General features: G+C 48.8%; 1 long non-coding RNA gene and 4 other non-coding genes across 5 annotated transcripts; all 5 read right to left on the bottom strand.

Moving 5' to 3' along the window:
- Positions 1-15,946: 15,946 nt before the first annotated feature.
- On the bottom strand, positions 15,947-16,018 carry Trnai-uau (transfer RNA isoleucine (anticodon UAU)). The gene has a single exon. It is a non-coding gene; the product is annotated as a tRNA-Ile (tRNA).
- A 7,635-nt stretch (positions 16,019-23,653) lies between these two features.
- Positions 23,654-23,725, bottom strand: Trnak-uuu (transfer RNA lysine (anticodon UUU)). The gene has a single exon. It is a non-coding gene; the product is annotated as a tRNA-Lys (tRNA).
- An 18,394-nt stretch (positions 23,726-42,119) lies between these two features.
- Trnai-uau (transfer RNA isoleucine (anticodon UAU)) lies at positions 42,120-42,191 on the bottom strand. The gene has a single exon. It is a non-coding gene; the product is annotated as a tRNA-Ile (tRNA).
- Positions 42,192-50,298: 8,107 nt separating this feature from the next.
- Trnak-uuu (transfer RNA lysine (anticodon UUU)) lies at positions 50,299-50,370 on the bottom strand. Its single transcript has one exon. It is a non-coding gene; the product is annotated as a tRNA-Lys (tRNA).
- A 9,600-nt stretch (positions 50,371-59,970) lies between these two features.
- LOC144167291 (uncharacterized) lies at positions 59,971-62,370 on the bottom strand. Its single transcript, XR_013321924.1, has 3 exons — positions 61,985-62,370; positions 61,510-61,650; positions 59,971-60,098 (listed from the first exon to the last, which is right to left on the bottom strand). It is a non-coding gene; the product is annotated as an uncharacterized LOC144167291 (long non-coding RNA).
- Between the last annotated feature and the right edge of the window lie 9,309 nt (positions 62,371-71,679).

Below are 71,679 nucleotides of genomic sequence, written 5' to 3'. Positions count from 1 at the left end.
TGACTCAAACGTCGACAGCCTGTCATGAGCGGGTAACTGGCGGGAAGCCCTCTTATGCTACCTAGGCATCAAGGCTGCCAGAACCGAGACCCTCGCTAGGCTTTCGCAGAATAATATAGTAAGGAAATGAGGGGCTCGTTGAGGAAATACAGAAACATAGGTAGGCAGTGTACAATGCCAAAGGAGGCATAGGGGTGTGCTTAGGCTCTATTTTTTACTTCGGGTAATGAAGTTAACATTTTTTTTGAAATATCACGAAGAAAGAAAGAAAAACACGCGCCCAGAGTGGGGACCGAACACACGCCTTTCGATTAGATCTCGAATGCCTTACCAATTCAGCTATCTGGGCGACTGTGTTCTCCTTCAGTTTCTGGGCTATTTATATTTACTAGAAGTGTATCTGACGCTTGAGGGTGGTAGCCAGCGCCACTCTGACTGCACGGGGAGAAGGGGACCTTTTTTTCAACCCCCGGGGCGTGACTCAAACGTCGACAGCCTGTCATGAGCGGGTAACTGGCGGGAAGCCCTCTTATGCTACCTAGGCATCAAGGCTGCCAGAACCGAGACCCTCGCTAGGCTTTCGCAGATTAATATAGTAAGGAAATGAGGGGCTTGTTGAGGAAATACACAAACTTGGGTCGGCAGTCTACAACGCCAAAGGAGGCATAGGAGTGTGCTTAGGCTCTATTTTTACTATGGTTAATGAAGTTAAGATTTTTTTAAATATCAGGAAGAAAGAAAGAAATAAAAACACGCGCCCAGAGTGCGGACCGAACACACGCCTTTCGATTAGATCTCGAATGCCTTACCAATTCAGCTATCTGGGCGACTGTGTTCTCCTTCAGTTTCTGGGCTATTTATATTTACTAGAAGTGTATCTGACGCTTGAGGGTGGTAGCCAGCGCAACTCTGACTGCACGGGGAGAAGGGGACCTTCTTTTCAACCCCCGGGGCGTGACTTAAACGTCGACAGCCTGTCATGAGCGGGTAACTAACGGGAAGCCCTCTTATGCTACCTAGGCATCAAGGCTGCCAGAACCGAGACCCTCGTAAGGCTTTCGCAGAATAATATAGTAAGGAAATGAGGGGCCCGTTGAGGAAATACAGAAACATAGGTCGGCAGTCTACAACGCCAAAGGAGGCATAGGGGTGTGATTATTCTCTATTTTTTACTACGGTTAATGAAGTTAAGATTTTTTTAAGGTATCGGGAAGAAAGAAAGAAAGAAAGAAAAACACGCGCCCAGAGTGGGGATCGAACACACGCCTTTCGATTAGATCTCGAATGCCTTACCAATTCGGCTATCTGGGCGACTGTGTTCTCCTTCAGTTTCTGGGCTATTTATATTTACTAGAAGTGTATCTGACGCTTGAGGGTGGTAGCCAGCGCCACTCTGACTGCACGGATTGAAGGGGACCTTCTTTTCAACCCCCGGGGCGTGACTCAAACGTCGACAGCCTGTCATGAGTGGGTAACTGGAGGGAAGCCCTCTTATGCTACCTAGGCATCAAGGCTGCCAGAACCGAGTCCCTCGCTAGGCTTTCCCAGAATAATATTGTAAGGAAATGAGGGGCTCGTTGAGGAAATTCAGAAACATAGGTCGGCAGTGTACAACGCCAAAGGAGGCATAGGGGTGTGCTTAGGCTCTATTTTTAAGTGCGAATGCACTTTATAAGCGACCCCAAACCATCCACCGCCGGCGGCAGCGGCGTCCGCAGTGCTCCTCTATATTTAAAAAGAAACAGCATCCGCCGCCAGGTTTCGATCCGAGGACTTTGCGGCCGCAGCGCGACGCTCTACCGACCAAGACACGGACACAACGCTGATATCACTGTTAGTGACGCGCCTTATATCTTTAACGCATTCAAACTACGTCGTCAGCGGCGTGCGTTGGTGACTCAGCGGCGTTATAGCGGCTTGATAACAGCGTGGTGTACACGTGATACTACAAACCCGATGGAAGAGATGGAAGAGAAGGCGGCGAGGCGGTGGGCTGCGGGGGCCGAGCGCAAGCGCCGCCATTGGGCCGACAACCGTGCATTCGCACTTTCACATTCTCCCCCTCGGGGAAATGCGGGAGAATTTTTTACTATGATTAATGAAGTTAAGATTTTTTTTAAATATCAGGAAGAAAGAAGGAAAGAAAACCACGCGCCCAGAGTGGGGACGGAACCCACGCCTTTCGTTTAGATCTCGAATTCCTTACCAATTCGGCTATCTGGGCGACTGTGTTCTCCTTCAGTTTCTGGGCTATTTATATTTACTAGAAGTGTATCTGACGCTTGAGGGTGGTAGCCAGCGCCACTCTGACTGCACGGGGAGAAGGGGACCTTTTTTTCAACCCCCGGGGCGTGACTCAAACGTCGACAGCCTGTCATGAGCGGGTAACTGGCGGGAAGCCCTCTTATGCTACCTAGGCATCAAGGCTGCCAGAACCGAGACCCTCGCTAGGCTTTCGCAGAATAATATAGTAAGGAAATGAGGGGCTCGTTGAGGAAATACAGAAACATAGGTCGGCAGTGTACAACGCCAAAGGAGGCATAGGGGTGTGCTTAGGCTCTATTTTTTACTTCGGGTAATGAAGTTAACATTTTTTTAAAATATCAGGAAGAAAGAAAGAAAGAAAAACACGCGGCCAGAGTGGGGACCGAACCCACGCCTTTCGATTAGATCTCGAATGCCTTACCAATTCGGCTATCTGGGCGACTGTGTTCTCCTTCAGTTTTTGGGATATTTATATTTACTAGAAGTGTATCTGATGCTTAAGGTTGGTAGCCAGCGCCACTGTGACTGCACGGAGAGATGGGGACCTTCTTTTCAACCCCTGGGGCGTGACTCAAATGTCGACAGCATGTCATGAGCGGGTAACTGGCGGGAAGCCCTCTTATGCTACCTAGGCATCAAGGCTGCCAGAACTGAGATCCTCGCTAGGCTTTCGCAGAATAATATAGTAAGGAAATCAGGGGCTCGTTGAGGAAATACAGAAACATAGGTCGGCAGTCTACAACGCCAAAGGAGGCATAGGGGTGTGCTTAGGCTCTATTTTTTACTACGGTTAATGAAGTTAACATTTTTTTTTAAATATCAGGAAGAAAGAAAGAAAGAAAAACACGCGGCCAGAGTGGGGACTGAACCCACGCCTTTCGATTAGATCTCGAATTCCTTACCAATTCGGCTATCTGGGCGAGTGTGTTCTCCTTCAGTTTCTGGGCTATTTATATTTACTAGAAGTGTATCTGACGCTTGAGGGTGGTAGCCAGCGCCACTCTGACTGCACGGATTGAAGGGGACCTCCTTTTCAACCCCCGGGGCGTGACTCAAATGTCGACAGCCTGTCATGAGCGGGTAACTGGTGGGAAGCCCTCTTATGCTACCTAGGCATCAAGGCTGCCAGAACTGAGACCCTCGCTAGGCTTTCGCAGAATAATATAGTAAGGAAATGAGGGGCTCGTTGAGGAAATACAGAAACATAGGTCGGCAGTGTAAAACGCCAAAGGAGGCATAGGGGTGTGATTATTCTCTATTTTTTACTACGGTTAATGAAGTTAAGATTTTTTTAAGGTATCGGGAAGAAAGAAAGAAAGAAAGAAAAACACGCGCCCAGAGTGGGGATCGAACACACGCCTTTCGATTAGATCTCGAATGCCTTACCAATTCGGCTATCTGGGCGACTGTGTTCTCCTTCAGTTTCTGGGCTATTTATATTTACTAGAAGTGTATCTGACGCTTGAGGGTGGTAGCCAGCGCCACTCTGACTGCACGGATTGAAGGGGACCTTCTTTTCAACCCCCGGGGCGTGACTCAAATGTCGACAGCCTGTCATGAGCAGGTAACTGGCGGGAAGCCCTCTTATGCTACCTAGGCATCAAGGCTGCCAGAACCGAGTCCCTCGCTAGGCTTTCCCAGAATAATATTGTAAGGAAATGAGGGGCTCGTTGAGGAAATACAGAAACATAGGTCGGCAGTGTACAACGCCAAAGGAGGCATAGGGGTGTGCTTAGGCTCTATTTTTAAGTGCGAATGCACTTTATAAGCGACCCCAAACCATCCACCGCCGGCGGCAGCGGCGTCCGCAGTGCTCCTCTATATTTAAAAAGAAACAGCATCCGCCGCCAGGTTTCGATCCGAGGACTTTGCGGCCGCAGCGCGACGCTCTACCGACCAAGACACGGACACAACGCTGATATCACTGTTAGTGACGCGCCTTATATCTTTAACGCATTCAAACTACGTCGTCAGCGGCGTGCGTTGGCGACTCAGCGGCGTTATAGCGGCTTGATAACAGCGTGGTGTACACGTGATACTACAAACCCGATGGAAGAGATGGAAGAGAAGGCGGCGAGGCGGTGGGCTGCGGGGGCCGAGCGCAAGCGCCGCCATTGGGCCGACAACCGTGCATTCGCACTTTCACATTCTCCCCCTCGGGGAAATGCGGGAGAATTTTTTACTATGATTAATGAAGTTAAGATTTTTTTTTAAATATCAGGAAGAAAGAAAGAAAGAAAAACACGCGACCAGAGTGGGGACCGAACCCACGCCTTTCGATTAGATCTCGAATGCCTTACCAATTCGGCTATCTGGGCGACTGTGTTCTCCTTCAGTTTCTGGGCTATTTATATTTACTAGAAGTGTATCTGACGCTTGAGGGTGGTAGCCAGCGCCACTCTGACTACACGGCGAGAAGGGGACCTTCTTTTCAACACCCGGGGCGTGACTCAAATGTCGACAGCCTGTCATGAGCGGGTAACTGGCGGGAAGCCCTCTTATGCTACCTAGGCAACAAGGCTGCCAGAACTGAGACCCTCGCTAGGCTTTCGCAGAATAATATAGTAAGGAAATGAGGGGCTCGTTGAGGAAATACAGAAACATAGGTCGGCAGTGTACAACGCCAAAGGAGGAATAGGGGTGTGCTTAGGCTCTATTTTTTACTACAGTTAATGAAGTTAACATTTTTTTTAAATATCAGGAAGAAAGAAGGAAAGAAAACCACGCGCCCAGAGTGGGGACGGAACCCACGCCTTTCGTTTAGATCTCGAATTCCTTACCAATTCGGCTATCTGGGCGACTGTGTTCTCCTTCAGTTTCTGGGCTATTTATATTTACTAGAAGTGTATCTGACGCTTGAGGGTGGTAGCCAGCGCCACTCTGACTGCACGGGGAGAAGGGGACCTTTTTTTCAACCCCCGGGGCGTGACTCAAACGTCGACAGCCTGTCATGAGCGGGTAACTGGCGGGAAGCCCTCTTATGCTACCTAGGCATCAAGGCTGCCAGAACCGAGACCCTCGCTAGGCTTTCGCAGAATAATATAGTAAGGAAATGAGGGGCTCGTTGAGGAAATACAGAAACATAGGTCGGCAGTGTACAACGCCAAAGGAGGCATAGGGGTGTGCTTAGGCTCTATTTTTTACTTCGGGTAATGAAGTTAACATTTTTTTAAAATATCAGGAAGAAAGAAAGAAAGAAAAACACGCGGCCAGAGTGGGGACCGAACCCACGCCTTTCGATTAGATCTCGAATGCCTTACCAATTCGGCTATCTGGGCGACTGTGTTCTCCTTCAGTTTTTGGGATATTTATATTTACTAGAAGTGTATCTGATGCTTAAGGTTGGTAGCCAGCGCCACTGTGACTGCACGGAGAGATGGGGACCTTCTTTTCAACCCCTGGGGCGTGACTCAAATGTCGACAGCATGTCATGAGCGGGTAACTGGCGGGAAGCCCTCTTATGCTACCTAGGCATCAAGGCTGCCAGAACTGAGATCCTCGCTAGGCTTTCGCAGAATAATATAGTAAGGAAATCAGGGGCTCGTTGAGGAAATACAGAAACATAGGTCGGCAGTCTACAACGCCAAAGGAGGCATAGGGGTGTGCTTAGGCTCTATTTTTTACTACGGTTAATGAAGTTAACATTTTTTTTTAAATATCAGGAAGAAAGAAAGAAAGAAAAACACGCGGCCAGAGTGGGGACTGAACCCACGCCTTTCGATTAGATCTCGAATTCCTTACCAATTCGGCTATCTGGGCGAGTGTGTTCTCCTTCAGTTTCTGGGCTATTTATATTTACTAGAAGTGTATCTGACGCTTGAGGGTGGTAGCCAGCGCCACTCTGACTGCACGGATTGAAGGGGACCTCCTTTTCAACCCCCGGGGCGTGACTCAAATGTCGACAGCCTGTCATGAGCGGGTAACTGGTGGGAAGCCCTCTTATGCTACCTAGGCATCAAGGCTGCCAGAACTGAGACCCTCGCTAGGCTTTCGCAGAATAATATAGTAAGGAAATGAGGGGCTCGTTGAGGAAATACAGAAACATAGGTCGGCAGTGTAAAACGCCAAAGGAGGCATAGGGGTGTGATTATTCTCTATTTTTTACTACGGTTAATGAAGTTAAGATTTTTTTAAGGTATCGGGAAGAAAGAAAGAAAGAAAGAAAAACACGCGCCCAGAGTGGGGATCGAACACACGCCTTTCGATTAGATCTCGAATGCCTTACCAATTCGGCTATCTGGGCGACTGTGTTCTCCTTCAGTTTCTGGGCTATTTATATTTACTAGAAGTGTATCTGACGCTTGAGGGTGGTAGCCAGCGCCACTCTGACTGCACGGATTGAAGGGGACCTTCTTTTCAACCCCCGGGGCGTGACTCAAATGTCGACAGCCTGTCATGAGCAGGTAACTGGCGGGAAGCCCTCTTATGCTACCTAGGCATCAAGGCTGCCAGAACCGAGTACCTCGCTAGGCTTTCCCAGAATAATATTGTAAGGAAATGAGGGGCTCGTTGAGGAAATACAGAAACATAGGTCGGCAGTGTACAACGCCAAAGGAGGCATAGGGGTGTGCTTAGGCTCTATTTTTAAGTGCGAATGCACTTTATAAGCGACCCCAAACCATCCACCGCCGGCGGCAGCGGCGTCCGCAGTGCTCCTCTATATTTAAAAAGAAACAGCATCCGCCGCCAGGTTTCGATCCGAGGACTTTGCGGCCGCAGCGCGACGCTCTACCGACCAAGACACGGACACAACGCTGATATCACTGTTAGTGACGCGCCTTATATCTTTAACGCATTCAAACTACGTCGTCAGCGGCGTGCGTTGGCGACTCAGCGGCGTTATAGCGGCTTGATAACAGCGTGGTGTACACGTGATACTACAAACCCGATGGAAGAGATGGAAGAGAAGGCGGCGAGGCGGTGGGCTGCGGGGGCCGAGCGCAAGCGCCGCCATTGGGCCGACAACCGTGCATTCGCACTTTCACATTCTCCCCCTCGGGGAAATGCAGGAGAATTTTTTACTATGATTAATGAAGTTAAGATTTTTTTTTAAATATCAGGAAGAAAGAAAGAAAGAAAAACACGCGACCAGAGTGGGGACCGAACCCACGCCTTTCGATTAGATCTCGAATGCCTTACCAATTCGGCTATCTGGGCGACTGTGTTCTCCTTCAGTTTCTGGGCTATTTATATTTACTAGAAGTGTATCTGACGCTTGAGGGTGGTAGCCAGCGCCACTCTGACTACACGGGGAGAAGGGGACCTTCTTTTCAACACCCGGGGCGTGACTCAAATGTCGACAGCCTGTCATGAGCGGGTAACTGGCGGGAAGCCCTCTTATGCTACCTAGGCAACAAGGCTGCCAGAACTGAGACCCTCGCTAGGCTTTCGCAGAATAATATAGTAAGGAAATGAGGGGCTCGTTGAGGAAATACAGAAACATAGGTCGGCAGTGTACAACGCCAAAGGAGGAATAGGGGTGTGCTTAGGCTCTATTTTTTACTACAGTTAATGAAGTTAACATTTTTTTTAAATATCAAGAAGAAAGAAGGAAAGAAAACCACGCGCCCAGAGTGGGGACGGAACCCACGCCTTTCGTTTAGATCTCGAATTCCTTACCAATTCGGCTATCTGGGCGACTGTGTTCTCCTTCAGTTTCTGGGCTATTTATATTTACTAGAAGTGTATCTGACGCTTGAGGGTGGTAGCCAGCGCCACTCTGACTGCACGGGGAGAAGGGGACCTTTTTTTCAACCCCCGGGGCGTGACTCAAACGTCGACAGCCTGTCATGAGCGGGTAACTGGCGGGAAGCCCTCTTATGCTACCTAGGCATCAAGGCTGCCAGAACCGAGACCCTCGCTAGGCTTTCGCAGAATAATATAGTAAGGAAATGAGGGGCTCGTTGAGGAAATACAGAAACATAGGTAGGCAGTGTACAACGCCAAAGGAGGCATAGGGGTGTGCTTAGGCTCTATTTTTTACTTCGGGTAATGAAGTTAACATTTTTTTTTAAATATCAGGAAGAAAGAAAGAAAAACACGCGCCCAGAGTGGGGACCGAACACACGCCTTTCGATTAGATCTCGAATGCCTTACCAATTCAGCTATCTGGGCGACTGTGTTCTCCTTCAGTTTCTGGGCTATTTATATTTACTAGAAGTGTATCTGACGCTTGAGGGTGGTAGCCAGCGCCACTCTGACTGCACGGGGAGAAGGGGACCTTTTTTTCAACCCCCGGGGCGTGACTCAAACGTCGACAGCCTGTCATGAGCGGGTAACTGGCGGGAAGCCCTCTTATGCTACCTAGGCATCAAGGCTGCCAGAACCGAGACCCTCGCTAGGCTTTCGCAGATTAATATAGTAAGGAAATGAGGGGCTTGTTGAGGAAATACACAAACTTGGGTCGGCAGTCTACAACGCCAAAGGAGGCATAGGAGTGTGCTTAGGCTCTATTTTTACTATGGTTAATGAAGTTAAGATTTTTTTAAATATCAGGAAGAAAGAAAGAAAGAAAAACACGCGCCCAGAGTGCGGACCGAACACACGCCTTTCGATTAGATCTCGAATGCCTTACCAATTCAGCTATCTGGGCGACTGTGTTCTCCTTCAGTTTCTGGGCTATTTATATTTACTAGAAGTGTATCTGACGCTTGAGGGTGGTAGCCAGCGCAACTCTGACTGCACGGGGAGAAGGGGACCTTCTTTTCAACCCCCGGGGCGTGACTTAAACGTCGACAGCCTGTCATGAGCGGGTAACTAACGGGAAGCCCTCTTATGCTACCTAGGCATCAAGGCTGCCAGAACCGAGACCCTCGTAAGGCTTTCGCAGAATAATATAGTAAGGAAATGAGGGGCCCGTTGAGGAAATACAGAAACATAGGTCGGCAGTCTACAACGCCAAAGGAGGCATAGGGGTGTGATTATTCTCTATTTTTTACTACGGTTAATGAAGTTAAGATTTTTTTAAGGTATCGGGAAGAAAGAAAGAAAGAAAGAAAAACACGCGCCCAGAGTGGGGATCGAACACACGCCTTTCGATTAGATCTCGAATGCCTTACCAATTCGGCTATCTGGGCGACTGTGTTCTCCTTCAGTTTCTGGGCTATTTATATTTACTAGAAGTGTATCTGACGCTTGAGGGTGGTAGCCAGCGCCACTCTGACTGCACGGATTGAAGGGGACCTTCTTTTCAACCCCCGGGGCGTGACTCAAATGTCGACAGCCTGTCATGAGCAGGTAACTGGCGGGAAGCCCTCTTATGCTACCTAGGCATCAAGGCTGCCAGAACCGAGTACCTCGCTAGGCTTTCCCAGAATAATATTGTAAGGAAATGAGGGGCTCGTTGAGGAAATACAGAAACATAGGTCGGCAGTGTACAACGCCAAAGGAGGCATAGGGGTGTGCTTAGGCTCTATTTTTAAGTGCGAATGCACTTTATAAGCGACCCCAAACCATCCACCGCCGGCGGCAGCGGCGTCCGCAGTGCTCCTCTATATTTAAAAAGAAACAGCATCCGCCGCCAGGTTTCGATCCGAGGACTTTGCGGCCGCAGCGCGACGCTCTACCGACCAAGACACGGACACAACGCTGATATCACTGTTAGTGACGCGCCTTATATCTTTAACGCATTCAAACTACGTCGTCAGCGGCGTGCGTTGGCGACTCAGCGGCGTTATAGCGGCTTGATAACAGCGTGGTGTACACGTGATACTACAAACCCGATGGAAGAGATGGAAGAGAAGGCGGCGAGGCGGTGGGCTGCGGGGGCCGAGCGCAAGCGCCGCCATTGGGCCGACAACCGTGCATTCGCACTTTCACATTCTCCCCCTCGGGGAAATGCGGGAGAATTTTTTACTATGATTAATGAAGTTAAGATTTTTTTTTAAATATCAGGAAGAAAGAAAGAAAGAAAAACACGCGACCAGAGTGGGGACCGAACCCACGCCTTTCGATTAGATCTCGAATGCCTTACCAATTCGGCTATCTGGGCGACTGTGTTCTCCTTCAGTTTCTGGGCTATTTATATTTACTAGAAGTGTATCTGACGCTTGAGGGTGGTAGCCAGCGCCACTCTGACTACACGGGGAGAAGGGGACCTTCTTTTCAACACCCGGGGCGTGACTCAAATGTCGACAGCCTGTCATGAGCGGGTAACTGGCGGGAAGCCCTCTTATGCTACCTAGGCAACAAGGCTGCCAGAACTGAGACCCTCGCTAGGCTTTCGCAGAATAATATAGTAAGGAAATGAGGGGCTCGTTGAGGAAATACAGAAACATAGGTCGGCAGTGTACAACGCCAAAGGAGGAATAGGGGTGTGCTTAGGCTCTATTTTTTACTACAGTTAATGAAGTTAACATTTTTTTTAAATATCAGGAAGAAAGAAGGAAAGAAAACCACGCGCCCAGAGTGGGGACGGAACCCACGCCTTTCGTTTAGATCTCGAATTCCTTACCAATTCGGCTATCTGGGCGACTGTGTTCTCCTTCAGTTTCTGTGCTATTTATATTTACTAGAAGTGGATCTGACGCTTGAGGGTGGTAGCCAGCGCCACTCTGACTGCACGGGGAGAAGGGGACCTTTTTTTCAACCCCCGGGGCGTGACTCAAACGTCGACAGCCTGTCATGAGCGGGTAACTGGCGGGAAGCCCTCTTATGCTACCTAGGCATCAAGGCTGCCAGAACCGAGACCCTCGCTAGGCTTTCGCAGAATAATATAGTAAGGAAATGAGGGGCTCGTTGAGGAAATACAGAAACATAGGTCGGCAGTGTACAACGCCAAAGGAGGCATAGGGGTGTGCTTAGGCTCTATTTTTTACTTCGGGTAATGAAGTTAACATTTTTTTAAAATATCAGGAAGAAAGAAAGAAAGAAAAACACGCGGCCAGAGTGGGGACCGAACCCACGCCTTTCGATTAGATCTCGAATGCCTTACCAATTCGGCTATCTGGGCGACTGTGTTCTCCTTCAGTTTTTGGGATATTTATATTTACTAGAAGTGTATCTGATGCTTAAGGTTGGTAGCCAGCGCCACTGTGACTGCACGGAGAGATGGGGACCTTCTTTTCAACCCCTGGGGCGTGACTCAAATGTCGACAGCATGTCATGAGCGGGTAACTGGCGGGAAGCCCTCTTATGCTACCTAGGCATCAAGGCTGCCAGAACTGAGATCCTCGCTAGGCTTTCGCAGAATAATATAGTAAGGAAATCAGGGGCTCGTTGAGGAAATACAGAAACATAGGTCGGCAGTCTACAACGCCAAAGGAGGCATAGGGGTGTGCTTAGGCTCTATTTTTTACTACGGTTAATGAAGTTAACATTTTTTTTAAAATATCAGGAAGAAAGAAAGAAAGAAAAACACGCGGCCAGAGTGGGGACTGAACCCACGCCTTTCGATTAGATCTCGAATTCCTTACCAATTCGGCTATCTGGGCGAGTGTGTTCTCCTTCAGTTTCTGGGCTATTTATATTTACTAGAAGTGTATCTGACGCTTGAGGGTGGTAGCCAGCGCCACTCTGACTGCACGGATTGAAGGGGACCTCCTTTTCAACCCCCGGGGCGTGACTCAAATGTCGACAGCCTGTCATGAGCGGGTAACTGGCGGGAAGCCCTCTTATGCTACCTAGGCATCAAGGCTGCCAGAACCGAGACCCTCGCTAGGCTTTCGCAGAATAATATAGTAAGGAAATGAGGGGCTCGTTGAGGAAATACAGAAACATAGGTCGGCAGTGTACAACGCCAAAGGAGGCATAGGGGTGTGCTTAGGCTCTATTTTTTACTTCGGGTAATGAAGTTAACATTTTTTTAAAATATCAGGAAGAAAGAAAGAAAGAAAAACACGCGGCCAGAGTGGGGACCGAACCCACGCCTTTCGATTAGATCTCGAATGCCTTACCAATTCGGCTATCTGGGCGACTGTGTTCTCCTTCAGTTTTTGGGATATTTATATTTACTAGAAGTGTATCTGATGCTTAAGGTTGGTAGCCAGCGCCACTGTGACTGCACGGAGAGATGGGGACCTTCTTTTCAACCCCTGGGGCGTGACTCAAATGTCGACAGCATGTCATGAGCGGGTAACTGGCGGGAAGCCCTCTTATGCTACCTAGGCATCAAGGCTGCCAGAACTGAGATCCTCGCTAGGCTTTCGCAGAATAATATAGTAAGGAAATCAGGGGCTCGTTGAGGAAATACAGAAACATAGGTCGGCAGTCTACAACGCCAAAGGAGGCATAGGGGTGTGCTTAGGCTCTATTTTTTACTACGGTTAATGAAGTTAACATTTTTTTTAAAATATCAGGAAGAAAGAAAGAAAGAAAAACACGCGGCCAGAGTGGGGACTGAACCCACGCCTTTCGATTAGATCTCGAATTCCTTACCAATTCGGCTATCTGGGCGAGTGTGTTCTCCTTCAGTTTCTGGGCTATTTATATTTACTAGAAGTGTATCTGACGCTTGAGGGTGGTAGCCAGCGCCACTCTGACTGCACGGATTGAAGGGGACCTCCTTTTCAACCCCCGGGGCGTGACTCAAATGTCGACAGCCTGTCATGAGCGGGTAACTGGTGGGAAGCCCTCTTATGCTACCTAGGCATCAAGGCTGCCAGAACTGAGACCCTCGCTAGGCTTTCGCAGAATAATATAGTAAGGAAATCAGGGGCTCGTTGAGGAAATACAGAAACATAGGTCGGCAGTGTACAACGCCAAAGGAGGCATATGGGTGTGCTTAAGCTCTATTTTTTACTTCGGGTAATGAAGTTAACATTTTTTTAAAATATCAGGAAGAAAGAAAGAAAGAAAAACACGCGGCCAGAGTGGGGACCGAACCCACGCCTTTCGATTTGATCTCGAATTCCTTACCAATTCGGCTATCTGGGCGACTGTGTTCTCCTTCAGTTTTTGGGCTATTTATATTTACTAGAAGTGTATCTGATGCTTAAGGGTGGTAGCCAGCGCCACTCTGACTGCACGGGGAGAAGGGGACCTTCTTTCAACCCCCGGGGCGTGACTCAAACGTCGACATCCTGTCATGAGCGGGTAACTGGCGGGAAGCCCTCTTATGCTACCTAGGCATCAAGGCTGCCAGAACCGAGACCCTCGCTAGGATTTCGCAGAATAATATAGTAAGGAAATGAGGGGCTCGTTGAGGAAATACAGAAACATGGGTCGGCAGTCTACAACGCCAAAGGAGGCATAGGGGTGTGTTAGGCTCTATTTTTACTACGGTAATGAAGTTGAGATTTTTTTTAAGATATCAGGAAGAAAGAAAGAAAGAAAGAAAAACACGCGCCCAGAGTGGGGACCGAACCCACGCCTTTCGATTAGATCTCAAATGCCTTACCAATTAAGCTATCTGGGCGACTGTGTTCTCCTTCATTTTCTGGGCTATTTATGTTTACTAGAAGTGTATCTGACGCTTGAAGGTGGTAGCCAGCGCCGGTCTGACTGCACGGGGAGAAGGAGACCTTCTTTTGAACCACCGGGGCGTGACTCAAACGTCGACAGCCTGTCATGAGCGGGTAACTGGCGGGAAGCCCTCTTATGCTACCTAGGCATCAAGGCTGCCAGAACCGAGACCCTCGCTAGGCTTTCGCAGAATATTATAGTAAGGAAATGAGGGGCTCGTTGAGGAAATACAGAAACATGGGTCGGCAGTCTACAACGCCAAAGGAGGCATAGGGTTGTGCTTAGGCTCTATTTTTACTACGGTTAATGATGGTAAAATTTTTTAAAATATCAGTAAGAAAGAAAGAAAGAAAAACACGTGCCCAGAGTGGGGATCGAACACACGCCTTTCGATTAGATCTCGAATGCCTTACCAATTCGGCTATCTGGGCGACTGTGTTCTCCTTCAGTTTCTGGGCTATTTATATTTACTAGAAGTGTATCTGACGCTTGAGGGTGGTAGCCAGCGCCACTCTGACTGCACGGGGAGAAGGGGACCTTCTTTTCAACCCCCGGGGCGTGTCTAAAACGTCGACAGCCTGTCATGAGCAGGTAACTGGCGGGAAGCCCTCTTATGCTACCTAGGCATCAAGGCTGCCAGAACCGAGTCCCTCACTAGGCTTTCGCAGAATAATATTGTAAGGAAATGAGGGGCTCGTTGAGGAAATACAGAAACATAGGTCGGTAGTCTACAATGCCAAAGGAGGCATAGGGGTGTAATTAGGCTCTATTTTTTACTACGGTTAATGAAGTTAAGATTTTTTTAAGATATCAGGAAGAAAGAAAGAAAGAAAGAAAAACACGTGCCCAAAGCGGGGACCGAACCCACGCCTTTCAATTAGATCTCGAATGCCTTACCAATTCGGCTATCTGGGCGACTGTGTTCTGCTTCAGTTTCTGGGCTATTTATATTTACTAGAAGTGTATCTGACGCTTAAAGGTGGTAGCCAGCGCCACTCTGACTGTACGGATTGAAGGGGACCTTCTTTTCAACCCCCGGGGCGTGACTCAAATGTCGACAGCCTGTCATGAGCGGGTAACTGGCGGGAAGCCCTCTTAAGCTACCTAGGCATCAAGGCTGCCAGAACTGAGACCCTCGCTAGGCTTTCGCATGATAATATAGTAAGGAAATGAGGGGTTCGTTGAGGAAATACACAAACATAGGTCGGCAGTGTACAATGCCAAAGGAGGCATAGGGGTGTGCTTAGGCTCTATTTTTACTACGGTTAATGAAGTTAACATTTTTTTTTAAATATCAGGAAGAAAGAAAGAAAGAAAAACACGCGGCCAGAGTGGGGACCGAACCCACTCCTTTCGATTAGATCTCGAATTCCTTACCAATTCAGCTATCTGGGCGACTGTGTTCTTCTTCAGTTTCTGGGCTATATATGTTTACTAGAAGTGTATCTGACGCTTGAGGGTGGTAGCTAGCGCCACTCTGACTGCACGGGGAGAAGGGGACCTTCTTTTCAACCCCCGGGGCGTGACTCAAACGTCGACAGCCTGTCATGAGTGGGTAACTGGAGGGAAGCCCTCTTATGCTACCTAGGCATCAAGGCTGCCAGAACCGAGACCCTCGCTAGGCTTTCGCAGACTAATATAGTAAGGAAATGAGGGGCTCGTTGAGGAAATACAGAAACATAGGTCGGCAGTCTACAACGCCAAAGGAGGCATAGGGGTGTGCTTAGGCTCTATTTTTTACTACGGTTAATGAAGTTCACATTTTTTTTAAATATCAGGAAGAAAGAAAGAAAGAAAAACACGCGCCCAGAGTGGGGACCGAACACACGCCTTTCGATTAAATCTCGAATGCCTTACCAATTCAGCTATCTGGGCGACTGTGTTCTTCTTCAGTTTCTGGGCTATATATGTTTACTAGTAGTGTATCTGACGCTTGAGGGTGGTAGCCAGCGCCACGCTGACTCCACGGGGAGAAGGGTACCTTCTTTTCAACCCCCGGGGAGTGACTCAAACGTCGAAACCCTGTCATCATGAGCGGGTAACTGGCGGGAAGCCCTCTTATGCTACCTAGGCATCAAGGCTGCCAGAACCGAGACCCTCGCTAGGCTTTCGCAGAATAATATAGTAAGGAAATGAGGGGCTCGTTGAGGAAATACAGAAACATAGGTCGGCAGTCTACAACGCCAAAGGAGGCATAGGGGTGTGCTTAGGCTCTATTTTTTACTACGGTTAATGAAGTTAACATTTTTTTAAGTATCAGGAAGAAAGAAAGAAAAACACGCGCCCAGAGTGGGGACCGAACCCACGCCTTTCGAATATATCTCGAATGCCTTACCAGTTCAGCTATCTGGGCGACTGTGTTCTCCTTCAGTTTCTGGGCTATTTATATTTACTAGAAGTGTATCTGACGCTTGAGGGTGGTAGCCAGCGCCACTCTGACTGCACGGGGAGAAGGGGACCTTCTTTCAACCCCCGGGGCGTGACTCAAACGTCGACATCCTGTCAAGAGTGGGTAACTGGCGGGAAGCCCTCTTATGCTACCTAGGCATCAAGGCTGCCAGAACCGAGACCCTCGCTAGGATTTCGCAGAATAATATAGTAAGGAAATGAGGGGCTCGTTGAGGAAATACAGAAACATGGGTCGGCAGTCTACAACGCCAAAGGAGGCATAGGGGTGTGTTAGGCTCTATTTTTACTACGGTAATGAAGTTGAGATTTTTTTTAAGATATCAGGAAGAAAGAAAGAAAGAAAGAAAAACACGCGCCCAAAGTGGGGACCGAACCCACGCCTTTCGATTAGATCTCGAATGCCTTACCAATTCAGCTATCTGGGCGACTATGTTCTCCTTCAGTTTCTGGGCTATTTATGTTTACTAGGAGTGTATCTGACGCTTGAGAGTGGTAGCCAGCGCTATTCTGACTGCACGGGGAGAAGGGTACCTTCTTTTCAACCCCCCGGGGCGTGACTCAAACGTCGACATCCTGTCATGAGCGGGTAACTGGCGGGAAGCCCTCTTATGCTAACTAGGCATCAAGGCTGCCAGGACCGAGACCCTCGCTAGGCTTTCGCAGAATAATATAGTAAGGAAATGAGGGGCTCGTTGAGGAAATACAGAAACATAGGTCGGCAGTCTACAACGCCAAAGGAGGCATAGGGGTGTGCTTAGGCTCTATTTTTTACTACGGTTAATGAAGTTAACCTTTTTTAAATATCAGGAAGAAAGAAAGAAAGAAAAACACGCGCCCAGAGTGGGGACCGAACCCACGCCTTTCGATTAGATCTCGAATGCCTTACCAATTAAGCTATCTGGGCGACTGTGTTCTCCTTCATTTTCTGGGCTATTTATGTTTACTAGAAGTGTATCTGTAGCTTGAAGGTGGTAGCCAGCGCCGCACTGACTGCACGGGGAGAAGGAGACCTTCTTTTGAACCACCGGGGCGTGACTCAAACGTCGACAGCCTGTCATGAGCGGGTAACTGGTGGGAAGCCCTCTTATGCTACCTAGGCATCAAGGCTGCCAGAACCGAGACCCTCGCTAGGCTTTCGCAGAATATTATAGTAAGGAAATGAGGGGCTCGTTGAGGAAATACAGAAACATGGGTCGGCAGTCTACAACGCCAAAGGAGGCATAGGGTTGTGCTTAGGCTCTATTTTTACTACGGTTAATGAAGGTAAGATTTTTTAAAATATCAGTAAGAAAGAAAGAAAGAAAAACACGCGCCCAAGGTGGGGATCGAACACACGACTTTCGATTAGATCTCGAATGCCTTACCAATTCGGCTATCTGGGCGACTGTGTTCTCCTTCAGTTTCTGGGCTATTTATATTTACTAGAAGTGTATCTGACGCTTGAGGGTGGTAGCCAGCGCCACTCTGACTGCACGGGGAGAAGGGGACCTTCTTTTCAACCCCCGGGGCGTGTCTAAAACGTCGACAGCCTGTCATGAGCAGGTAACTGGCGGGAAGCCCTCTTATGCTACCTAGGCATCAAGGCTGCCAGAACCGAGTCCCTCGCTAGGCTTTCGCAGAATAATATTGTAAGGAAATGAGGGGCTCGTTGAGGAAATACAGAAACATAGGTCGGTAGTCTACAACGCCAAAGGAGGCATAGGGGTGTAATTGGGCTCTATTTTTTACTACGGGTAATGAAGTTAAGATTTTTTTAAGATATCAGGAAGAAATAAAGAAAGAAAGAAAAACACGTGCCCAAAGCGGGGACCGAACCCACGCCTTTCAATTAGATCTCGAATGCCTTACCAATTCGGCTATCTGGGCGACTGTGTTCTCCTTCAGTTTTTGGGCTATTTATATTTACTAGAAGTGTATCTGATGCTTAAGGGTGGTAGCCAGCGCCACTCTGACTGCACGGAGAGAAGGGGACCTTCTTTTCAACCCCTGGGGCGTGACTCAAATGTCGACAGCCTGTCATGAGCGGGTAACTGGCGGGAAGCCCTCTTATGCTACCTAGGCATCAAGGCTGCCAGAACTGAGATCCTCGCTAGGCTGTCGCAGAATAATATAGTAAGGAAATGAGGGGCTTGTTGAGGAAATACAGAAACATAGGTGGGCAGTGTACAACGCCAAAGGAGGCATAGGGTTGTGCTTAGGCTCTATTTTTCACTACGGTTAATAAAGTTAGGATTTTTTTATTTTTTTAAATATCAGGAAGAAAGAAAGAAGGAAAAACACGCGCTCAGAGTGGGGACCGAACCCACGCCTTTCGATTATATCTGGAATGCCTTACCAGTTCAGCTATCTGGGCGACTGTGTTCTCCTTCAGTTTCTGGGCTATTTATATTTACTAGAAGTGTATCTGACGCTTGAGGGTGGTAGCCAGCGCCACTCTGACTGCACGGGGAGAAGGGGACCTTCTTTCAACCCCCGGGGCGTGACTCAAACGTCGACATTTTGTCATGAGTGGGTAACTGGCGTGAAGCCCTCTTATGCTACCTAGGCATCAAGGCTGCCAGAACCGAGACCCTCGCTAGGATTTCGCAGAATAATATAGTAAGGAAATGAGGGGCTCGTTGAGGAAATACAGAAACATGGGTCGGCAGTCTACAATGCCAAAGGAGGCATAGGGGTGTGTTAGGCTCTATTTTTACTACGGTAATGAAGTTGAGATTTTTTTTAAGATATCAGGAAGAAAGAAAGAAAGAAAGAAAAACACGCGCCCAAAGTGGGGACCGAACCCACGCCTTTCGATTAGATCTCGAATGCCTTACCAATTCAGCTATCTGGGCGACTGTGTTCTCCTTCAGTTTCTGGGCTCTTTATGTTTACTAGGAGTGTATCTGACGCTTGAGAGTGGTAGCCAGCGCCATTCTGACTGCACGGGGAGAAGGGTACCTCCTTTTCAACCCCCGGGGCGTGACTCAAACGTCGACATCCTGTCATGAGCGGGTAACTGGCGGGAAGCCCTCTTATGCTAACTAGGCATCAAGGCTGCCAGGACCGAGACCCTCGCTAGGCTTTCGCAGAATAATATAGTAAGGAAATGAGGGGCTCGTTGAGGAAATACAGAAACATAGGTCGGCAGTCTACAACGCCAAAGGAGGCATAGGGGTGTGCTTAGGCTCTATTTTTTACTACGGTTAATGAAGTTAACATTTTTTTAAATATCAGGAAGAAAGAAAGAAAAACACGCGCCCAGAGTGGGGACCGAACCCCCGCCTTTCGATTAGATCTCAAATGCCTTACCAATTAAGCTATCTGGGCGACTGTGTTCTCCTTCATTTTCTGGGCTATTTATGTTTACTAGAAGTGTATCTGACGCTTGAAGGTGGTAGCCAGCGCCGCTCTGACTGCACGGGGAGAAGGAGACCTTCTTTTGAACCACCGGGGCGTGACTCAAACGTCGACAGCCTGTCATGAGCGGGTAACTGGCGGGAAGCCCTCTTATGCTACCTAGGCATCAAGGCTGCCAGAACCGAGACCCTCGCTAGGCTTTCGCAGAATATTATAGTAAGGAAATGAGGGGCTCGTTGAGGAAATACAGAAACATGGGTCGGCAGTCTACAACGCCAAAGGAGGCATAGGGTTGTGCTTAGGCTCTATTTTTACTACGGTTAATGAAGGTAAGATTTTTTAAAATATCAGTAAGAAAGAAAGAAAGAAAAACACGCGCCCAGAGTGGGGATCGAACACACGCCTTTCGATTAGATCTCGAATGCCTTACCAATTCGGCTATCTGGGCGACTGTGTTCTCCTTCAGTTTCTGGGCTATTTATATTTACTAGAAGTGTATCTGACGCTTGAGGGTGGTAGCCAGCGCCACTCTGACTGCACGGGGAGAAGGGGACCTTCTTTTCAACCCCCGGGGCGTGTCTAAAACGTCGACAGCCTGTCATGAGCAGGTAACTGGCGGGAAGCCCTCTTATGCTACCTAGGCATCAAGGCTGCCAGAACCGAGTCCCTCGCTAGGCTTTCGCAGAATAATATTGTAAGGAAATGAGGGGCTCGTTGAGGAAATACAGAAACATAGGTCGGTAGTCTACAACGCCAAAGGAGGCATAGGGGTGTAATTAGGCTCTATTTTTTACTACGGGTAATGAAGTTAAGATTTTTTTAAGATATCAGGAAGAAAGAAAGAAAGAAAGAAAAACACGTGCCCAAAGCGGGGACCGAACCCACGCCTTTCAATTAGATCTCGAATGCCTTACCAATTCGGCTATCTGGGCGACTGTGTTCTGCTTCAGTTTCTGGGCTATTTATATTTACTAGAAGTGTATCTGACGCTTAAAGGTGGTAGCCAGCGCCACTCTGACTGTACGGATTGAAGGGGACCTTCTTTTCAACCCCCGGGGCGTGACTCAAATGTCGACAGCCTGTCATGAGCGGGTTACTGGCGGTAAGCCCTCTTATGCTACCTAGGCATCAAGGCTGCCAGAACCGAGACCCTCGCTAGGATTTCGCAGAATAATATAGTAAGGAAATGAGGGGCTCGTTGAGGAAATACAGAAACATGGGTCGGCAGTCTACAACGCCAAAGGAGGCATAGGGGTGTGTTAGGCTCTATTTTTACTACGGTAATGAAGTTGAGATTTTTTTTAAGATATCAGGAAGAAAGAAAGAAAGAAAGAAAGAAAAACACGCGCCCAAAGTGGGGACCGAACCCACGCCTTTCGATTAGATCTCGAATGCCTTACCAATTAAGCTATCTGGGCGACTGTGTTCTCCTTCATTTTCTGGGCTATTTATGTTTACTAGAAGTGTATCTGACGCTTGAAGGTGGTAGCCAGCGCCGCACTGACTGCACGGGGAGAAGGAGACCTTCTTTTGAACCACCGGGACGTGACTCAAACGTCGACAGCCTGTCATGAGCGGGTAACTGGCGGGAAGCCCTCTTATGCTACCTAGGAATCAAGGCTGCCAGAACCGAGACCCTCGCTAGGCTTTCGCAGAATATTATAGTAAGGAAATGAGGGGCTCGTTGAGGAAATACAGAAACATGGGTCGGCAGTCTACAACGCCAAAGGAGGCATAGGGTAGTGCTTAGGCTCTATTTTTACTACGGTTAATGAAGGTAAGATTTTTTAAAATATCAGTAAGAAAGAAAGAAAGAAAAACACGCGCCCAGAGTGGGGATCGAACACACGCCTTTCGATTAGATCTCGAATGCCTTACCAATTCGGCTCTCTGGGCGACTGTGTTCTCCTTCAGTTTCTGGGCTATTTATATTTACTACAAGTGTATCTGACGCTTGAGGGTGGTAGCCAGCGCCACTCTGACTGCACGGGGAGAAGGGGACCTTCTTTTCAACCCCCGGGGCGTGTCTAAAACGTCGACAGCCTGTCATGAGCAGGTAACTGGCGGGAAGCCCTCTTATGCTACCTAGGCATCAAGGCTGCCAGAACCGAGTCCCTCGCTAGGCTTTCGCAGAATAATATTGTAAGGAAATGAGGGGCTCGTTGAGGAAATACAGAAACATAGGTCGGTAGTCTACAACGCCAAAGGAGGCATAGGGGTGTAATTAGGCTCTATTTTTTACTACGGTTAATGAAGTTAAGATTTTTTTAAGATATCAGGAATAAAGAAAGAAAGAAAGAAAAACACGTGCCCAAAGCGGGGACCGAAGCCACGCCTTTCAATTAGATCTCGAATGCCTTACCAATTCGGCTATCTGGGCGACTGTGTTCTGCTTCAGTTTCTGGGCTATTTATATTTACTAGAAGTGTATCTGACGCTTAAAGGTGGTAGCCAGCGCCAATCTGACTGTACGGATTGAAGGGGACCTTTTTTTCAACCCCCGGGGCGTGACTCAAATGTCGACAGCCTGTCATGAGCGGGTAACTGGCGGGAAGCCCTCTAATGCTACCTAGGCATCAAGGCTGCCAGAACTGAGACCCTCGCTAGGCTTTCGCATGATAATATAGTAAGGAAATGAGGGGCTCGTTGAGGAAATACACAAACATAGGTCGCCAGTGTACAATGCCAAAGGAGGCATAGGGGTGTGCTTAGGCTCTATTTTTTACTACGGTTAATGAAGTTAACATTTTTTTAAAATATCAGGAAGAAAGAAAGAAAGAAAAACACGCGGCCAGAGTGGGGACCGAACCCACGCCTTTCGATTAGATCTCGAATTCTTTACCAATTCGGCTATCTGGGCGACTGTGTTCTCCTTCAGTTTTTGGGCTATGTATATTTACTAGAAGTGTATCTGACGCTTAAGGGTGGTAGCCAGCGCCACTCTGACTGCACGGAGAGAAGGGGACCTTCTTTTCAACCCCTGGGGCGTGACTCAAATGTCGACAGCCTGTCATGAGCGGGTAACTGGCGGGAAGCCCTCTTATGCTACCTAGGCATCAAGGCTGCCAGAACTGAGACCCTCGCTAGGCTTTCGCAGAATAATATAGTAAGGAAATGAGGGGCTCGTTGAGGAAATACAGAAACATAGGTGGGCAGTGTACAACGCCAAAGGAGGCATAGGGTTGTGCTTAGGCTCTATTTTTTACTAGAGTTATTAGGTTAAGATTTTTTTTTATTTTTTTTTAAATATCAGGAAGAAAGAAAGAAGGAAAAACACGCGCCCAGAGTGGGGACCGAACCCACGCCTTTCGATTAGATCTCGAATGCCTTACCAATTCAGCTATCTGGGCGACTGTGTTCTTCTTCAGTTTCTGGGCTATATATGTTTACTAGAAGTGTATCGGACGCTTGAGGGTGGTAGCCAGCGCCACTCTGACTGCACGGGGAGAAGGGGACCTTCTTTTCAACCCCCGGGGCGTGACTCAAACGTCGACAGCCTGTCATGAGTGGGTAACTGGAGGGAAGCCCTCTTATGCTACCTAGGCATCAAGGCTGCCAGAACCGAGACCCTCGCTAGGCTTTCGCAGACTAATATAGTAAGGAAATGAGGGGCTCGTTGAGGAAATACAGAAACATAGGTCGGCAGTCTACAGCGCCAAAGGAGGCATAGGGGTGTGCTTAGGCTCTATTTTTTACTACGGTTAATGAAGTTAACATTTTTTTTAAATATCAGGAAGAAAGAAAGAAAGAAAAACACGCGCCCAGAGTGGGGACCGAACACACGCCTTTCGATTAGATCTCGAATGCCTTACCAATTCAGCTATCTGGGCGACTGTGCTATCATTCAGTTTCTGGGCTATTTATATTTACTAGTAGTGTATCTGACGCTTGAGGGTGGTAGCCAGCGCCACTCTGACTCCACGGGGAGAAGGGTACCTTCTTTTCAACCCCCGGGGCGTGACTCAAACGTCGAAACCCTGTCATCATGAGCGGGTAACTGGCGGGAAGCCCTCTTATGCTACCTAGGCATCAAGGCTGCCAGAACCGAGACCCTCGCTAGGCTTTCGCAGAATAATATAGTAAGGAAATGAGGGGCTCGTTGAGGAAATACAGAAACATAGGTCGGCAGTCTACAACGCCAAAGGAGGCATAGGGGTGTGCTTTGGCTCTATTTTTTACTACGGTTAATGAAGTTAACATTTTTTTAAGTATCAGGAAGAAAGAAAGAAAGAAAAACACGCGCCCAGAGTGGGGACCGAACCCACGCCTTTCGATTAAATCTCGAATGCCTTACCAATTAAGCTATCTGGGCGACTGTGTTCTCCTTCATTTTCTGGGCTATTTATGTTTACTAGAAGTGTATCTGACGCTTGAGGGTGGTAGCCAGCGCCATTCTGACTGCACGGGGAGAAGGGGACCTTCTTTTCAACCCCCGGGGCGTGACTAAAATGTTGACAGCCTGTCATGAGCAGGTAACTGGCGGGAAGCCCTCTTATGCTACCTAGGCATCAAGGCTGCCAGAACCGAGTCTCTCGATAGGCTTTCGCAGAATAATATTGTAAGGAAATGAGGGGCTCGTTGAGGAAATACAGAAACATAGGTCGGCAGTGTACAACGCCAAATGAGGCATAGGGGTGTGCTAAGGCTCTATTTTTTACTACGGTTAATAAAGTTAAGACTCTTTTTTTTATTTTTTTTAAGTATCAGGAAGAAAGAAAGAAAGAAAAACACGCGCCCAGAGTGGGGAACGAACCCACGCCTTTCGATTAGATCTCGAATGCCTTACCAATTCAGCTATCTGGGCGACTGTGTTCTCCTTCAGTTTCTGGGCTATATATATTTACTAGAAGTGTATCTGACGCTTGAGGGTGGTAGCCAGCGCCACTTTGACTGCACGAGGAGAAGGGGACCTTCTTTTCAACAACCGGGGCGACTCAAACGTCAACAGCCTGTCATAAGCGGGTAACTGGCGGGAAGCCCTCTTATGCTACCTAGGCATCAAGGCTGCCAGAACCGAGACCCTCGCTAGGCTTTCGCAGAATTATATAGTAAGGAAATGAGGGGCTCGTTGAGGAAATACAGAAACATAGGTCGGCAGTGTACAACGCCAAAGGAGGCATAGGGGTGTGCTTAGGCTCTATTTTTTACTTCGGGTAATGAAGTTAACATTTTTTTGAATATCAGGAAGAAAGAAAGAAAGAAAAACACGCGGCCGAGTGGGGACCGAACCCACGCCTTTCGATTAGATCTCGAATTCCTTACCAATTCGGCTATCTGGGCGACTGTGTTCTCCTTCAGTTTCTGGGCTATTTATATTTACTAGAAGTGTATCTGACGCTTGAGGGTGGTAGCCAGCGCCACTCTGACTGCACGGAGAGAAGGGGACCTTCTTTTCAAACCCCGGGGCGTGACTCAAATGTCGACAGCCTGTCATGAGCGGGTAACTGGCGGGAAGCCCTCTTATGCTACCTAGGCAACAAGGCTGCCAGAACTGAGACCCTCGCTAGGCTTTCGCAGAATAATATAGTAAGGAAATGAGGGGCTCGTTAAGGAAATACAGAAACATAGTTCGGCAGTGTACCACGCCAAAGGAGGAATAGGGGTGTGCTTAGGCTCTATTTTTTACTACGGTTAATGAAGTTAACATTTTTTTAAATATCAGGAAGAAAGAAGGAAAGAAAAACACGCGCCCAGAGTGGGGACGGAACCCACGCCTTTCGATTAGATCTCGAATGCCTTACCAATTCAGCTATCAGGGCGACTGTGTTCTCCTTCAGTTTCTTTGCTATTTATGTTTACTAGAAGTGTATCTGACGCTTGAGGGTGGTAGCCAGCGCCACTCTGACTGCACGGGGAGAAGGAGACCTTCTTTTCAACCCCTGGGGCGTGACTCAAACGTCGACAGCCTGTCCTGAGCGGGTAACTGGCGGGAAGCCCTCTTATGCTACCTAGGCATCAAGGCTGCCAGAACCGAGACCCTCGCCAGGCTTTCGCAGAATAATATAGTAAGGAAATGAGGGGCTCGTTGAGGAAATACAGAAACGTAGGTCGGCAGTCTAAAACGCCAAAGGAGGCATAGGGGTGTGCTTAGGCTCTATTTTTTACTACGGGTAATAAAGTTAACATTTTTTTTAAATATCAGGAAGAAAGAAAGAAAGAAAAACACGCGCCCAGAGTGGGGACCGAACACACGCCTTTCGATTAGATCTCGAATGCCTTACCAATTCAGCTATCTGGCGACTGTGTTCTCCTTGAGTTTCTGGGCTATTTATATTTACTAGAAGTTTATCTGATGCTTGAGGGTGGTAGCCAGCGCCACTCTGACTGCACGGGGAGAAGGGGACCTTTTTTTCAACCCCCGGGGCGTGACTCAAACGTCGACAGCCTGTCATTAGCGGGTAACTGGCGGGAAGCCCTCTTATGCTACCTAGGCATCAAGGCTGCCAGAACCGAGACCCTCGCTAGGCTTTCGCAGAATAATATAGTAAGGAAATGAGGGGCTCGTTGAGGAAATACAGAAACATGGGTCGGCAGTCTACAATGCCAAAGGAGGCATAGGGGTGTGCTTAGGCTCTATTTTTACTACGGTTAATGAAGGTAAGATTTTTTTAAATATCAGGAAGAAAGAAAGAAAGAAAAACACGCGCCCAGAGTGGGGATCGAACAAACGCCTTTCAATTAGATCTCGAATGCCTTACCAATTCGGCTATCTGGGCGACTGTGTTATCCTTCAGTTTCTGGGCTATTTATATTTACTAGAAGTGTATCTGACGCTTGAGGGTGGTAGCCAGCGCCACTCTGACTGCACGGGGAGAAGGGGACCTTCTTTTCAACCCCCGGGGCGTGACTAAAATGTCGACAGCCTGTCATGAGCAGGTAACTGGCGGGAAGCCCTCTTATGCTACCTAGGCATCAAGGCTGCCAGAACCGAGTCCCTCGCTAGGCTTTCCCAGAATAATATTGTAAGGAAATGAGGGGCTCGTTGAGGAAATACAGAAACATAGGTCGGCCGTGTACAACGCCAAAGGAGGCATAGGGGTGTGCTTAGGCTCTATTTTTAAGTGCGAATGCACTTTATAAGCGACCCCAAACCATCCACCGCCGGCGGCGGCGGCGTCCGCAGTGCTCCTCTATATTTAAAAAGAAACAGCATCCGCCGCCAGGTTTCGATCCGAGGACTTTGCGGCCGCAGCGCGACGCTCTACCGACCAAGACACGGACACAACGATGATATCACTGATAGTGACGCGCCTTATATCTTTAACGCATTCAAACTACGTCGTCAGCGGCGTAGGTTGGCGACTCAGCGGCGTTATATCGGCTTGATAACAGCGTGGTGTGCACGTGATACTACAAACCCGATGGAAGAGATGGAAGAGAAGGCGGCTAGGCGGTGGGCTGCGGGGGCCGAGCGCGAGCGCCGCCAGCGGGCCGACAACCGTGCATTCGCACTTTCACATTCTCCCCCTCGGGGAAATGCGGGAGAATTTTTTACTATGAATAATGAAGTTAAGATTTTTTTTAAATATCAGGAAGAAAGAAACAAAGAAAAACACGCGACCAGAGTGGGGACCGAACCCACGCCTTTCGATTAGATCTCGAATGCCTTACCAATTCGGCTATCTGGGCGACTGTGTTCTCCTTCAGTTTCTGGGCTATTTATATTTACTAGAAGTGTATCTGACGCTTGAGGGTGGTAGCCAGCGCCACTCTCACTGCACGGGGAGAAGGGGACCTTCTTTTCAACACCCGGGGCGTGACTAAAATGTCGACAGCCTGTCATGACCAGGTAACTGGCGGGAAGCCCTCTTATGCTACCTAGGCATCAAGGCTGCCAGAACCGAGACCCTCGCTAGGCTTTCGCAGAATTATATAGTAAGGAAATGAGGGGCTCTTGAGGAAATACAGAATCATAGGTCGGCAGTGTACAACGCCAAAGGAGGCATAGGGGTGTGCTTAGGCTCTACTTTTTACTTCGGGTAATGAAGTTAACATTTTTTTTAAATATCAGGAAGAAAGAAAGAAAAACACGCGGCCAGAGTTGGGACCGAACCCACGCCTTTCGATTAGATCTAGAATTCCTTACCAATTAGGCTATCTGGGCGACTGTGTTCTCCTTCAGTTTCTGGGCTATTTATATTTACTAGAAGTGTATCTGACGCTTGAGGGTGGTAGCCAGCGCCACTCTGACTGCACGGAGAGAAGGGGGCCTTCATTTCAAACCCCGGGGCGTGACTCATATGTCGACAGCCTGTCATGAGCGGGTAACTGGCGGGAAGCCCTCTTATGCTACCTAGGCAACAAGGCTGCCAGAACTGAGACCCTCGCTAGGCTTTCGCAGAATAATATAGTAAGGAAATGAGGGGCTCGTTGAGGAAATACAGAAACATAGGTCGGCAGTGTACAACGCCAAAGGAGGAATAGGGGTGTGCTTAGGCTCTATTTTTACTACAGTTAATAAGTTAACATTTTTTTTAAATATCAGGAAGAAAGAAAGAAAGAAAAACACGCGCCCAGAGTGGGGATCGAACACACGCCTTTCGATTAGATCTCGAATGCCTTACCAATTCGGCTATCTGGGCGACTGTGTTCTCCTTCAGTTTCTGGGCTATTTATATTTACTAGAAGTGTATCTGACGCTTGAGGGTGGTAGCCAGCGCCACTCTGACTGCACGGGGAGAAGGGGACCTTTTTTTCAACCCCCGGGGCGTGACTCAAACGTCGACAGCCTGTCATGAGCGGGTAACTGGTGGGAAGCCCTCTTATGCAACCTAGGCATCAACGCTGCCAGAACCGAGACCCTCGCTAGGCTTTCGCAGAATAATATAGTAAGGAAATGAGGGGCTCGTTGAGGAAATACAGAAACATAGGTCGGCAGTCTACAACGCCAAAGGAGGCATAGGGGTGTGCTTAGGCTCTATTTTTTACTACGGTTAATGAAGTTAAGATTTTTTTTTAAATATCAGGAAGAAAGAAAGAAAGAAAAACACGCGACCAGAGTGGGGACCGAAGCCACGCCTTTCGATTAGATCTCAAATGCCTTACCCATTCGGCTATCTGGGCGACTGTGTTCTCCTGCAGTTTCTGGGCTATTTATATTTACTAGAAGTGTATCTGACGCTTGAGGGTGGTAGCCAGCGCTACTCTGACTGCACGGGTAGAAGGGGACCTTCTTTTCAACCCCCGGGGCGTGACTAAAATGTCGACAGCCTGTCATGAGCAGGTAACTGGCGGGAAGCCCTCTTATGCTACCTAGGCATCAAGGCTGCCAGAACCGAGTCCCTCGCTAGGCTTTCCCAGAATAATATTGTAAGGAAATGAGGGGCTCGTTGAGGAAATACAGAAACATAGGTCGGCAGTGTACAACGCCAAAGGAGGCATAGGGGTGTGCTTAGGCTCTATTTTTAAGTGCGAATGCACTTTATAAGCGACCCCAAACGGCGGCGGCGGCGTCCGCAGTGCTCCTCTATATTTGAAAAGAAACAGCATCCGCCGCCAGGTTTCGATCCGAGGACTTTGCGGCCGCAGCGCGACGCTCTACCGACCAAGACACGGACACAACGCTGATATCACTGTTAGTGACGCGCCTTATATCTTTAACGCATTCAAACTACGTCGTCAGCGGCGTGCGTTGGCGACTCAGCGGCGTTATAGCGGCTTGATAACAGCGTGGTGTACACGTGATACTACAAACCCGATGGAAGAGATGGAAGAGAAAGCGGCGAGGCGGTGGGCTGCGGGGGCCGAGCGCAAGCGCCGCCAGCGGGCCAACAACCGTGCATTCGCACTTTCACATTCTCCCCCTCGGGGAAATGCGGGAGAATTTTTTACTATGAATAATGAAGTTAAGATTTTTTTTGAATATCAGGAAGAAAGAAAGAAAGAAAAACACGCGACCAGAGTGGGGACCGAACCCACGCCTTTCGATTAGATCTCGAATGCCTTACCAATTCGGCTATCTGGGCGACTGTGTTCTCCTTCAGTTTCTGGGCTATTTATATTTACTAGAAGTGTATCTGACGCTTGAGGGTGGTAGCCAGCGCCACTCTCACTGCACGGGGAGAAGGGGACCTTCTTTTCAACACCCGGGGCGTGACTAAAACGTCGACAGCCTGTCATGACCAGGTAACTCGCGGGAAGCCCTCTTATGCTACCTAGGCATCAAGGCTGCCAGAACCGAGACCCTCGCTAGGCTTTCGCAGAATTATATAGTAAGGAAATGAGGGGCTCTTGAGAAAATACAGAAACATAGGTCGGCAGTGTACAACGCCAAAGGAGGAATAGGGGTGTGCTTAGGCTCTATTTTTTACTACAGTTAATAAGTTAACATTTTTTTTAAATGTCAGAAAGAAAGAAGGAAAGAAAAACACGCGCCCAGAGTGGGGACGGAACCCACGCCTTTCGATTAGACCTCGAATGCCTTACCAATTCAGTTATCTGGGCGACTGTGTTCTCCTTCAGTTTCTGGGCTATTTATGTTTACTAGAAGTGTATCTGACGCTTGAGGGTGGTAGCCAGCGCCACTCTGACTGCACGTGAAGAAAGAGACCTTCTTTTCAACCCCTGTGGCGTGACTCAAACGTCGACAGCCTGTCCTGAGCGGGTAACTGGCGGGAAGACCTCATATGCTACCGAGGCATCAAGGCTGCCAGAACCGAGACCCTCACCAGGCTTTCGCAGAATAATATAGTAAGAAAATGAGGGGCTCGTTGAGGAAATACAGAAACATAGGTCGGCAGTCTAAAACGCCAAAGGAGGCATAGGGGTGTGCTCAGGCTTTTTTTTTACTACGGTTAATGAAGTTAACATTTTTTTTTAAATATCAGGAAGAAAGAAAGAAAAACACGCGCCCAGAGTGGGGACCGAACACACGCCTTTCGATTAGATCTCGAATGCCTTACCAATTCAGCTATCTGGGCGACTGTGTTCTCCTTCAGTTTCTGGGCTATTTATATTTACTAGAAGTGTATCTGACGCTTGAGGGTGGTAGCCAGCGCCACTCTGACTGCACGGGGAGAAGGGGACCTTTTTTTCAACCCCCGGGGCGTGACTCAAACGTCGACAGCCTGTCATGAGCGGGTAACTGGCGGGAAGCCCTCTTATGCTACCTAGGCATCAAGGCTGCCAGAACCGAGACCCTCGCTAGGCTTTCGCAGATTAATATAGTAAGGAAATGAGGGGCTTGTTGAGGAAATACACAAACTTGGGTCGGCAGTCTACAACGCCAAAGGAGGCATAGGAGTGTGCTTAGGCTCTATTTTTACTATGGTTAATGAAGTTAAGATTTTTTTAAATATCAGGAAGAAAGAAAGAAAGAAAAACACGCGCCCAGAGTGCGGACCGAACACACGCCTTTCGATTAGATCTCGAATGCCTTACCAATTCAGCTATCTGGGCGACTGTGTTCTCCTTCAGTTTCTGGGCTATTTATATTTACTAGAAGTGTATCTGACGCTTGAGGGTGGTAGCCAGCGCCACTCTGACTGCACGGATTGAAGGGGACCTTCTTTTCAACCCCCGGGGCGTGACTCAAATGTCGACAGCCTGTCATGAGCAGGTAACTGGCGGGAAGCCCTCTTATGCTACCTAGGCATCAAGGCTGCCAGAACCGAGTCCCTCGCTAGGCTTTCCCAGAATAATATTGTAAGGAAATGAGGGGCTCGTTGAGGAAATACAGAAACATAGGTCGGCAGTGTACAACGCCAAAGGAGGCATAGGGGTGTGCTTAGGCTCTATTTTTAAGTGCGAATGCACTTTATAAGCGACCCCAAACCATCCACCGCCGGCGGCAGCGGCGTCCGCAGTGCTCCTCTATATTTAAAAAGAAACAGCATCCGCCGCCAGGTTTCGATCCGAGGACTTTGCGGCCGCAGCGCGACGCTCTACCGACCAAGACACGGACACAACGCTGATATCACTGTTAGTGACGCGCCTTATATCTTTAACGCATTCAAACTACGTCGTCAGCGGCGTGCGTTGGCGACTCAGCGGCGTTATAGCGGCTTGATAACAGCGTGGTGTACACGTGATACTACAAACCCGATGGAAGAGATGGAAGAGAAGGCGGCGAGGCGGTGGGCTGCGGGGGCCGAGCGCAAGCGCCGCCATTGGGCCGACAACCGTGCATTCGCACTTTCACATTCTCCCCCTCGGGGAAATGCGGGAGAATTTTTTACTATGATTATTGAAGTTAAGATTTTTTTTTAAATATCAGGAAGAAAGAAAGAAAGAAAAACACGCGACCAGAGTGGGGACCGAACCCACGCCTTTCGATTAGATCTCGAATGCCTTACCAATTCGGCTATCTGGGCGACTGTGTTCTCCTTCAGTTTCTGGGCTATTTATATTTACTAGAAGTGTATCTGACGCTTGAGGGTGGTAGCCAGCGCCACTCTGACTACACGGGGAGAAGGGGACCTTCTTTTCAACACCCGGGGCGTGACTCAAATGTCGACAGCCTGTCATGAGCGGGTAACTGGCGGGAAGCCCTCTTATGCTACCTAGGCAACAAGGCTGCCAGAACTGAGACCCTCGCTAGGCTTTCGCAGAATAATATAGTAAGGAAATGAGGGGCTCGTTGAGGAAATACAGAAACATAGGTCGGCAGTGTACAACGCCAAAGGAGGAATAGGGGTGTGCTTAGGCTCTATTTTTTACTACAGTTAATGAAGTTAACATTTTTTTTAAATATCAGGAAGAAAGAAGGAAAGAAAACCACGCGCACAGAGTGGGGACGGAACCCACGCCTTTCGTTTAGATCTCGAATTCCTTACCAATTCGGCTATCTGGGCGACTGTGTTCTCCTTCAGTTTCTGGGCTATTTATATTTACTAGAAGTGTATCTGACGCTTGAGGGTGGTAGCCAGCGCCACTCTGACTGCACGGGGAGAAGGGGACCTTTTTTTCAACCCCCGGGGCGTGACTCAAACGTCGACAGCCTGTCATGAGCGGGTAACTGGCGGGAAGCCCTCTTATGCTACCTAGGCATCAAGGCTGCCAGAACCGAGACCCTCGCTAGGCTTTCGCAGAATAATATAGTAAGGAAATGAGGGGCTCGTTGAGGAAATACAGAAACATAGGTAGGCAGTGTACAATGCCAAAGGAGGCATAGGGGTGTGCTTAGGCTCTATTTTTTACTTCGGGTAATGAAGTTAACATTTTTTTTGAAATATCACGAAGAAAGAAAGAAAAACACGCGCCCAGAGTGGGGACCGAACACACGCCTTTCGATTAGATCTCGAATGCCTTACCAATTCAGCTATCTGGGCGACTGTGTTCTCCTTCAGTTTCTGGGCTATTTATATTTACTAGAAGTGTATCTGACGCTTGAGGGTGGTAGCCAGCGCCACTCTGACTGCACGGGGAGAAGGGGACCTTTTTTTCAACCCCCGGGGCGTGACTCAAACGTCGACAGCCTGTCATGAGCGGGTAACTGGCGGGAAGCCCTCTTATGCTACCTAGGCATCAAGGCTGCCAGAACCGAGACCCTCGCTAGGCTTTCGCAGATTAATATAGTAAGGAAATGAGGGGCTTGTTGAGGAAATACACAAACTTGGGTCGGCAGTCTACAACGCCAAAGGAGGCATAGGAGTGTGCTTAGGCTCTATTTTTACTATGGTTAATGAAGTTAAGATTTTTTTAAATATCAGGAAGAAAGAAAGAAAGAAAAACACGCGCCCAGAGTGCGGACCGAACACACGCCTTTCGATTAGATCTCGAATGCCTTACCAATTCAGCTATCTGGGCGACTGTGTTCTCCTTCAGTTTCTGGGCTATTTATATTTACTAGAAGTGTATCTGACGCTTGAGGGTGGTAGCCAGCGCAACTCTGACTGCACGGGGAGAAGGGGACCTTCTTTTCAACCCCCGGGGCGTGACTTAAACGTCGACAGCCTGTCATGAGCGGGTAACTAACGGGAAGCCCTCTTATGCTACCTAGGCATCAAGGCTGCCAGAACCGAGACCCTCGTAAGGCTTTCGCAGAATAATATAGTAAGGAAATGAGGGGCCCGTTGAGGAAATACAGAAACATAGGTCGGCAGTCTACAACGCCAAAGGAGGCATAGGGGTGTGATTATTCTCTATTTTTTACTACGGTTAATGAAGTTAAGATTTTTTTAAGGTATCGGGAAGAAAGAAAGAAAGAAAGAAAAACACGCGCCCAGAGTGGGGATCGAACACACGCCTTTCGATTAGATCTCGAATGCCTTACCAATTCGGCTATCTGGGCGACTGTGTTCTCCTTCAGTTTCTGGGCTATTTATATTTACTAGAAGTGTATCTGACGCTTGAGGGTGGTAGCCAGCGCCACTCTGACTGCACGGATTGAAGGGGACCTTCTTTTCAACCCCCGGGGCGTGACTCAAATGTCGACAGCCTGTCATGAGCAGGTAACTGGCGGGAAGCCCTCTTATGCTACCTAGGCATCAAGGCTGCCAGAACCGAGTCCCTCGCTAGGCTTTCCCAGAATAATATTGTAAGGAAATGAGGGGCTCGTTGAGGAAATACAGAAACATAGGTCGGCAGTGTACAACGCCAAAGGAGGCATAGGGGTGTGCTTAGGCTCTATTTTTAAGTGCGAATGCACTTTATAAGCGACCCCAAACCATCCACCGCCGGCGGCAGCGGCGTCCGCAGTGCTCCTCTATATTTAAAAAGAAACAGCATCCGCCGCCAGGTTTCGATCCGAGGACTTTGCGGCCGCAGCGCGACGCTCTACCGACCAAGACACGGACACAACGCTGATATCACTGTTAGTGACGCGCCTTATATCTTTAACGCATTCAAACTACGTCGTCAGCGGCGTGCGTTGGCGACTCAGCGGCGTTATAGCGGCTTGATAACAGCGTGGTGTACACGTGATACTACAAACCCGATGGAAGAGATGGAAGAGAAGGCGGCGAGGCGGTGGGCTGCGGGGGCCGAGCGCAAGCGCCGCCATTGGGCCGACAACCGTGCATTCGCACTTTCACATTCTCCCCCTCAGGGAAATGCGGGAGAATTTTTTACTATGATTAATGAAGTTAAGATTTTTTTTTAAATATCAGGAAGAAAGAAAGAAAGAAAAACACGCGACCAGAGTGGGGACCGAACCCACGCCTTTCGATTAGATCTCGAATGCCTTACCAATTCGGCTATCTGGGCGACTGTGTTCTCCTTCAGTTTCTGGGCTATTTATATTTACTAGAAGTGTATCTGACGCTTGAGGGTGGTAGCCAGCGCCACTCTGACTACACGGGGAGAAGGGGACCTTCTTTTCAACACCCGGGGCGTGACTCAAATGTCGACAGCCTGTCATGAGCGGGTAACTGGCGGGAAGCCCTCTTATGCTACCTAGGCAACAAGGCTGCCAGAACTGAGACCCTCGCTAGGCTTTCGCAGAATAATATAGTAAGGAAATGAGGGGCTCGTTGAGGAAATACAGAAACATAGGTCGGCAGTGTACAACGCCAAAGGAGGAATAGGGGTGTGCTTAGGCTCTATTTTTTACTACAGTTAATGAAGTTAACATTTTTTTTAAATATCAGGAAGAAAGAAGGAAAGAAAACCACGCGCCCAGAGTGGGGACGGAACCCACGCCTTTCGTTTAGATCTCGAATTCCTTACCAATTCGGCTATCTGGGCGACTGTGTTCTCCTTCAGTTTCTGGGCTATTTATATTTACTAGAAGTGTATCTGACGCTTGAGGGTGGTAGCCAGCGCCACTCTGACTGCACGGGGAGAAGGGGACCTTTTTTTCAACCCCCGGGGCGTGACTCAAACGTCGACAGCCTGTCATGAGCGGGTAACTGGCGGGAAGCCCTCTTATGCTACCTAGGCATCAAGGCTGCCAGAACCGAGACCCTCGCTAGGCTTTCGCAGAATAATATAGTAAGGAAATGAGGGGCTCGTTGAGGAAATACAGAAACATAGGTAGGCAGTGTACAACGCCAAAGGAGGCATAGGGGTGTGCTTAGGCTCTATTTTTTACTTCGGGTAATGAAGTTAACATTTTTTTTTAAATATCAGGAAGAAAGAAAGAAAAACACGCGCCCAGAGTGGGGACCGAACACACGCCTTTCGATTAGATCTCGAATGCCTTACCAATTCAGCTATCTGGGCGACTGTGTTCTCCTTCAGTTTCTGGGCTATTTATATTTACTAGAAGTGTATCTGACGCTTGAGGGTGGTAGCCAGCGCCACTCTGACTGCACGGGGAGAAGGGGACCTTTTTTTCAACCCCCGGGGCGTGACTCAAACGTCGACAGCCTGTCATGAGCGGGTAACTGGCGGGAAGCCCTCTTATGCTACCTAGGCATCAAGGCTGCCAGAACCGAGACCCTCGCTAGGCTTTCGCAGATTAATATAGTAAGGAAATGAGGGGCTTGTTGAGGAAATACACAAACTTGGGTCGGCAGTCTACAACGCCAAAGGAGGCATAGGAGTGTGCTTAGGCTCTATTTTTACTATGGTTAATGAAGTTAAGATTTTTTTAAATATCAGGAAGAAAGAAAGAAAGAAAAACACGCGCCCAGAGTGCGGACCGAACACACGCCTTTCGATTAGATCTCGAATGCCTTACCAATTCAGCTATCTGGGCGACTGTGTTCTCCTTCAGTTTCTGGGCTATTTATATTTACTAGAAGTGTATCTGACGCTTGAGGGTGGTAGCCAGCGCAACTCTGACTGCACGGGGAGAAGGGGACCTTCTTTTCAACCCCCGGGGCGTGACTTAAACGTCGACAGCCTGTCATGAGCGGGTAACTAACGGGAAGCCCTCTTATGCTACCTAGGCATCAAGGCTGCCAGAACCGAGACCCTCGTAAGGCTTTCGCAGAATAATATAGTAAGGAAATGAGGGGCCCGTTGAGGAAATACAGAAACATAGGTCGGCAGTCTACAACGCCAAAGGACGCATAGGGGTGTGATTATTCTCTATTTTTTACTACGGTTAATGAAGTTAAGATTTTTTTAAGGTATCGGGAAGAAAGAAAGAAAGAAAGAAAAACACGCGCCCAGAGTGGGGATCGAACACACGCCTTTCGATTAGATCTCGAATGCCTTACCAATTCGGCTATCTGGGCGACTGTGTTCTCCTTCAGTTTCTGGGCTATTTATATTTACTAGAAGTGTATCTGACGCTTGAGGGTGGTAGCCAGCGCCACTCTGACTGCACGGATTGAAGGGGACCTTCTTTTCAACCCCCGGGGCGTGACTCAAATGTCGACAGCCTGTCATGAGCAGGTAACTGGCGGGAAGCCCTCTTATGCTACCTAGGCATCAAGGCTGCCAGAACCGAGTACCTCGCTAGGCTTTCCCAGAATAATATTGTAAGGAAATGAGGGGCTCGTTGAGGAAATACAGAAACATAGGTCGGCAGTGTACAACGCCAAAGGAGGCATAGGGGTGTGCTTAGGCTCTATTTTTAAGTGCGAATGCACTTTATAAGCGACCCCAAACCATCCACCGCCGGCGGCAGCGGCGTCCGCAGTGCTCCTCTATATTTAAAAAGAAACAGCATCCGCCGCCAGGTTTCGATCCGAGGACTTTGCGGCCGCAGCGCGACGCTCTACCGACCAAGACACGGACACAACGCTGATATCACTGTTAGTGACGCGCCTTATATCTTTAACGCATTCAAACTACGTCGTCAGCGGCGTGCGTTGGCGACTCAGCGGCGTTATAGCGGCTTGATAACAGCGTGGTGTACACGTGATACTACAAACCCGATGGAAGAGATGGAAGAGAAGGCGGCGAGACGGTGGGCTGCGGGGGCCGAGCGCAAGCGCCGCCATTGGGCCGACAACCGTGCATTCGCACTTTCACATTCTCCCCCTCGGGGAAATGCGGGAGAATTTTTTACTATGATTAATGAAGTTAAGATTTTTTTTTAAATATCAGGAAGAAAGAAAGAAAGAAAAACACGCGACCAGAGTGGGGACCGAACCCACGCCTTTCGATTAGATCTCGAATGCCTTACCAATTCGGCTATCTGGGCGACTGTGTTCTCCTTCAGTTTCTGGGCTATTTATATTTACTAGAAGTGTATCTGACGCTTGAGGGTGGTAGCCAGCGCCACTCTGACTACACGGGGAGAAGGGGACCTTCTTTTCAACACCCGGGGCGTGACTCAAATGTCGACAGCCTGTCATGAGCGGGTAACTGGCGGGAAGCCCTCTTATGCTACCTAGGCAACAAGGCTGCCAGAACTGAGACCCTCGCTAGGCTTTCGCAGAATAATATAGTAAGGAAATGAGGGGCTCGTTGAGGAAATACAGAAACATAGGTCGGCAGTGTACAACGCCAAAGGAGGAATAGGGGTGTGCTTAGGCTCTATTTTTTACTACAGTTAATGAAGTTAACATTTTTTTTAAATATCAGGAAGAAAGAAGGAAAGAAAACCACGCGCCCAGAGTGGGGACGGAACCCACGCCTTTCGTTTAGATCTCGAATTCCTTACCAATTCGGCTATCTGGGCGACTGTGTTCTCCTTCAGTTTCTGTGCTATTTATATTTACTAGAAGTGGATCTGACGCTTGAGGGTGGTAGCCAGCGCCACTCTGACTGCACGGCGAGAAGGGGACCTTTTTTTCAACCCCCGGGGCGTGACTCAAACGTCGACAGCCTGTCATGAGCGGGTAACTGGCGGGAAGCCCTCTTATGCTACCTAGGCATCAAGGCTGCCAGAACCGAGACCCTCGCTAGGCTTTCGCAGAATAATATAGTAAGGAAATGAGGGGCTCGTTGAGGAAATACAGAAACATAGGTCGGCAGTGTACAACGCCAAAGGAGGCATAGGGGTGTGCTTAGGCTCTATTTTTTACTTCGGGTAATGAAGTTAACATTTTTTTAAAATATCAGGAAGAAAGAAAGAAAGAAAAACACGCGGCCAGAGTGGGGACCGAACCCACGCCTTTCGATTAGATCTCGAATGCCTTACCAATTCGGCTATCTGGGCGACTGTGTTCTCCTTCAGTTTTTGGGATATTTATATTTACTAGAAGTGTATCTGATGCTTAAGGTTGGTAGCCAGCGCCACTGTGACTGCACGGAGAGATGGGGACCTTCTTTTCAACCCCTGGGGCGTGACTCAAATGTCGACAGCATGTCATGAGCGGGTAACTGGCGGGAAGCCCTCTTATGCTACCTAGGCATCAAGGCTGCCAGAACTGAGATCCTCGCTAGGCTTTCGCAGAATAATATAGTAAGGAAATCAGGGGCTCGTTGAGGAAATACAGAAACATAGGTCGGCAGTCTACAACGCCAAAGGAGGCATAGGGGTGTGCTTAGGCTCTATTTTTTACTACGGTTAATGAAGTTAACATTTTTTTTAAAATATCAGGAAGAAAGAAAGAAAGAAAAACACGCGGCCAGAGTGGGGACTGAACCCACGCCTTTCGATTAGATCTCGAATTCCTTACCAATTCGGCTATCTGGGCGAGTGTGTTCTCCTTCAGTTTCTGGGCTATTTATATTTACTAGAAGTGTATCTGACGCTTGAGGGTGGTAGCCAGCGCCACTCTGACTGCACGGATTGAAGGGGACCTCCTTTTCAACCCCCGGGGCGTGACTCAAATGTCGACAGCCTGTCATGAGCGGGTAACTGGTGGGAAGCCCTCTTATGCTACCTAGGCATCAAGGCTGCCAGAACTGAGACCCTCGCTAGGCTTTCGCAGAATAATATAGTAAGGAAATCAGGGGCTCGTTGAGGAAATACAGAAACATAGGTCGGCAGTGTACAACGCCAAAGGAGGCATATGGGTGTGCTTAAGCTCTATTTTTTACTTCGGGTAATGAAGTTAACATTTTTTTAAAATATCAGGAAGAAAGAAAGAAAGAAAAACACGCGGCCAGAGTGGGGACCGAACCCACGCCTTTCGATTTGATCTCGAATTCCTTACCAATTCGGCTATCTGGGCGACTGTGTTCTCCTTCAGTTTTTGGGCTATTTATATTTACTAGAAGTGTATCTGATGCTTAAGGGTGGTAGCCAGCGCCACTCTGACTGCACGGGGAGAAGGGGACCTTCTTTCAACCCCCGGGGCGTGACTCAAACGTCGACATCCTGTCATGAGCGGGTAACTGGCGGGAAGCCCTCTTATGCTACCTAGGCATCAAGGCTGCCAGAACCGAGACCCTCGCTAGGATTTCGCAGAATAATATAGTAAGGAAATGAGGGGCTCGTTGAGGAAATACAGAAACATGGGTCGGCAGTCTACAACGCCAAAGGAGGCATAGGGGTGTGTTAGGCTCTATTTTTACTACGGTAATGAAGTTGAGATTTTTTTTAAGATATCAGGAAGAAAGAAAGAAAGAAAGAAAAACACGCGCCCAGAGTGGGGACCGAACCCACGCCTTTCGATTAGATCTCAAATGCCTTACCAATTAAGCTATCTGGGCGACTGTGTTCTCCTTCATTTTCTGGGCTATTTATGTTTACTAGAAGTGTATCTGACGCTTGAAGGTGGTAGCCAGCGCCGGTCTGACTGCACGGGGAGAAGGAGACCTTCTTTTGAACCACCGGGGCGTGACTCAAACGTCGACAGCCTGTCATGAGCGGGTAACTGGCGGGAAGCCCTCTTATGCTACCTAGGCATCAAGGCTGCCAGAACCGAGACCCTCGCTAGGCTTTCGCAGAATATTATAGTAAGGAAATGAGGGGCTCGTTGAGGAAATACAGAAACATGGGTCGGCAGTCTACAACGCCAAAGGAGGCATAGGGTTGTGCTTAGGCTCTATTTTTACTACGGTTAATGATGGTAAAATTTTTTAAAATATCAGTAAGAAAGAAAGAAAGAAAAACACGTGCCCAGAGTGGGGATCGAACACACGCCTTTCGATTAGATCTCGAATGCCTTACCAATTCGGCTATCTGGGCGACTGTGTTCTCCTTCAGTTTCTGGGCTATTTATATTTACTAGAAGTGTATCTGACGCTTGAGGGTGGTAGCCAGCGCCACTCTGACTGCACGGGGAGAAGGGGACCTTCTTTTCAACCCCCGGGGCGTGTCTAAAACGTCGACAGCCTGTCATGAGCAGGTAACTGGCGGGAAGCCCTCTTATGCTACCTAGGCATCAAGGCTGCCAGAACCGAGTCCCTCACTAGGCTTTCGCAGAATAATATTGTAAGGAAATGAGGGGCTCGTTGAGGAAATACAGAAACATAGGTCGGTAGTCTACAATGCCAAAGGAGGCATAGGGGTGTAATTAGGCTCTATTTTTTACTACGGTTAATGAAGTTAAGATTTTTTTAAGATATCAGGAAGAAAGAAAGAAAGAAAGAAAAACACGTGCCCAAAGCGGGGACCGAACCCACGCCTTTCAATTAGATCTCGAATGCCTTACCAATTCGGCTATCTGGGCGACTGTGTTCTGCTTCAGTTTCTGGGCTATTTATATTTACTAGAAGTGTATCTGACGCTTAAAGGTGGTAGCCAGCGCCACTCTGACTGTACGGATTGAAGGGGACCTTCTTTTCAACCCCCGGGGCGTGACTCAAATGTCGACAGCCTGTCATGAGCGGGTAACTGGCGGGAAGCCCTCTTAAGCTACCTAGGCATCAAGGCTGCCAGAACTGAGACCCTCGCTTGGCTTTCGCATGATAATATAGTAAGGAAATGAGGGGTTCGTTGAGGAAATACACAAACATAGGTCGGCAGTGTACAATGCCAAAGGAGGCATAGGGGTGTGCTTAGGCTCTATTTTTACTACGGTTAATGAAGTTAACATTTTTTTTAAATATCAGGAAGAAAGAAAGAAAGAAAAACACGCGGCCAGAGTGGGGACCGAACCCACTCCTTTCGATTAGATCTCGAATTCCTTACCAATTCAGCTATCTGGGCGACTGTGTTCTTCTTCAGTTTCTGGGCTATATATGTTTACTAGAAGTGTATCTGACGCTTGAGGGTGGTAGCTAGCGCCACTCTGACTGCACGGGGAGAAGGGGACCTTCTTTTCAACCCCCGGGGCGTGACTCAAACGTCGAGAGCCTGTCATGAGTGGGTAACTGGAGGGAAGCCCTCTTATGCTACCTAGGCATCAAGGCTGCCAGAACCGAGACCCTCGCTAGGCTTTCGCAGACTAATATAGTAAGGAAATGAGGGGCTCGTTGAGGAAATACAGAAACATAGGTCGGCAGTCTACAACACCAAAGGAGGCATAGGGGTGTGCTTAGGCTCTATTTTTTACTACGGTTAATGAAGTTCACATTTTTTTTAAATATCAGGAAGAAAGAAAGAAAGAAAAACACGCGCCCAGAGTGGGGACCGAACACACGCCTTTCGATTAAATCTCGAATGCCTTACCAATTCAGCTATCTGGGCGACTGTGCTATCATTCAGTTTCTGGGCTATTTATATTTACTAGTAGTGTATCTGACGCTTGAGGGTGGTAGCCAGCGCCACGCTGACTCCACGGGGAGAAGGGTACCTTCTTTTCAACCCCCGGGGAGTGACTCAAACGTCGAAACCCTGTCATCATGAGCGGGTAACTGGCGGGAAGCCCTCTTATGCTACCTAGGCATCAAGGCTGCCAGAACCGAGACCCTCGCTAGGCTTTCGCAGAATAATATAGTAAGGAAATGAGGGGCTCGTTGAGGAAATACAGAAACATAGGTCGGCAGTCTACAACGCCAAAGGAGGCATAGGGGTGTGCTTAGGCTCTATTTTTTACTACGGTTAATGAAGTTAACATTTTTTTAAGTATCAGGAAGAAAGAAAGAAAAACACGCGCCCAGAGTGGGGACCGAACCCACGCCTTTCGAATATATCTCGAATGCCTTACCAGTTCAGCTATCTGGGCGACTGTGTTCTCCTTCAGTTTCTGGGCTATTTATATTTACTAGAAGTGTATCTGACGCTTGAGGGTGGTAGCCAGCGCCACTCTGACTGCACGGGGAGAAGGGGACCTTCTTTCAACCCCCGGGGCGTGACTCAAACGTCGACATCCTGTCAAGAGTGGGTAACTGGCGGGAAGCCCTCTTATGCTACCTAGGCATCAAGGCTGCCAGAACCGAGACCCTCGCTAGGATTTCGCAGAATAATATAGTAAGGAAATGAGGGGCTCGTTGAGGAAATACAGAAACATGGGTCGGCAGTCTACAACGCCAAAGGAGGCATAGGGGTGTGTTAGGCTCTATTTTTACTACGGTAATGAAGTTGAGATTTTTTTTAAGATATCAGGAAGAAAGAAAGAAAGAAAGAAAAACACGCGCCCAAAGTGGGGACCGAACCCACGCCTTTCGATTAGATCTCGAATGCCTTACCAATTCAGCTATCTGGGCGACTATGTTCTCCTTCAGTTTCTGGGCTATTTATGTTTACTAGGAGTGTATCTGACGCTTGAGAGTGGTAGCCAGCGCTATTCTGACTGCACGGGGAGAAGGGTACCTTCTTTTCAACCCCCCGGGGCGTGACTCAAACGTCGACATCCTGTCATGAGCGGGTAACTGGCGGGAAGCCCTCTTATGCTAACTAGGCATCAAGGCTGCCAGGACCGAGACCCTCGCTAGGCTTTCGCAGAATAATATAGTAAGGAAATGAGGGGCTCGTTGAGGAAATACAGAAACATAGGTCGGCAGTCTACAACGCCAAAGGAGGCATAGGGGTGTGCTTAGGCTCTATTTTTTACTACGGTTAATGAAGTTAACCTTTTTTAAATATCAGGAAGAAAGAAAGAAAGAAAAACACGCGCCCAGAGTGGGGACCGAACCCACGCCTTTCGATTAGATCTCGAATGCCTTACCAATTAAGCTATCTGGGCGACTGTGTTCTCCTTCATTTTCTGGGCTATTTATGTTTACTAGAAGTGTATCTGACGCTTGAAGGTGGTAGCCAGCGCCGCACTGACTGCACGGGGAGAAGGAGACCTTCTTTTGAACCACCGGGGCGTGACTCAAACGTCGACAGCCTGTCATGAGCGGGTAACTGGTGGGAAGCCCTCTTATGCTACCTAGGCATCAAGGCTGCCAGAACCGAGACCCTCGCTAGGCTTTCGCAGAATATTATAGTAAGGAAATGAGGGGCTCGTTGAGGAAATACAGAAACATGGGTCGGCAGTCTACAACGCCAAAGGAGGCATAGGGTTGTGCTTAGGCTCTATTTTTACTACGGTTAATGAAGGTAAGATTTTTTAAAATATCAGTAAGAAAGAAAGAAAGAAAGAAAAACACGTGCCCAAAGCGGGGACCGAACCCACGCCTTTCAATTAGATCTCGAATGCCTTACCAATTCGGCTATCTGGGCGACTGTGTTCTGCTTCAGTTTCTGGGCTATTTATATTTACTAGAAGTGTATCTGACGCTTAAAGGTGGTAGCCAGCGCCACTCTGACTGTACGGATTGAAGGGGACCTTCTTTTCAACCCCCGGGGCATGACTCAAATGTCGACAGCCTGTCATGAGCGGGTAACTGGCGGGAAGCCCTCGTATGCTACCTAGGCATCAAGGCTGCCAGAACTGAGACCCTCGCTAGGCTTTCGCAGAATAATATAGTAAGGAAATGAGGGGCTCGTTGAGGAAATACAGAAACATAGGTCGGCAGTGTACAACGCCAAAGGGGGCATAGGGGTGTGCTTAGGCTCTATTTTTTACTTCGGGTAATGAAGTTAACATTTTTTTAAAATATCAGGAAGAAAGAAAGAAAGAAAAACACGCGGCCAGAGTGGGGACCGAACCCACGCCTTTCGATTAGATCTCGAATTCCTTACCAATTCGGCTATCTGGGCGACTGTGTTCTCCTTCAGTTTTTGGGCTATTTATATTTACTAGAAGTGTATCTGATGCTTAAGGGTGGTAGCCAGCGCCACTCTGACTGCACGGAGAGAAGGGGACCTTCTTTTCAACCCCTGGGGCGTGACTCAAATGTCGACAGCCTGTCATGAGCGGGTAACTGGCGGGAAGCCCTCTTATGCTACCTAGGCATCAAGGCTGCCAGAACTGAGATCCTCGCTAGGCTGTCGCAGAATAATATAGTAAGGAAATGAGGGGCTTGTTGAGGAAATACAGAAACATAGGTGGGCAGTGTACAACGCCAAAGGAGGCATAGGGTTGTGCTTAGGCTCTATTTTTCACTACGGTTAATAAAGTTAGGATTTTTTTATTTTTTTAAATATCAGGAAGAAAGAAAGAAGGAAAAACACGCGCTCAGAGTGGGGACCGAACCCACGCCTTTCGATTATATCTGGAATGCCTTACCAGTTCAGCTATCTGGGCGACTGTGTTCTCCTTCAGTTTCTGGGCTATTTATATTTACTAGAAGTGTATCTGACGCTTGAGGGTGGTAGCCAGCGCCACTCTGACTGCACGGGGAGAAGGGGACCTTCTTTCAACCCCCGGGGCGTGACTCAAACGTCGACATTTTGTCATGAGTGGGTAACTGGCGTGAAGCCCTCTTATGCTACCTAGGCATCAAGGCTGCCAGAACCGAGACCCTCGCTAGGATTTCGCAGAATAATATAGTAAGGAAATGAGGGGCTCGTTGAGGAAATACAGAAACATGGGTCGGCAGTCTACAATGCCAAAGGAGGCATAGGGGTGTGTTAGGCTCTATTTTTACTACGGTAATGAAGTTGAGATTTTTTTTAAGATATCAGGAAGAAAGAAAGAAAGAAAGAAAAACACGCGCCCAAAGTGGGGACCGAACCCACGCCTTTCGATTAGATCTCGAATGCCTTACCAATTCAGCTATCTGGGCGACTGTGTTCTCCTTCAGTTTCTGGGCTCTTTATGTTTACTAGGAGTGTATCTGACGCTTGAGAGTGGTAGCCAGCGCCATTCTGACTGCACGGGGAGAAGGGTACCTCCTTTTCAACCCCCGGGGCGTGACTCAAACGTCGACATCCTGTCATGAGCGGGTAACTGGCGGGAAGCCCTCTTATGCTAACTAGGCATCAAGGCTGCCAGGACCGAGACCCTCGCTAGGCTTTCGCAGAATAATATAGTAAGGAAATGAGGGGCTCGTTGAGGAAATACAGAAACATAGGTCGGCAGTCTACAACGCCAAAGGAGGCATAGGGGTGTGCTTAGGCTCTATTTTTTACTACGGTTAATGAAGTTAACATTTTTTTAAATATCAGGAAGAAAGAAAGAAAAACACGCGCCCAGAGTGGGGACCGAACCCCCGCCTTTCGATTAGATCTCAAATGCCTTACCAATTAAGCTATCTGGGCGACTGTGTTCTCCTTCATTTTCTGGGCTATTTATGTTTACTAGAAGTGTATCTGACGCTTGAAGGTGGTAGCCAGCGCCGCTCTGACTGCACGGGGAGAAGGAGACCTTCTTTTGAACCACCGGGGCGTGACTCAAACGTCGACAGCCTGTCATGAGCGGGTAACTGGCGGGAAGCCCTCTTATGCTACCTAGGCATCAAGGCTGCCAGAACCGAGACCCTCGCTAGGCTTTCGCAGAATATTATAGTAAGGAAATGAGGGGCTCGTTGAGGAAATACAGAAACATGGGTCGGCAGTCTACAACGCCAAAGGAGGCATAGGGTTGTGCTTAGGCTCTATTTTTACTACGGTTAATGAAGGTAAGATTTTTTAAAATATCAGTAAGAAAGAAAGAAAGAAAAACACGCGCCCAGAGTGGGGATCGAACACACGCCTTTCGATTAGATCTCGAATGCCTTACCAATTCGGCTATCTGGGCGACTGTGTTCTCCTTCAGTTTCTGGGCTATTTATATTTACTAGAAGTGTATCTGACGCTTGAGGGTGGTAGCCAGCGCCACTCTGACTGCACGGGGAGAAGGGGACCTTCTTTTCAACCCCCGGGGCGTGTCTAAAACGTCGACAGCCTGTCATGAGCAGGTAACTGGCGGGAAGCCCTCTTATGCTACCTAGGCATCAAGGCTGCCAGAACCGAGTCCCTCGCTAGGCTTTCGCAGAATAATATTGTAAGGAAATGAGGGGCTCGTTGAGGAAATACAGAAACATAGGTCGGTAGTCTACAACGCCAAAGGAGGCATAGGGGTGTAATTAGGCTCTATTTTTTACTACGGTTAATGAAGTTAAGATTTTTTTAAGATATCAGGAAGAAAGAAAGAAAGAAAGAAAAACACGTGCCCAAAGCGGGGACCGAACCCACGCCTTTCAATTAGATCTCGAATGCCTTACCAATTCGGCTATCTGGGCGACTGTGTTCTGCTTCAGTTTCTGGGCTATTTATATTTACTAGAAGTGTATCTGACGCTTAAAGGTGGTAGCCAGCGCCACTCTGACTGTACGGATTGAAGGGGACCTTCTTTTCAACCCCCGGGGCGTGACTCAAATGTCGACAGCCTGTCATGAGCGGGTAACTGGCGGTAAGCCCTCTTATGCTACCTAGGCATCAAGGCTGCCAGAACCGAGACCCTCGCTAGGATTTCGCAGAATTATATAGTAAGGAAATGAGGGGCTCGTTGAGGAAATACAGAAACATGGGTCGGCAGTCTACAACGCCAAAGGAGGCATAGGGGTGTGTTAGGCTCTATTTTTACTACGGTAATGAAGTTGAGATTTTTTTTAAGATATCAGGAAGAAAGAAAGAAAGAAAGAAAGAAAAACACGCGCCCAAAGTGGGGACCGAACCCACGCCTTTCGATTAGATCTCGAATGCCTTACCAATTAAGCTATCTGGGCGACTGTGTTCTCCTTCATTTTCTGGGCTATTTATGTTTACTAGAAGTGTATCTGACGCTTGAAGGTGGTAGCCAGCGCCGCACTGACTGCACGGGGAGAAGGAGACCTTCTTTTGAACCACCGGGACGTGACTCAAACGTCGACAGCCTGTCATGAGCGGGTAACTGGCGGGAAGCCCTCTTATGCTACCTAGGAATCAAGGCTGCCAGAACCGAGACCCTCGCTAGGCTTTCGCAGAATATTATAGTAAGGAAATGAGGGGCTCGTTGAGGAAATACAGAAACATGGGTCGGCAGTCTACAACGCCAAAGGAGGCATAGGGTAGTGCTTAGGCTCTATTTTTACTACGGTTAATGAAGGTAAGATTTTTTAAAATATCAGTAAGAAAGAAAGAAAGAAAAACACGCGCCCAGAGTGGGGATCGAACACACGCCTTTCGATTAGATCTCGAATGCCTTACAAATTCGGCTCTCTGGGCGACTGTGTTCTCCTTCAGTTTCTGGGCTATTTATATTTACTACAAGTGTATCTGACGCTTGAGGGTGGTAGCCAGCGCCACTCTGACTGCACGGGGAGAAGGGGACCTTCTTTTCAACCCCCGGGGCGTGTCTAAAACGTCGACAGCCTGTCATGAGCAGGTAACTGGCGGGAAGCCCTCTTATGCTACCTAGGCATCAAGGCTGCCAGAACCGAGTCCCTCGCTAGGCTTTCGCAGAATAATATTGTAAGGAAATGAGGGGCTCGTTGAGGAAATACAGAAACATAGGTCGGTAGTCTACAACGCCAAAGGAGGCATAGGGGTGTAATTAGGCTCTATTTTTTACTACGGTTAATGAAGTTAAGATTTTTTTAAGATATCAGGAATAAAGAAAGAAAGAAAGAAAAACACGTGCCCAAAGCGGGGACCGAAGCCACGCCTTTCAATTAGATCTCGAATGCCTTACCAATTCGGCTATCTGGGCGACTGTGTTCTGCTTCAGTTTCTGGGCTATTTATATTTACTAGAAGTGTATCTGACGCTTAAAGGTGGTAGCCAGCGCCAATCTGACTGTACGGATTGAAGGGGACCTTTTTTTCAACCCCCGGGGCGTGACTCAAATGTCGACAGCCTGTCATGAGCGGGTAACTGGCGGGAAGCCCTCTAATGCTACCTAGGCATCAAGGCTGCCAGAACTGAGACCCTCGCTAGGCTTTCGCATGATAATATAGTAAGGAAATGAGGGGCTCGTTGAGGAAATACACAAACATAGGTCGCCAGTGTACAATGCCAAAGGAGGCATAGGGGTGTGCTTAGGCTCTATTTTTTACTACGGTTAATGAAGTTAACATTTTTTTAAAATATCAGGAAGAAAGAAAGAAAGAAAAACACGCGGCCAGAGTGGGGACCGAACCCACGCCTTTCGATTAGATCTCGAATTCTTTACCAATTCGGCTATCTGGGCGACTGTGTTCTCCTTCAGTTTTTGGGCTATGTATATTTACTAGAAGTGTATCTGACGCTTAAGGGTGGTAGCCAGCGCCACTCTGACTGCACGGAGAGAAGGGGACCTTCTTTTCAACCCCTGGGGCGTGACTCAAATGTCGACAGCCTGTCATGAGCGGGTAACTGGCGGGAAGCCCTCTTATGCTACCTAGGCATCAAGGCTGCCAGAACTGAGACCCTCGCTAGGCTTTCGCAGAATAATATAGTAAGGAAATGAGGGGCTCGTTGAGGAAATACAGAAACATAGGTGGGCAGTGTACAACGCCAAAGGAGGCATAGGGTTGTGCTTAGGCTCTATTTTTTACTAGAGTTATTAGGTTAAGATTTTTTTTTATTTTTTTTTAAATATCAGGAAGAAAGAAAGAAAGAAAAACACGCGGCCAGAGTGGGGACCGAACTCACACCTTTCGATTAGATCGCGAATGCCTTACCAATTCAGCTATCTGGGCGACTGTTCTCCTTCAGTTTCTGGGCTATATATATTTACTAGAAGTGTATCTGCCGCTTGACAGTGGTAGCCACCGCCACTCTGACTGCACTGGGAGAAGGGGACCTTCTTTCAACCCCCGGGGCGCGACTCAAACGTCGACAGCCTGTCATGGGCGGGTAACTGGCGGGAAGCCCTCTTATGCTACCTAGGCATCAAGGCTGCCAGAACCGAGACCCTCGCTAGGCTTTCGCAGAATAATATAGTTAGGAAATGAGGGGCTCGTTGAGGAAACACAGAAACATAGGTCGGCAGTCTACAACGCCAAAGGAGGCATAGGGGTGTGCTTAGGCTCTATTTTTTACTACGGTTAATGAAGTTCAGATTTTTTTAAGATATCAGGAAGAAAGAAAGAAAGAAAGAAAAACACGCGCCCAAAGTGGGGACCGAACCCACGCCTTTCACATAGATCTTAAATGCCTTACCAATTCGGCTATCTGGGCGACTGTGTTCTCCTTCAGTTTCTGGGCTATTTATATTTACTAGAAGTGTATCTGACGCTTAAGGGTGGTAGCCAGCGCCACTCTGACAGCACGGGGAGAAGGGGACCTTCTTTTCAACCACCGGGGCGTGACTCAAACGTCGACAGCCTGTCATGAGCGGGTAACTGGCGGGAAGCCCTCTTATGCTACCTAGGCATCAAGGCTGCTAGAACCGAGACCCTCGCTAGGCTTTCGCAGAATAATATAGTAAGGAAATGAGGGGCTCCTTGAGGAAATACAGAAACATGGGTCGGCAGTGTACAACGCCAAAGGAGGCATAGGGGTGTGCTTAGGCTCTATTTTTGCTACGTTTAATGAAGTTAAGATTTTTTTTAAATATCAGGAAGAAAGAAAGAAAAAACACGCGCCCAGAGTGGGGACCGAACCCACGCCTTTCGATTAGATCTCGAATGCCTTACCAATTCAGCTATCTGGGCGACTGTGTTCTCCTTCAGTTTCTGGGCTATTTATATTTACTAGAAGTGTATCTGACGCTTGAGGGTGGTAGCCAGCGCCACCCTGACTGCACGGAGAGAAGGGGACCTTCTTTTCGACCCCCGGGGCGTGACTCAAATGTCGACAGCCTGTCATGAGCGGGTAACTGGAGGGAAGCCCTCTTATGCTACTTAGGCATCAAGGCTGCCAGAACTGAGACCCTCGCTAGGCTTTCGCAGAATAATATAGTAAGGAAATGAGGGGCTCGTTGAGGAAATACAGAAACATAGGTCGGCAGTGTACAACGCCAAAGGAGGCACAGGGTGTGCTTAGGCTCTATTTTTTACTATGGTTAATGAAGTTAACATTTTTTAAATATCAGGAAGAAAGAAAGAAAGAAAAACACGCGCCCAGAGTGGGGACCGAACCCACGCCTTTCGATTAAATCTCGAATGCCTTACCAATTAAGCTATCTGGGCGACTGTGTTCTCCTTCATTTTCTGGGCTATTTATGCTTACTAGAAGTGTATCTGACGCTTGAGGGTGGTAGCCAGCGCCATTCTGACTGCACGGGGAGAAGGGGACCTTCTTTTCAACCCCCGGGGCGTGACTAAAATGTTGACTTCCTGTCATGAGCAGGTAACTGGCGGGAAGCCCTCTTATGCTACCTAGGCATCAAGGCTGCCAGAACCGAGTCCCTCGATAGGCTTTCGCAGAATAATATTGTAAGGAAATGAGGGGCTCGTTGAGGAAATACAGAAACATAGGTCGGCAGTGTACAACGCCAAAGGAGGCATAGGGGTGTGCTAAGGCTCTATTTTTTACTACGGTTAATAAAGTTAAGACTCTTTCTTTATTTTTTTTAAGTATCAGGAAGAAAGAAAGAAAGAAAAACACGCGCCCAGAGTGGGGACCGAACCCACGCCTTTGGATTAGATCTCGAATGCCTTACCAATTCAGCTATCTGGGCAACTGTGTTCTCCTTAAGTTTCTGGGCTATATATGTTTACTAGAAGTGTATCTGACGCTTGAGGGTGGTAGCCAGCGCCACTCTGACTGCACGGGGAGAAGGGGACCTTCTTTTCAACCCCCGGGGCGTGACTCAAACGTCGACAGCCTGTCATGAGCGGGTAACTGGCGGGAAGCCCTCTTATGCTACCTAGGCATCAAGGCTGCCAGAACCGAGACCCTCGCTAGGCTTTCGCAGAATAATATAGTAAGGAAATGAGGGGCTCGTTGAGGAAATACAGAAACATGGGTCGGCAGTCTACAACGCCAAAGGAGGCATAGGGGTGTGCTTAGGCTCTATTTTTTACTACGGTTAATGAAGTTAAGATTTTTTAAGATATCAGGAAGAAAGAAAGAAAGAAAGAAAAACACGCGCCCAAAGTGGGGACCGAACCCATGCCTTTCACATAGATCTTGAATGCCTTACCAATTCGGCTATCTGGGCGACTGTGTTCTCCTTCAGTTTCTGGGCTATTTATATTTACTAGAAGTGTATCTGACGCTTGAGGGTGGTAGCCAGCGCCACTCTGACAGCACGGGGAGAAGGGGACCTTCTTTTCAACCACCGGGGTGTGACTCAAACGTCGACAGCCTGTCATGAGCGGGTAACTGGCGGGAAGCCCTCTTATGCTACCTAGGCATCAAGGCTGCCAGAACCGAGACCCTCGCTAGGCTTTCGCAGAATAATATAGTAAGGAAATGAGTGGCTCATTGAGGAAATACAGAAACATGGGTCGGCAGTCTACAACGCCAAAGGAGGCATAGGGGTGTGCTCAGGCTCTATTTTTTACTACGGTTAATGAAGTTAACATTTTTTTTAAATATCAGGAAGAAAGAAAGAAAGAAAAACACGCGGCCAGAGTGGGGACCGAACCCACACCTTTCGATTAGATCTCGAATGCCTTACCAATTTGGCTATCTGGGCGACTGTGTTCTCCTTCAGTTTCTGGGCTTTTTATATTTACTAGAAGTGTATCTGACGCTTGAGGGTGGTAGCCAGCGCCAGTCTGAGTGCACGGGGAGAAGGGGACCTTCTTTTCAACCCCTGCGGCGTGACTTAAACGTCGACAGCCTGTCATGAGCGGGTAACAGGTGGGAAGCCCTCTTTTGCTACCTAGGCATCAAGGCTGCCAGAACCGAGACCCGTGCTAGGCTTTCGCAGAATAATATAGTAAGGAAATGAGGGGCTCGTTGAGGAAATACAGAAACATGGGTCGGCAGTCTACAACGCCAAAGGAGGCATAGGGGTGTGCTTAGGCTCTATTTTTACTGCGTTTAATGAAGGTAAGATTTTTTTTAAATATCAGGAAGAAAGAAAGAAAGAAAAAACACGCGCCCAGAGTGGGGACCGAACCCACGCCTTTCGATTAGATCTCGAATGCCTTACCAATTCAGCTATCTGGGCGACTGTGTTCTCCTTCAGCTTCTGGGCTATTTATATTCACTAGAAGTGTATCTGACGCTTGAGGGTGGTAGCCAGCGCCACTCTGACTGCACGGAGAGAAGGGGACCTTCTTTTCAACCCCCGGGGCGTGACTCAAATGTCGACACCCTGTCATGAGCGGGTAACTGGCGGGAAGCCCTCTTATGCTACTTAGGCATCAAGGCTGCCAGAACTGAGACCCTCGCTAGGCTTTCGCAGAATAATATAGTAAGGAAATAAAGGGCTCGTTGAGGAAATACTGAAACATAGGTCGGCAGTGTACAACGCCAAAGGAGGCATAGGGTGTGCTTAGGCTCTTTTTTTTACTACGGTTAATGAAGTTAACATTTTTTTAAATTTCAGGAAGAAAGAAAGAAAGAAAAACACGCGGCCAGAGTGGGTGCCGAACCCACGCCTTTCGATTAGATCTCGAATTCTTTACCAATTCGGCTATCGGGGCGACTGTGTTATCCTTCAGTTTCTGGGCTATTTATATTTACTAGAAGTGTATCTGACGCTTGAGGGTGGTAGCCAGCGCCACCATGACTGAACGGAGAGAAGGAGACCTTCTTTTCAACCCCTGGGGCGTGACTCAAACGTCGACAGCCTGTCATGAGCGGGTAACTGGCGTGAAGCCCTCTTATGCTACCTAGGCATCAAGGCTGCCAGAACCGAGACCCTCGCTAGGCTTTCGCAGAATAATATAGTAAGGAAATGAGGGGCTCGTTGAGAAAATGCAGAAACATGGGTCGGCAGTCTACAACGCAAAAGGAGGCATAGGGGTGTGTTAGGCTCTATTTTTACTACGGTTAATGAAGTTAAGATTTTTTTTAAATATCAGGAAGAAACAAAGAAAGAAAAACACGTGCCCAGGGTGGGGACAAAACACACGCCTTTCGATTAGATCTCGAATGCCTTACCAATTCGGCTATCTGGGCGACTGTGTTCTCCTTCAGTTTCTGGGCTATTTATATTTACTAGAAGTGTATCTGACGCTTGAAGGTGGTAGCGAGTGCCACTCTGACTGCACTGGGAGAAGGGGACCTTCTTATCAACCCCTGGGGCGTGACTCAAACGTCGACAGCCTGTCATGAGCGGGTAACAGGTGGGAAGCCCTCTTATGCTACCTAGGCATCAAGGCTGCCAGAACCGAGACCCTCGCTAGGCTTTCGCAGAATAATATAGTAAGGAAATGAGGGGCTCGTTGAGGAAATACAGAAACATGGGTCGGCAGTCTACAACGCCAAAGGAGGCATAGGGGTGTGCTTAGGTTCTATTTTTACTACGTTTAATGAAGGTAAGATTTTTTTTAAATATCAGGAAGAAAGAAAGAAAGAAAAAACACGCGCCCAGAGTGGGGACCGAACCCACGCCTTTCAATTAGATCTCGAATGCCTTACCAATTCAGCTATCTGGGCGACTGTGTTCTCCTTCAGTTTCTGGGCTATTTATATTTACTAGAAGTGTATCTGACGCTTGAGGGTGGTAGCCAGCGCCACTCTGACTGCACGGAGAGAAGGGGACCTTCTTTTCAACCCCCGGGGCATGACTCAAATGTCGACAGCCTGTCATGAGCGGGCAACTGGCGGGAAGCCCTCTTATGCTACTTAGGCATCAAGGCTGCCAGAACTGAGACCCTCGCTAGGCTTTCGCAGAATAATATAGTAAGGAAATGAAAGGCTCGTTGAGGAAATACAGAAACATAGGTCGGCAGTGTACAACGCCAAAGGAGGCATAGGGTGTTCTTAGGCTCTATTTTTTACTACGGGTAATGAAGTTAACATTTTTTTAAGTATCAGGAAGAAAGAAAGAAAGAAAAACACGCGGCCAGAGTGGGGGCCGAACCCACGCCTTTCGATTAGATCTCGAATTCTTTACCAATTCGGCTATCTGGGCGACTGTGTTATCCTTCAGTTTCTGGGCTATTTATATTTACTAGAAGTGTATCTGACGCTTGAGGGTGGTAGCCAGCGCCACCATGACTGCACGGAGAGAAGGAGACCTTCTTTTCAACCCCCGCGGCGTGACTCAAATGTCGACAGCCTGTCATAAGCGGGTAACTGGCGGGAAGCCCTCTTATGCTACCTAGGCATCAAGGCCAGGAGGCGGACTCTTAGCCTTGACCCCAGCGTCCGGGCTAATTCCGACCGCAGCGCCAAATCCTCCCCTATACTGCCTGGGGAAACATAAATGAGTTATAACTGCCATGGCAACGCTGCCGCCATTTTGGCTTGGAGGCGTTGTAGTTGTCATGGCAACACTGCGAGGAGGAGCAGCTGGGGGAGGGGTTGTGCCCTCGTTTTCTCGTGCGTGTGACGTCATTTTTATTTTTTTAATTCCGGCCGTTCGCCCCGCTCGCGCGCGCGCCGCACGGCCCGTTCGGCCCGCTCGCGCGCTCGCCGCGCGGCCCGTTCGCCCCGCTTGCACGGCCGCGCGCTGGCGCGCGGCCGGGCAAGCTGACCGAGCGAGCGCACGCACCCGCACGCCGGCGTACTGCGCCGCGGTACCGTCCCCGGCATGCTCGCTGCTTGTATGACGTTACCTTTGTCGCTTCTCTCGTGTTTTGTGCTTCCCAACGCAGTTTGTCACAATCATGTTCGCTTGAATATCCAGGGGGAAAAAGCACCAAGTCGTGGCCACTCCCCAGACAAAAAAAAAAGCCAAAGAAATACACCTATAAAGAAATATTCCATTGAGTTTTGTACAGTCGAGGAATAGTGAAGGCTACTATCTCAGAGGCCGAAAGTAATGGGCGTGCATTTGCGTGACTGTGCAGCTAGGGCACACGTCAGCAATTACACCATCGTAAAACAACAGTTTCCAAGTTTGACTTTTTTATTGAAGCTGTCTGTTGAAGCTCTCTGTTATACATCCCTTTATACAGATGCTACTTAAACACACTGCAAATTATGAATACAATATTCGCATTGAGAAATAACTATATAATAACACATCTACAGGACGGCTTAACTTACACGCAAGTACAATATGTGCAAAGAAGGGAAACGGAAAAATGTACATATGCACAACGGTTTTCTTCAGCAATGTTAGTTTCATATGAGTACACATGCTTGTAAAACTGCTTATCTTAGTTGGTAGGCAATATGGGCAAACAAAAAAGAAGAGTTATGTACATACACAGAACTGCTTTCACCAGCAATGTGAGAGCAGGAATGCACTGTCAGAACAAGAAAAGAAGCAACCTGATCAAACTTTCTTTACATAACAATTGACAGGCACGTACGTTATGTATTTTGAGGCAATCCTTGAATACATCATTCATGGCCAGGCTTACAGACCATGGTTTCCTTCAACAGTGATTGCTTCAGGTTATTCATGCTCTCACTGACATTCTCTGAGTCATTGGAACGATCCAAGAAAATAATTCTGACCGCAATACAAAGGTGTTCACCAATTTGACACCAAGGGACATGGAAAAGAAATTTCTGGAGCTCACAGTAAAAAATTGCCTGGGGATTACGATACTCCCTCATGCGATATTTGGACGCAGCGGCATTGCGCTGAGGCAGCACTCGCTCGTGGGTTCTCTCGACGACAGGGGTGATGAGCCTCTGCGTCGGCAGCGCAAAGTGCATCTCAGGAAGGGACCGCGAACTAACTGCGTCTTAAAAGCGAACGCACCTCACGTTCTCGCCAAGCGTCATGCTGTTGAGCGCCTCGTGCGGGCACAGCATACTGCCCCCTCCCCACCCCCACCACACATTTTCGGAGAGCGCTGGATCACGCCGCCACGGCGAACCACCCTCCCCTTCCAATTTCAAGACACTCTCTTTCTTTGCTTTCTTTCATTGTTCGCTTTTTCTTTCACTCGTAGGTCTTGCCATCAATCACTCGGTTACGACGGCGACGTTAAGGCGTTGCGCTGCTGAGCACGAGGTCGCGGGTTCGATTCCCGGCCGCGGCGGCCCCTTTTTTGATGGAGGCGAAAAGCAAAAACGCCCGTGTGTACGAGATTTCGGCGCACGTTAAAGATCCCCAGGTGGTCAAAATTAATCCGGAGCCCTCCATTACGGCGCGCTTCATCGCCTGTGTTGCGTCGGCACGTTAAACCCTTCAATCAATCAATCAATACGACGGCGACGTGGCTCAGCCAAGAAACAGCTGCCAAAGGGCTGCAGTTTAAAAAAATATATACCACCATGAAATGAAAACCTGAATAAAAAAATTACACCTTCTGGAGCTTCCGTTTGGTGGCAGACTTTCTGTCTTTCGTTTTCTTTAAAACCCTATTGATTTCTTTTACGTGTAGTACTATCCTTGTGCGGCAAAAATGCTGCACGATGTCTCCGTGGCAGGCTTCACTGCAGCACAAATTAAGTGGCAGCCTTTCGCGCACTACAGTCTGAAGTGCCGCCACTGTGCCATGAAGATGTGCACAAACTCCCACATGTTCCAGAAATTCCTTCTCCATGTCCATTACGGCCTCAAAGAAGCCATGGGAAGGCGCTGTGAACTGGCCAAAGAGTCCACCTGGCTCATCATGAGACCTCAGCAAGGCTAAAATCTGGTGGGAACCTGAGAAGACCGCCTTCTCGTTCCTCAAGAGTGGCCCGCAAGCACACTCTGCTGGGCGACTCTTGAGAAATTGCTGCACGAGGTGGCCACTGAAACAGAACAAGGTGTTCTGTTCCAGGATGTCCGGGAGGCCTTCAGCCGACACCTCGCTGGAGCTGGGAAATTCTGCCACCTCCAAGAGTGGTGCCTCGTTAGGGTTGCCCTGTGCCAGACGAGCCAGCACATAGGTGTCCTGAATTTCACAGTTCCCTCGAGATGTCAGGTTAAACAGCTTCCCAACAGAAATGTGCTTCAGAGCAGCAATGAACTGCAACACATTTGGATGCTCATTACAGCCATGCTTCTGCCTCACTGAGCCAAAGAAGTTCTCCAGAGGATCCTGTTGCAGGTTGCGAGTCAGGAGACAATCGAAATCAAAATTTTGGGAGAGTTCTTCCCACAGCATGAGGACAGACTGTATCGTGACACGCCAGCCACGAATTGTGTGGGGCTGCCTTCTGGGGATGTCAAACCTCCAGCTTGCAATCCATTCGAGTGCCTCACGAAGAAATTCCAAATGTTTCGAATTGGCACTGATGGCAAAATTGTACTTTCGAGGGTCAGTCATTTTGGGGTGCCTGCTGTTGAGGCAGTCGAATAGATTGTCCATTCGCTCAATGAATGTCGCTGTTGGTTCAGCAGCCCCATCTAGTGCTCCAACAGCAATCATGACTGACAATGCCGTGGATACAGTCTGGCTAAAGACCTGTGTCGCAAACTTAACCTTCATGCTGTTGAAAGGCCTCTTGTAGACGTGGTCGTCAGTCAATTTAGGGGCCAATCTTGAGATCAGCTTATCGTTGCTTTCATACAAAGCTGTTATGTATTTCCAATCAACAACTTCGTTGCCAATGAAAAGCTTGTGGGGGTAGCGCAGGTTATTTCTTGTGCACTTAATCAAGTGCGGCTTGTCAAACAAGAAGTAGACCTTCTCCCCACAAGCTTCGAAGAAAGGATTTTCTGGGGTCACATTTAGCATTTCAAATAACTGAATGTTACTTGACCCCTGATCGCACACCACTGCCTTAACAAAGAGCTGAAGTTCTCTCAGCTTCTCAATTAAGGCAAGCAACAGTCTTTTGATGGCTTCTGCACGCAACTTCGTTTTGGCCACTGCGAAAGCCAAAGGCTGAACCCAGGTGGTTGAGAGTCCAGAAAGAAGGGCCACAAAGGCTGTGTTTGCCACACCTGCTGTCCTCTCCGTGCCGTCGTCTGAATACCCAATGACAACATCGTTTTTGGTGTCGTACTGTAAATTTGGGCGCAACGACATTTCCTCAAACATGATTACGCAAACCCGATCTTTGATTGGCCAATTTTTGACAGCGTCTTTCAAAGCATCAAACACTCCAGGGATAATTCCGGGTGTCATGGGCACTTCAGCCAACCATCTTCGGAGTGACCTCGGATGTGGCAAACACAACGCTTCGGAGATCCGCCGATAAGCCTTGGGCCCACTAAAAAATAGGCTCAGGGCAAATTCTTTGATATCCTTTGACCACCTTCTTCCTTTCGTCTTCCTACCCTGCATTCGAACCTGGTTACACAGAAGGTGGAAAAACTCTGCGCTCACAAGTGGCTTCAACGTTTGCAGTGCAGCCCTCTGGCCTAAATCCCGTGGACTCTTCTGTTTCTTAGACCTGGACAGCGCCTTCCGGAACTTCTCCTTCTTTCCCCGCAGTTCTGTCACAATCTGTCCCGTCCGCGGCGTGAAGATCTTCCGCTTCCTGCCCCGGCGAACAGGAGTTGCACCTGCGCACACAAAAGCACAATACTTAATATCTCCTGAGGAATTTTATGTCTCGTTTCTTGGGAGTCACTGTCATTGTCTTTGTTTGACAGGTCTGAAATAGTACACAGAGCTACCGTTCAAAAGAGTCCTGGGAATACAATCCGTTTGCAGTGCAGAAAGATCATGGCGAGAAATAGGCAGCATCAGCATTAAAAAGTTGTTAAAAAATATTGCAAAAAACGCGCTCAATCTACGATCAGTAAACAACCAAGAAAACCCACAATACTAGGCTTCTAAAGGTCTATTTGGAAGATCACCGACTGACACCAGTGCCCAAACTGAGCACTGTGGAAGTTCTAAGGGACACAATTTAGAGGTTCATGTTATTGCAGGTGATACAGAAGGTGCACAAACAACAGGCCTTCCAGAAAAAAATGCAGCCAGACATTTAAAGTGCGTGCAAAGCTACAGACGCCACTAGCAGACACAAGAGCCACGAAAATGAAATTCTTCGTATTCCTTGCTAGTGGCTTACAGTTTCAATACAACAAAAGTAAGTATTTTTGTCCAAAACAACATTTGCCGGAATGAACAATAGCATTAAGGGGTGTACAAAAAAATGGCAGTGTATCAGGTCATTTGACTGCAAATGTCAAAAGACGGTAGTCTTCCGCTGGCCCGACCCCGTAAATTGCTCCTTCCTCCCCCTCTTACGCTATTCATGCTGTTGCCCTCACGTCACGCTCGTCCAACTATTAGCACAGTGGAGCTTTGCTGAAGTTTCCCCCATCTACGCTACTCAACTGCCTTCTATTTGAACCATACTTTACCGTTGAACTTAGAATGCGGGAAAAAAGCAGAAGCACAAGCACTTTGTTTTTTATGCTTGAAATACAAGCCTTTTTCGTAATTAAGGTCAAAACATTGTTTTTAACGCATTCTTTTGAATTGCTCCGAATATTCCTAATATTTTATTTTTCCTCATCAATGATTCAAGTATAAAGTGTTTTCCAAATTTTGTTGTTTGGAAAAGTTTTGTGCATATAAACACTTCTTCGAGCATTCATTTTAACCTTTGACCGGGCGGCTGAATCAATTGAGGACATACGTACACACGGGGAGTTCAACATTTTCGGGTTTCAGTAGCCCAATATAGACTATCATCTTTAAAAGCTTTACTGACCGTGGTACTGCTGAGGACGTTCTCGCCGCGGCGTCACTGCGGGGCCTCGGCACAGACCAGATGGCCCTGGCTGTGGGGAGGGAGGGCGCTGTGGTTCTGTTAACTGCCTTGACGGTCCTGGTTTTGGGGGGGGGGGCCTCTGTTCCTTGAAGCAGCGTGGACGGTCCTGACCCTGAGGAGGTGGGGCCCTCTGGTCCTGGGAACCGCGTGGACTGTCCTGGCCTTGAGGAGGAGGGGCCCTCTTCTAGTTGCAGCAACGGCGGGCTCATGGGGGTGCGGTGTGTGTCTGCAGGAGCATTGAACAATTTGAAATTTTAGCAAAAAGAAAAAGGGTATCGTGCAGCTACAATTCTGAGATACTGCTCATGGTTTAACACAGGGATTTATACACACCCCGATGACACCGCACCAGGAAGATTTCGACCCCCCCCCCCTTGCAATCGAGATTCTGGATAAACAACTAATTTTGCAGGTACACTTTTCACGGCCCACATTCCTATTTTGATGCAGGACCCTCACATGTTTCCAACTGTGAAAACTCGCAAGATTCAAAGTATACCTGGACGTTAAAAAACGCAGTGCAAGCAGACAGTACAACACATTGTTTGGCGGATTGGCGCATTTTTTTTTCTTAATTACAGCGTGATTAACACATCAGTGGTTGCGGATTAGGCTAGACAATTGTGTTGCAATGCACTACCAAGATACTGGCACATAGGCCAATATAAGCTGTTTTCTGTGCCTCTTTCTGCAGCAGCAGTAATGTGCCGTGGTGACTGTTAAGGGGGAACACCCGGGAAAAACAACCCCCACGGCCTTTTGTTCATGCAAGGAGGGCTAATGCAAAACCAATTTCTTCATTCTGTGAAGGATTAAAGTGTGCATCATAATAATATTTATGCATGTCGCCGAACACAACTCCTTTACAAGATTTTTATGCCAGCATGAATAACGAGTATAGACTCTTTATCCCACTTTCGCACCTGTTGATGATATAAGAATTTGGATCAAGAGAAATATGAACTCTTTTTGCTCCTCTGCATTGATAGCACACCTCACCCACTGCACAAGCGGAGTGAACATTTTACCTGTAGCCTCATAATGGAGTAGCATTAAAATGGTTGAAATGCAGCCCCTGGCAGCAATGAACAGTAGCTCTTGTTGATAAAAAAAGGGGTCCGCCCAAAAATCTAGGCCCTTTTATTGGCCCCTAGTCATTTTTATTTATTTTTGCTAATTATAATTATGCCGTGTGTAGAAGCAAAGCATATCTGTTTTGTACAAGCAAACTCCACGCGATGCAGTTTTCTGCTGTTTGCATTCACAAGGTACATAAGGGTATAAACACTGCGATTGAGTTATCAGCATACAGTAGCTATAAAGTAAATACTTTGGCATGAATGATAAAAGATTTCTGAAATGAAAGTTCACTCGCATTTTTGACATTCGGGCCCATCTACAAGTTTTTTTATGTAGGCCATTGAAATTAAATGTGAAAGGATTTTAGCCACGCGGGAGCGGCGTATTATTTCATTAATTGAGGACCTTTAATTTTACATTCACGTACACAGGATATTACTACATGTACTCTTTCCTGCGCATTAATTTTTTAATATAAATTTCGCAGCTACACGCGAATACGTACGACACACGCAAGAAACATGACCTATACGCGCACTGTCGCTCCCTTTGCTTACCTTCCGGGGAACGCTGATAAAAGACGCCTTGGCCTTGGGGAGGCTCCGAGGCGCATGGGATGGGGGGTGCAGTGGGGCTAGCCAACCGACCTTGACTCTGCCGCGGGAGGGGTTCCGGTCCACTATCTGCTCGTAACGCAACTGAAGTAAACAAGAAAATCACTCGTGTCATAAACCACAGCACTCAACTGCACCTGCCTTCTATTTCCGATAGTCTAAACCATTACTGCTGCGCGAAATGGTTCCGGTCCACTATCTGCTCGTAACGCAACTGAAGTAAATAAGAAAATCACTCGTGTCATAAACCACAGCACTCAACTGCACCTGCCTCCTATTTCCGATAGTCTAAATCATCACTTCTACGTAAAATTAGAAATAGCACCAGTCGGCAACATCTTAGCGAAATTAACAACTCGTCTGAATCATATAACACGTCTTTAAAAAAAAAAAAACGACGCGTACACGTTGAACTTACCTTCACTGGCCAAGCATCGTAGCCTGGAGTCCGATACCCCCGCTGACGGCACCGCTGACCAAATGAGCTTCGTCTTTTGGGGGTTGGCAAAATCGGACTCCTTGAAGTGGTCCGAGCAGAGGCTGTATGTGGACTTGAGAACCCGCCCCTTCGGCAGCGCCTTCAGGTCGGGTCGGTTGGCGTAATCCACCCAGGCGTCATACCTATAAAAACGACGCAAGATTCAACCACGACTACGCACGTTTTTAAATTTGGCAAACGCTGTCGAGCGCAAACGCCGTGCACGAACGCGGTGCACTACCTTACGATATATCGCGATACGGCGATACGCGATACGGTGATACGCGATATACCTCGATCTAAAACACAAACGAGCGTACCTTGACAACAGCGTACATGAACAAAACAAACCCTTTAATTCATAAACGCTTGTGTACACTTCAGAATAACGCGAGCTAAGAGCTATACCTCCTCCGGCATAGTAAAAAAACACTTCGCGCGACGGTTAGTTTTCCAGTTAGGCTTATCAGCTGTATACCTCACGGGTAAAGAAGTGTTTCTTACCTGAGGTCCTTCGGGAAGCCAAAAAACTTCCTGGTGTAGTTAGCACCGGTGTTGGGGCACCACTTCGCGGCACATGTCACGTGCCGTACTTTCTTCTGCGGCGCAGACATTGTGTCAAATAAGAATACTAAACCTTGGCGCCCACCTCCATCTCTCCAACGGCCATCGCGTCGCCCGGGGAGCCGTGGAGGCTGCGGTGAAGCCGTCGCGCAGGGAAACCGTTCTCGCGCATGCGCAGAAAGACGGCGCGACTGGGCTGACGGCGCGACGCGGGGGTGAGGGAAAGCGCTCCGTGAACGAGCGAAGAGAAAAACGGGAAAGAAAGAGAGCATTTTGTTTCCCCAGCGCCACTGGCGTTTGGCGCGCAATAATAGAACCGAAACTAGAAAGAGTAGCATCGGACTGTCAAGGCTGCCATAACCGAGACCATCGCTAGGCTTTCGCAGAATAATATAGTAATGAAATGAGGGGCTCGTTGAGGAAATACAGAAACATAGGTCGGCAGTCTACAACGCCAAAGGAGGCATAGCGGTGTGCTTAGGCTCTATTTTTTAATACGGTTAATGAAGTTAACATTTTTTTTAAATATCAGGAAGAAAGAAAGAAAGAAAAACACGCGCCCAGAGTGGGGACGGAACCCACGCCTTTCGATTAGATCTCGAATGCCTTACCAATTCAGCTATCAGGGCGACTGTGTTCTCCTTCAGTTTCTGGGCTATTTATGTTTACTAGAAGTGTATCTGACGCTTGATTGTGGTAGCCAGCGCCACTCTGACTGCACGGGGAGAAGGAGACCTTCTTTTCAACCCCTGGGGCGTGACTCAAACGTCGACAGCCTGTCATGAGCGGGTAACTGGCGGGAAGCCCTCTTATGCCGCCTAGGCATCACGGCTGCCAGAACCGAGACCCTCGCTATGCTTTCGTAGAATAATATAGTAAGGAAATTACTGGCTCGTTGAGGAAATACAGAAACATAGGTCGGCAGTCTACAACACCAAAGGAAGCATAGGGGTGTGCTTAGGCTCTATTTTTTACTACGGTTAATGAAGTTAAGATTTTTTTGTTTTAAATATCTGGAAGAAAGAAAGAACAAAAACACGTGCCCAGATTGGGGACCGAACCCACGCCTTTCGATTAGATCTCAAATGCCTTACCAATTCGGCTATCGGGGCGACTGTGTTCTCATTCAGTTTCTGGGCTATTTATATTTACTAGAAGTGTATCTGACGCTTGAGGGTGGCAGCCAGCGCCACTCTGACTGCACGGGGAGAAGGGGACCTTCTTTTCAACCCCCGGGGCGTGACTCAAACGTCGACAGCCTGTCATGAGCGGGTAACTGGCGGGAAGCCCTCTTATGCCGCCTAGGCATCAAGGCTGCCAGAACCGAGACCCTCGCTAGGCTTTCGTAGAATAATATAGTAAGGAAATTACTGGCTCGTTGAGGAAATACAGAAACATAGGTCGGCAGTCTACAACACCAAAGGAAGCATAGGGGTGTGCTTAGGCTCTATTTTTTACTACGGTTAATGAAGTTAAGATTTTTTTGTTTTAAATATCTGGAAGAAAGAAAGAACAAAAGCACGTGCCCAGATTGGGGACCGAACCCACGCCTTTCGATTAGATCTCAAATGCCTTACCAATTCGGCTATCTGGGCGACTGTGTTCTCATTCAGTTTCTGGGCTATTTATATTTACTAGAAGTGTATCTGACGCTTGCGGGTGGTAGCCAGCGCCACTCTGGCTGCACGGGGAGAAGGGGACCTTCTTTTCAACCCCCGGGGCGTGACTCAACACTTCTAGTAAATATAAATATCCCAGAAACTGAAGAGAACACAGTCGCCCGGATAGCCAAATTGGTGAGGTATTCGAGATCTAATTGAAAGGCGTGGGTTCGGTCCCCACTGTGGGCGCGTGTTTTTCTTTCTTTCTTTCTTTCTTCCTGATATTTAAAAAAAAATCTTAACTTCATTACCCGAAGTAAAAAATACAGCCTAAGCACACCGCTATGCCTCCTTTGGCGTTGTAGACTGCCGACCTATGTTTCTGTATTTCCTAAACGAGCCCCTCATTTCCCTACTATATATATATATATATATATATATATATATATTTATATATACATATATATATATATTGCCGCAAACCATACATTGGGTTTGTTTATTTGTGTTTTGCTTTTTCCGCCCGGCGGCGCCGGTCTGTGTTATCTCTGCGCCATGGGAAGCGGGTGTTCCCTTCTTTCTTTCTGTGCCGCATGTTTTATCTGTTGTGGTAGGGAGAACATTCCGATTTAACGTGAACAGCCCACAATAATCTTCTTGGATCTACTATGTTGTCGATGCGAATCGACGTTTCGAGAACCACGCGCGCCGAAAGATAAAAGGCCTGCAGTGCGGACGCCGGGGCATTACATTCGACGACACTCGACTGTGCAAGTCACTTTGTTGACCGCTGCTTCGCCGCCTCTAATCTTTTGATTTGTTAGGAGAGTTCGCTCCAATAAACTTGTTTCTCCTTCAAGACAACTGCGTCGTCCTTGTCTTCGTGACATCTGGTGGAAGTGCTGGGTACGCACCCTTCATGCCCACTACAACCTCGGGAAGCCGTCAAGCCAGTCCAACAAGAGCCAGCCTCCGCCTGCAAGATTTACCACCTGAGTCCGGTCTACTACCGGAGAAGACAAAGAAGAAAGACGTCGCAACCAGCACCATGCTCAACCAAGCCAATCCTCCTGTCGTTTTGCAGCAGCCACGTGAACCGCCATCATTCCGAGGAGCCCCCGCAGAAGACCCAGAAGAATGGCTGGAGAAACTGGATCGCGTCCGGAAATTCAACAGGTGGGACGCCGCAGAAACGTTCCGGCACGTTTTCTTTTACATGGAAGATTCGGCTCGCACTTGGTTCGAGAACCAGGAGATCTCCTTGACAAACTGGGCTCAGTTCAAAAGCGAGTTCACGAAGACCTTCACTACCGTGGTCAGAAAAGAACGCGCAGCGCTTTTACTTGAAACTTGAACGCAGCACCCCAACGAAGGGGTAGTGATCTTTGTTGAGGAGATGAAGAGGTTGTTTCGACGTGCGGATCCGGAGATGACAGAAGAAAAGAAACTAAGGATTTTCATGCGAGTGGTAAAGCAGGAGCTTTTTGCGTGCCTTGTCTCCAATCCTCCCAAGATTGTGGCCGAATTTTCGTCTGAGGCCGCCGCGATGGAGACGACGCTGGAAGTTCTAACGAGGCAGTACGATCGCCCGGTCAACGTGCTGGTTTCCGAGACGATCGGTGCCGGGTCTACAAGCTCCGACACACTATCTGAGACCATCCGAGCAGTGGTCAGCGAGGAGCTTCGGAAGCTTTTTCCGACGACGCCGCAACCTCAAGTGGCTTCCCTGACTGACGTCATCCAGCGAACAGTTCCAACACGCTTTTGGCACTTCTATGCCATCCGAGGCACCGCGCGAGCCACAGGCGATGACCTACTCCGCGGCTGTTCGTCGACCCCGTCCTGCTCCAACCCGTCTACAAGAAGCTCCACCGTACCGCCGTCCACTCTCGCCGCCGTCCCCACTGTCGCCGCCGTCGACCGTACCGCCGTACACAGCCCAAACCCAGACGCCGAGGAAGACTGACGTTTGGCGAAAGCCAGATCATCGTCCGCTGTGCTACCATTGCGGAGAGGCCGATCACATCTATCGTCGCTGCCCGTACAGGAGACTCGGACTGCGTGGTTTCTCCGTCGATGCCACACGCCCCCGACCCGGCCAGCGCCCTACCGAGATCGACGAATACCTGTCCAACAGCAACTGAGGACCAGCCCGCTCACACCGATAGCTGTCGCCCTACCCATACCAGTCGCCTAACCGCCATAGCAATGCTGATTTCGCACGTGGAAGGTCCCCAGCCCACGCGGGGGAAACTAAAAGCAGCAACTTCTGGATGTGAAGTTGCTCTACGGCGAAAAACTGGAAACCCTCCAACGACGCAAGGACGCGCTGAAGACAGTGATTCACGACATGCCCTCATCCCGACGACCCGACCTAACCCTGACGAGATTTCCGAACACGACGACAGCTACACGGCGCGACGCGTACCCGACCTGACCGAGACGTCCGTTGAGAAGACGACGACAACGACGATGCACAGTGCCCGACCGTCAACACGTACAAGCAGAGACACGACCCCCAGACGAACCCGGAACTCGAGGAAGACTGCATCTGACGTCAAGGTGTCCATCGACGGCTTTGACGTAGTCGCCCTCGTAGACACGGGAGCTGACTATTCGGTAATGAGCGGACCATTTGCGTCTAAACTGAAGAAAGTTATTACCAGATGGGACAGTCCGCACATACGCACAGCAGGAGGCCACCTCGTGACGCCAAGTGGAACGTGCACATCGCGCGTCACCATAGACGGCACAACGAACCCTGCAGCGTTCGTCGTTCTGCCTAACTGCTCCCGCGACGTAATTCTTGGAATGGACTTTTTGATGGACAACGGTGCAATAATCGATCTGCAGACTAAGTCAATAACTTTTTCCCCCCATCACTCCATGACGCCGGAACCGAACCCCGAACGACGTGTTGCTGTAAGGATTGCCGATGATCATGCCACCCTGCCACTCCGCGCAAGCTTGATGGTCGCAGTCGACTGTGAAGATGCTTCTCCTGACGTCGACGCTATCGTAGACACTGATCAAAGGGTGCTTCTCGACCGTGGTGTCTCTGTCGCAAGAGGCATTGCGCGCTTCAAGGAACACCAATCCCACATTTTGGGTACTAATTTCACCGAGGAGTACCAGCATTTAAACAAGGGCGCGGCAATTGCATTCTTCGAGGAAACGCAAGAAGCAAGTGACGTGATTGCGGTCGCCGACTTTGAACGCGCACTCATAGAAACCTTTAGGCTCCCGCAGCCCTTCGACGTGAATCCGGCGCTACCGCAAGAACAACGGAACAAATTATTGGCTTTGCTGCGTCGCTATAGCAAATGTTTTTCGTCGAGCGCAAAACTACGTCAGACCCCTCTAGCGAAGCACCGAATAATAACCGAAGATGGAGCCCGACCTACCCGACAGTCACCGTACCGCGTCTATTCACACGAACGAGAAGCCATCCGGACTCAAGTCGACGACATGCTCAGCTACGACATTATAGAGCCATCGAAAAGCCCCTAGGCTGCGCCCGTCGTACTCGTAAAGAAAAAAGACGGCACATTAAGGTTTTGCGTTGACTACCGTCGACTGAATAAAATCACGAAAAAGGACGTGTACCCCCTCCCCCGAATCGACGATGCCCTCGACCACCTCTGCCACGCGAAGTACTTCTCATCGATGGACCTAAAGACCGGCTACTGGCAAATTGAAGTGGACGAGAGATACCGAGCGAAGACTGCATTTATAACCCAAGACGCCCTATACGAGTTCAAGGTGATGCCCTTTGGGCTGTGCACAGCACCAGCGACGTTTCAAAGAGTCATGGACACTGTGCTAGCTGGCCTTAAGTGGCACACTTGCCTCGTATACCTCGACGACGTAGTGGTATTCGCACGGACTTTCGACGACACCTTGCAAGGTTCGACTCTGTACTCGAGGCCATTCGTACGTCGCGGTTGACGCTGAAGCCTGAAAGGTGTCGTTTCGCATACAGGGAACTCAAGTTCTTGGGCCACGTCGTCAACGCCGCGGGAGTCGTACCTGACCCGGCAAAAACTTCACCCATTGCGAACTTCCCAAGGCCGAAATACAAGAAGGCCGTGCGAAGATTTCTCGGGCTGTGCGCATAGTACCGGCGCTTCGTCGCAAACTTCGCGCGCATAGCAGAGCCACTCACGCGCTTGACGAAAGATAGCACCCCTTTCAGCGGGGAAAACGACCAAGAAAAAGCATTCTACGAGCTTCAAAAACGCCTGCAAAGCCCGCCCGTGCTCGCTCATTTCGACGAAAATGCCGTAACGGAAATGCACACGGACGCCAGTGGGTGCCGTCCTTGTCCAAAAGCAAAGCGGCTGCGAAAGGGTAATCGCCTATGCCAGCCGTGGTCTGTCGAAGGAGGAGAAAAACTATTCTGCCTCTGAGAAAGAGTGCCTGGCTATTATATGGGCGATTTGAAAATTTCTCCATACGCGTATGGAAGGCCATTCAAGGTTGTAACAGACCACCATGCGCTGTGCTGGCTCGCCAATTTGAAGGACCCCTCTGGCTGTCTTGGGTGGTGGAGCTTGCGCCTGCAGGAGTTCGACGTTACAGTCGTTTATAAATCCGGCAGGAAACACTCCGACACCGACTGCCTGTCCCGCGCCCCCGTCGACCCACCACCACAAGACTCTGATGAAGACAGCGCGTTCTTCGGGATCGTGACGGAGAGCGACCTAGCCGCCCAGCAGCGTGCCGACCCCGACTCACGCGTCATAATCGAGTACCTCGAGGGATGCAACGTTGCCGTTCCTAGGACCTTCAAACGCAGCTAACCAGCATTAAGCCTGAGAAACTCCGTCCTCGTGAAGAAGAATTTCAGCCCTGGAACAAGAGCAAATTACCTTCTCGTCATTCCCGCGGACCTTCGTGACGAAATTTTGGAAGCGTGCCACGACGACTCGTCTTCCGGACATCTGGGCACAGCCCGCACTATTGGAAAAATCTAGGCGCGGTACTCTTGGCCCGGCCTTACCTCTGACGTCACCCACTACGTCCGGAGCTGCCGTGACTGCCAGCGAAGAAAAACGCCGCCGACAAGACCCGCCGGACTTCTGCAACCGATCGCCGTCCCATCGAGGCTATTTCAACAGATTGGAATGGAAATTTTAGGCCCGTTTCCTACGTCATGATCACAGAACAAGTGGATTGTCGTAGCGACAGACTACATGACGCGCTACGCAGAGACCGCACCTCTTCCGAGGGGGACTGCACAAGAAGTGGCGAAGTTCTTTATAAGCCAAGTTGTGCTGCGACATGGAGCCCCGGAAGTCCTAATCACAGACCGCGGAACGGCATTTACTGTGGAGCTGATGCAAGGAGTATTACGCGACAGCAACACGGATCACCAAAGAACGACGGCGTACCACCCCCAAACGAACGGACTAACAGAACGTCTGAACAAGACAATCACAGATATGCTGTCAATGTACGTTGACGTTGAACATAAGACTTGGGACGAAGTGCTCCCGTATGTCACGTTTGCGTACAACACGGCTATCCAGGAGACAACGCAGCTGACACCGTTCGAGCTTGTCTACGGTAGAAGGCCGACTACGATGCTCGACGCCATGCTTCCGCACGTAGAAGACGACGACCTCAACGCCGACGTCCACGGATATCTTCAACGTGCGGAGGAGGCCCGCCAGCTCGCTCGAGTTCGTATAACTGACCAGCAGCTGGTGGATGCGGGCCGCTACAACCTCCGACGCCGAGACGCCGAGTACCAACCTGGGGATCGTGTGTGGGTTCGGACTCCCATCCGACGACGCGGACTCAGTGAGAAGCTCCAGCGACGGTATTTCGGACGCTACCAGATTCTACGACGTGTTGGCCAACTTACCTACGAAGTGATCCCGATGGTGACTCCATCACGACAACGCACGCGGCCTGAAGTCGTCCACGTGCTTCGCTTAAAACCTTTCTATGGACGATGACGAACTTTTATTTTCATTTGTTCGGACTGTCGCTTATGTTAGCATCGGGTCGATGCACTCTTAGAAGGGGGTAATGCCGCGAACCATACATTAGGTTTGTTTATTTGTGTTTTGCTTTTTCCGCCCGGCTCCGCCGGTCTGTGTTATCTCTGCGCCAAGGGAAGCGCGTGTTCCATTCTTTCTTTCTTTGCCGCATGTGTTATCTGTTTTGATAGGGAGAGCATTCCGATCTAACGAGAACAGCCAAGAATAATCTTCTTGGATCTACTATGTTCTCGATGTGAATCGATGTTTCGAGAACCACGCGCACCGAAAGATAAAAAATTCACCGCACCTCCCCGAAGGGAATCGTGAGGAAATGCGAATGCGAGAGGTGCAATTCTCGAACTCGATTGTATTAGACTTCTTGCTCGAGGTACCGTTGCCGGCAGACATTCCATTTATATATACTTGCGACCGAGCGAACGGGAGAGTGGGGCGAGCGTCGAGAGGAGAAGCACCGAAGCACTGCGCGTACTTTCGCCTACACTTTCCCACACACGCGGGAGCTCCAGCGAGCTCCCGCGATGCGAGCGTCCTCAAACGTCTGAGCGCGCTCCTCCTCTCCACTCACTCGCCGCTGATCCGCCCGCACCACCTGCTTCGGTTGCTAGGGGAGAGGAGGAGCGCGCGCGCTCGCAGCTGTTGCTTTGGGAGAGGGGGTGAGAGTGGAGAGATAACACCTGCGGGCGCGTGGACGCCGCACGGCGCCTGACATGGCTCGACTAAGAAATGCATTCGCATTTAAAAGCCTGCAGTGCGGACGCTGGGCCATTCGATTCTGCGACGCTCGCCGACGCAAGTCACTTTGTTGACCACTGCTTCGCCGCCTCTGTATTCTTTTGAGTTATTAGGGGAGCACGAGTTCGCTCCAATAAACTGGTTTCTCCTTCAAGACATCTGGGTCGTCCTTGTCTTCGTGACAGTATATATATATATATATATATATATATATATATATAACACAGAAATAAGGGTTGGCAGTCGAGAAAACCTCGGAAAGCAAAGGGGAGGATGTGGTAGATCATTGAAACAGATTAAGAATTTGGAAAGAAAGAAAGAAAGTGAAGAAAAAATGCCCGCCAGGTGGGATCCGAACCCACGACCTCCAGAATACCGGTCTGGTGCGATAACCACTACGCTACCGGCGGGGCGATTTTCCCATTCACTTTCTGGGGTATTTATGTTAGGTATGTTTGTTTCCTGTGCTTGGGGGTGGTAGCCAGCGCCATTCGGACTAATCGGGGTGAAGGGGACCTTCTTTTTAACCCCCGGGTTGTGACTCGAGTGTCTACGACATGTCCAAAGTGGTCGACCAGCTTTGAACCCTCTTAAGCTCCCTTTGGCAACAAGACTGCCAGAACAGAGGCCCTCGCTATGCATGTAGCGAATCAGAATAGGAAATGAGGGGCTCGTTGAAAATAACACAGAAATAAGGGTTGGCAGTCGAGAAAACCTCGGAAAGCAA

This window comes from Haemaphysalis longicornis, unplaced genomic scaffold, assembly GCF_048455015.1.
Source record: "Haemaphysalis longicornis isolate Haplotype H1 unplaced genomic scaffold, Haemaphysalis longicornis Haplotype H1 scaffold_2, whole genome shotgun sequence".
In the NCBI taxonomy this organism is placed as follows: domain Eukaryota; kingdom Metazoa; phylum Arthropoda; class Arachnida; order Ixodida; family Ixodidae; genus Haemaphysalis; species Haemaphysalis longicornis.
This window is presented reverse-complemented; position numbering and strand designations above follow the sequence as displayed.